Below are 72,089 nucleotides of genomic sequence, written 5' to 3'. Positions count from 1 at the left end.
TACGATAAGATTATTTTTTAAACTCTTAAAACGTTCTGATTATAAATGTAATAAACGATTTTTTTATATTTTCTTAGAATATCCCAAAATGAGAAAACATGTCTCAAAATGATATATAATATGTTGAGATGACTTTTAGTTATTAATATAATTCTAACCTAACATAAAATAATAAAATATAGTATATGATAGTCAAATAAAGTTTGTAATATATTCGATTAGATTAAGATGACTTTATGTTACAAATTCGAATTTATTTTAGATTAACTTGAATAAAATATATAAAATAAATAAAAGTTGACATAAAATCTCACGAAATATCATGAAATATATTAAGAATACTCATAGTAATTTTAAATACGATGAGATTATTTTTTAAACTCTTAAAAAGTCTGATAAAAAATATAACAACCGATTTTTTTAGATTTTCTTAGAATATACCAAAATGTGAAAACATGTCTCAAAATGATATATAATGTGTTGAGATTACTATTAACTATTAATATAACTCTAACCTAACATAAAATAATAAAATATAGTGTATGATAGTTAAATAAAGTTTTTAATAATTTCGATTAGATTAAGATGACTTTTATGTTACAAATTCGAATTTATTTTAGATTAACTTGAATAAAATATATAAAATAAATAAAAGTTCACATAAAATCTCACGAAATATCATGAAATATATTAAGAATACTCATAGTAATTTTAAATACGATGAGATTATTTTTTAAACACTTAAAACGTTATGATGAAAAATATATTAACCGATTTTTTTAGATGTTTTTAGAATATCGCAAAATGAGAAAACATGTCTCAAAATGATATATAATGTGTTTAGATGACTATTAAGTATTAATATAACTCTAACCTAACATAAAATAATAAAATATAGTGTATGATAGTCAAATAAAGTTTGTAATATATTCGATTAGATTAAGATGACTTTTATGTTATAAATTCGAATTTATTTTAGATTAACTTGAATAAAATATATAAAATAAATAAAAGTTGACATAAAATCTCACGAAATATCATGAAATATATTAAGAATACTCATAGTAATTTTAAATACGATAAGATTATTTTTTAAACTTTTAAAATGTTCTGATTATAAAAGTAATAACCGAGTTTTTTAGATTTTCTTAGAATATTCCAAAATGTGAAAACATGTCTCAAAATGATATATAATGTGTTGAGATGACTATTAATTATTAATATAACTCTAACCTAACATAAAATAATAAAATATAGTATATGATAGTTGAATAAAGTTTGTAATATATTCAATTAGATTAAGATGACTTTTATGTTACAAATTCGAATTTATTTTAGATTAACTTGAATAAAATATATAAAATAAATAAAAGTTGACATAAAATCTCTCGAAATATCATGAAATATATTAAGAATACTCATAGTAATTTTAAATACGATGAGATTATTTTTTAAACTCTTAAAAAGTTCTAATGAAAAATATAATAACCGATTTTTTTAGATTTTCTTAGAATATCCCAAAATGTGAAAAATGTCTCAAAATGATATATAATGTGTTTAGATGACTATTAATTATTAATATAACTTTAACCAAACATAAAATAATAAAGTATAGTGTATGATATAGTCAAATAAAGTTTGTAATAATTTCGATTTGATTGTGATGACTTTTATATTACAAAACCAAATTTATTTTAGATTATCTTAAATGAAATATATAAAATAAATGAAAGTTGACATAAAATCTCACGAAATATAATGAAATATATTAAGAATACTCATAGTAATTTTAAATACGATAAGATTATTTTTTAAACTCTTAAAACATTTTGATTATAAATGTAATAAACGATTTTTTTATATTTTCTTGGAATATCCCAAAATGAAAAAACATGTCTCGAAATGATATATAATGTGTTGAGATGAGTTTTAGTTATTAATATAACTCTAACCTAACATAAAATAATAAAATATAGTATATGATAGTCAAATAAAGTTTGTAATATATTCGATTTGATTAAGATGACTTTTATGTTATAAATTCGAATTTATTTTAGATTAACTTGAATAAAATATATAAAATAAATAAAAGTTGACATAAAATGTCACGAAATATAATTAAATATATTAAGAATACTCATAGTAATTTTAAATACGATGAGATTATTTTTTAAACTCTTAAAAAGTTCAAATTAAAAATATAATAAACGATTTTTTTAGATTTTCTTAGTATATCCCAAAATGTGAAAACATGTCTCAAAGTGATATATAATGTGTTGAGATGACTATTAATTATTAATATAACTCTAACATAACATAAAATAATAAAATATAGTATATGATAGTCGAATAAAGTTTGTAATATATTCGATTAGATTAAGATGACTTTTATGTTACAAATTCAAATTTATTTTAGATTAACTTGAATAAAATATATAAAATAAATGAAAGTTGACATAAAATCTCACGAAATATCATGAAATATATTAAGAATACTCATAGTAATTTTAAATACGATGAGATAATTTTTTAAACTCTTAAAAAGTTCTGATTAAAAATATAATAACCGATTTTTTTAGATTTTCTTAGAATATTCCAAAATGTGAAAACATGTCTCAAAATGATATATAATGTGTTGAGATGACTATTAATTATTAATATAACTCTAACCTAACATAAAATAATAAAATATAGTGTATGATAGTCAAATAAAGTTTGTAATAATTTCGATTAAATTGTGATGGCTTTTATGTTACAAATTCGAATTTATTTTAGATTAACTTGAATAAAATATATAAAATAAATAAAAGTTGACATAAAATATCACGAAATATCATGAAATATATTATGAATATTCATAATAATTTTAAATACGATGAGATTATTTTTTAAACTCTTAAAAAGTTCTGATGAAAAATATAATAATCGATTTTTTTAGATTTTCTTAGAATATCCCAAAATGTGAAAACATGTCTAAAAATGATATATAATGATATATACATGTCTAAAACTCATGAATTTGGTGCATCACTTATTTCTTGAACAAGCTTGACCAGATTTAGATTTGTGACATACGTTTCTTGTATTTGTTTTTGTACAGCTGTATGGTATACCGAAATTCCTGCGCATTGGACCCTTGTATCCCGCCTGGATAACGTATCTGCCACCAGGTTCTCTTTTCCCTTTTTATACTGAACTTTGAAATCATAACCTACCAATTTGTAAAGCCATCTTTCTTGTGCAGGAGTCTGCACTCTTTGTTCTAGCAGGTACTTAAGCGCTTTACGGTCTGTTTTCACCAAAAATGTTTTATATCTGAGGTAGGTTCTCCACTTCTGCACAGCAAACGTTAAGGACATCAATTCCTTTTCATAAGTCGATGATGGCAGCTTCCCGGATTCGATAGCTTTGCTGATAAATGCTATTGGGCGACCTTCCTACATCAACACTACACCAATGCCTGCTCCGCTTGCGTCTGTCTCTACAACAAATGGAGTATTGGTCTTAGTAGTCTGGGCCTATGGGCTTAAGGGGAAATAATGAAATTTGGGATATTGGTCTAAACGGGTTCGGTGGGTGGCAGTTGGATATTTGACTTGATATGTATTATTACATTATGAATTTAGTTGTCACTTTTGAATGGTCATTAATTATTATTGCATTTGGCTTGATATATTTTTTTTTTATCATATTTGGCCATTTTGTTCAAAGATCTTCATTAACTAATTAATATTTTAAAATGAAAACTATATTTATCAAAAGAAAGATATTCATCATTTGAAAATGAAATGAAATTAAACATGTATTGTCTTCCAAATTCAAATTATATGATGAATGTTAATAAATTTTCATAACTAGTAATGATGAATTTTCATCATTTGAAAGTGAAATGAAATTAAACATGTATTGTCTTCCAAATTCAAATTATATGATGAATGTTAATAAATTTTCATAACTAGTAATGATGAATTGATTACACGAACTCAATTTTCCATGACAATTTTTTATTTTTTTAACTCTTAACTAACAATAAGCTATTCTGAATTGTCTTGGAAATATCTAGGGTTTCACAGGTCACAAAGAAAGTGGAATATATACGGTCTAATATTCCAAGGACAGCTCGTATATGGAACAATGGTATATATCCGTCAAACAATTGTATCTGGCACATCTTCCTTCTTATCTAGAGCAGTTTGCATTGTTATAAGGTGTTCGTAAACAATTTGGTGATAGTGGGGGCAGAGACACATGTAATTAAGAAAAAATCGATGATCTTTCATGTTATATATGAATTCTTATATATATATATATTTTAACTTATTCTTTAAAAAATAAAATTACACTAAAAGTTACAAATCATTTAATATATATATATATATATATATATATATATATATATATTATGATTAATAAATAACAGTTTGATCACCTCTTAACAAGAATGTTATTCTAAAAAATTTAAATGTCTTCTCCACAGATAGAATTCGTGGGCATTAGCCAAACAGAGCTGCTTCTATAACATCAGTTTCTGAAACATGGGTGTTCTGTGAGCATCCATAGGCGATGTTGTGTCGTATGGTTTGATTGAACAAGAGAGGCTCCTGGCTCACCAATCCCATCTGCTGCCTTAGCCACTTTAGATTCAGCTGTTGAATATCGTGTAGGGTATTGCATGACATCTATGGTGACTTAATTAGCATGTACAAAAATACCTTATACTTTCAAGTTTGTTATACTGGGTAGACCTACTATAGTTCATTTAATATCAATTTCTTAATTTGACTTGCTAGAACTTTTATATTTGCTTGCTTTACTACCAATATGGTGTAGCTCAGCGTTTTTGGTCCATTCCCTGATTGGTACTTTTTAAAAGAAATGTATGCTTTCTGGCTAAGGCATATTAAAAATCGACTCAAGTAATTATTAAGATATGAAAACATGTCTCAGAATGATATATATTGTGTTGAGATGACTATTAATTATTAATATAACTCTAACCTAACATAAAATAATAAAATATAGTGTATGATAGTCAAATAAAGTTTGTAATAATTTCGATTAGATTGTGATGGCTTTTATGTTACAAATTCGAATTTATTTTAGATTAACTTGAATAAAATATATAAAATAAATGAAAGTTGACATAAAATCTCACGAAATATCATGAAATATATTAAGAATAATCATAGTAATTTTAAATACGATGAGATTATTTTTTAAACTCTTAAAAAGTTCTGATTAAAAATATAACAATCGATTTTTTTAGATTTTCTTAGAATATCCCAAAATGTGAAAACATGTCTTAGAATAATATATAATGTGTTGAGATGACTATAAATTATTAATAAAACTCTAACCTAACATAAAATAATAAAATATAGTGTATGATAGTCAAATAAAGTTTGTAATAATTTCGATTAGATTGTGATGACTTTTATGTTACAAATTCGAATTTATTTTAGATTAACTTGAATAAAATATATAAAATAAATGAAAGTTGACATAAAATCTCACGAAATATCATGAAATATATTAAGAATACTCATAGTAATTTTAAATACGATAAGATTATTTTTTAAACTCTTAAAAAGTTCTGATTAAAAATATAACAACCGATTTTTTTAGATTTTCTTAGAATATCCCAAAATGTGAAAACATGTCTCAGAATGATATATAATGTGTTGAGCTGACTATTAATTATTAATATGACTCTAACCTAACATAAAATAATAAAATATAGTATATGATAGTCAAATAAAGTTTGTAATTTTTTCGATTAGATTAAGATGACTTTTATGTTACAAATTCGAATTTATTTTAGATTAACTTGAATAAAATATATAAAATAAATGAAAGTTGACATAAAATCTCACGAAATATCATGAAATATATTAAGAATACTCATAGTAATTTTAAATACGATAAGATTATATTTTAAACTCTTAAAAAGTTCTGATGAAAAATATAATAACCGATTTTTTTAGATTATCTTAAAATATCCAAAAATGTGAAAACATGTCTCAGAATGATATACAATGTGTTGAGATTACTATTAATTATTAATATAACTCTAACCTAACATAAAATAATAAAATACAGTGTATGATAGTTAAATAAAGTTTGTAATAATTTCGATTAGATTGTGATGGCTTTTCTGTTATAAATTCGAATTTATTTTAGATTAACTTGAATAAAATATATAAAATAAATAGAAGTTGACATAAAATCTCTCGAAATATCATGAAATATATTAAGAATACTCATAATAATTTTATATACGATGAGATTATTTTTTAAACTCTTAAAAAGTTCTGATGAAAAATATAATAAACGATTTTTTTAAATTTTCTTAGAATATCCCAAAATGTGAAAACATGTCTCAAAATGATATATATAATGTGTTGAGATGACTATTAATTATTAATATAACTCTAACCTAACATAAAATAAAATAATAAAATATAGTGTATGATAGTCAAATAAAGTTTGTAATAATTTCGATTAGATTGTGATGGCTTTTATGTTTTAAATTCGAATTAATTTTAAATTAACTTGAATAAAATATATAAAAGAAATGAAAGTTGACATAAAATCTCAAGAAATATCATGAAATATATTAAGAATACTCATGGTAATTTTAAATACGATGAGATTTTTTTTAAACTCTTAAAAAGTTCTGATTAAAAATATAACAACCGATTTTTTTAGATTTTCTAAGAATATCCCAAAATGTGAAAACATGTCTCAAAATGATATATAATGTGTTTAGATGACTATAAATTATTAATATAACTCTAACCTAACATAAAATAATAAAATATAGTTTATGATAGTCAAATAAAGTTTGTAATATATTCGATTAGATTAATATGACTTTTATGTTACAAATTCGAATTTATTTTAGATTAACTTGAATAAAAAATATAAAATAAATGAAAGTTGACATAAAATCTCACGAAATATCATGAAATATATTAAGAATAATCATAGTAATTTTAAATACGATAAGATTATTTTTTAAACTCTTAAAAAGTTCTGATTAAAAATATAATAACCGATTTTTTAAGATTTTCTTAGAATATCCCAAAATGTGAAAACATGTCTAAAAATGATATATAACTTGTTGAGATGACTATTAATTATTAATATAACTCTAACCTAACATAAAATAATAAAATATAGTGTATGATAGTTAAATAAAGTTGTTAATAATTTCGATTAGATTGTGATGACTTTTATGTTACAAATTCGAATTTATTTTAAATCAACTTGAATAAAATATATAAAATAAATATAAGTTGACATAAAATCTCACGAAATATCATGAAATATATTAAGAATACTCATAGTAATTTTATATACGATGAGATTATTTTTTAAACACTTAAAAGGTTATGATTAAAAATATATTAACCGATTTTTTTAGATTTTTTTAGAATATCCCAAAATAAGAAAACATGTCTCAAAATGATATATAATGTGTTGAGATGACTATTAATTATTAATATAACTCTAACCTAAAATAAAATAATAAAATATAGTGTATGATAGTCAAATAAAGTTTGTAATATATTCGATTAGATTAAGATGACTTTTATGTTACAAATCCGAATTTATTTTAGATTAACTTGAATAAAATATATAAAATAAATGAAAGTTGACATAAAATCTCACTAAATATCATGAAATATATTAAGAATACTCATAATAATTTTAAATACGATGAGATTATTTTTTAAACTTTTAAAATGTTCTGATTATAAATGTAATAACTGATTTTTTTAGATTTTCTTAGAATATCCCAAAATGTGAAAACATGTCTCAAAATGATATATAATGTGTTGAGATGACTATTAATTATAAATATAACTCTAACCTAACATAAAATAATAAAAGATAGTATATGATAGTCGAATAAAGTTTGTAATATATTCGATTAGATTAAGATGCCTTTTATGTTACAAATTCGAATTTATTTTAGATTAACTTAAATAAAATATATAAAATAAATAAAAGTTGACATAAAATCTCTAGAAATATCATGAAATATATTAAGAATACTCATAGTAATTTTAAATACTATGAGATTATTTTTTAAACTCTTAAAAAATTTTGATGAAAAATATAATAACCGATTTTTTTAGATTTTCTTAGAATATCCCAAAATGTGAAAACATGTCTCAAAATGATATATAATGTGTTGAGATGACTATTAATTATTAATATAACTCTAACCACCTAACATAAAATAATAAAATATAGTGTATGATAGTCAAATAAAGTTTGTAATATATTCTATTAGATTAAGATGACTTTTATGTTATAAATTCGAATTTATTTTAGATTAAATTGAATAAAATATATAAAATAAATGAAAGTTGACATAAAATCTCAATAAATATCATGAAATATATTAAGAATACTCATAGTAATTTGAAATACGATGAGATTATTTTTTAAACTCTTAAAAAGTTCTGATTAAATATATAACAACCGATTTTTTTAGATTTTCTTAGAATATCCCAAAATTTGAAAACATGTCTCAAAATGATATATAATGTGTTGAGATGACTATTAATTATTAATATAACTCTAACCACCTAACATAAAATAATAAAATATAGTGTATGATAGTCAAATAAAGTTTGTAATATATTCTATTAGATTAAGATGACTTTTATGTTATAAATTCGAATTTATTTTAGATTAAATTGAATAAAATATATAAAATAAATGAAAGTTGACATAAAATCTCAATAAATATCATGAAATATATTAAGAATACTCATAGTAATTTTAAATACGATGAGATTATTTTTTAAACTCTTAAAAAGTTCTGATTAAAAATATAATAACCGATTTTTTTAGATTTTCTTAGAATATCCCAAAATTTGAAAACATGTCTCAAAATGATATATAATGTGTTGAGATGACTATTAATTATAAATATAACTCAAACCTAACATAAATTAATAAAATATAGTGTATGATAGTCAAATAAAGTTTGTAATAATTTCGATTAGATTGTTATGACTTTTATGTTACAAATTCGAAGTTATTTTAGATTAACTTGAATAAAATATATAAAATAAATGAAAGTTGACATAAAATCTCACAAAATATCATGAAATATATTAAGAATACTCATGGTAATTTTAAATACGATGAGATTGTTTTTAAACTCTTAAAAAGTTCTGATTAAAAATATAACAACCGATTTTTTTAGATTTTATAAGAATATCCCAAAATGTGAAAACATGTCTCAAAATGATATATAATGTGTTGAGATGACTATAAATTATTAATATAACTCTAACCTAACATAAAATAATAAAAAATAGTTTATGATAGTCAAATAAAGTTTGTAATATATTCGATTAGATTAAGATGACTTTTATGTTACAAATTCGAATTTATTTTAGTTTAACTTGAATAAAATATATAAAATAAATGAAAGTTGACATAAAATCTCATGAAATATCATGAAATATATTAAGAATACTAATAGTAATTTGAAATACGATAAGATTATTTTTTAAACTCTTAAAAAGTTCTGATTAAAAATATAACAATCGATTTTTTTAGATTTTTTTAGAATATCCTAAAATGTGAAAACATGTCTCAAAAGGATATATAATGTGTTGAGATGACAATTAATTATTAATATAACTCTAATATAACATAAAATAATAAAATATAGTGTATGATAGTCAAATAAAGTTTGTAATATATTCGATTAGATTAAGATAACTTTTATGTTACAAATTCGAATTTATTTTAGATTAACTTGAATAAAATATATAAAATAAATGAAAGTTGACATAAAATCTCACGAAATATCATGAAATATATTAAGAATAATCATAGTAATTTTAAATACGATAAGATTATTTTTTAAACTCTTAAAAAGTTCTGATTAAAAATATAATAACCGATTTTTTAAGATTTTCTTAGAATATCCCAAAATGTGAAAACATGTCTAAAAATGATATATAACTTGTTGAGATGACTATAAATTATTAATATAACTCTAAACTAACATAAAATAATAAAATATAGTGTATGATAGTTAAATAAAGTTGTTAATAATTTCGATTAGATTGTGATGACTTTTATGTTACAAATTCGAATTTATTTTAAATCAACTTGAATAAAATATATAAAATAAATATAAGTTGACATAAAATCTCACGAAATATCATGAAATATATTAAGAATACTCATAGTAATTTTAAATACGATGAGATTATTTTTTAAACACTTAAAAAGTTATGATTAAAAATATATTAACCGTTTTTTTAGAATATCCCAAAATGAGAAAACATGTCTCAAAATGATATATAATGTGTTGAGATGACTATTAATTATTAATATAACACTAACCTAATTTAATATAATTAAATATAGTGTATGATAGTCAAATAAAGTTTGTAATATATTCGATTAGATTAAGATGACTTTTATGTTACAAATCCGAATTTATTTTAGATTAACTTGAATAAAATATATAAAATAAATGAAAGTTGACATAAAATCTCACTAAATATCATGAAATATATTAAGAATACTCATAATAATTTTAAATACGATGAGATTATTTTTTAAACTTTTAAAATGTTCTGATTATAAATGTAATAACCGATTTTTTTTAGATTTTCTTAGAATATCCCAAAATGTGAAAACATGTCTCAAAATGATATATAATGTGTTGAGATGACTATTAATTATAAGTATAACTCTAACCTAACATAAAATAATAAAAGATAGTATATGATAGTCGAATAAAGTTTGTAATATATTCGATTAGATTAAGATGACTTTTATGTTACAAATTCGAATTTATTTTAGATTAACTTAAATAAAATATATAAAATAAATAAAAGTTGACATAAAATCTCTCGAAATATCATGAAATATATTAAGAATACTAATAGTAATTTTAAATACTATGAGATTATTTTTTAAACTCTTAAAAAATTCTGATTAAAAATATAATAACCGATTTTTTTAGATTTTCTTAGAATATCCCAAAATGTGAAAACATGTCTCAAAATGATATATAATGTGATGAGATGACTATTAATTATTAATATAACTTTAACCAAACATAAAATAATAAAGTATAGTGTATGATAGTCAAATAAAGTTTGTAATAATTTCGATTAGATTGTGATGTCTTTTATATTACAAAACCAAATTTATTTTAGATTAACTTGAATGAAATATATAAAATAAATGAAAGTTGACATAAAATCTCACGAAATATCATGAAATATATTAAGAATACTCATAGTAATTTTAAATACGATGAGATTATTTTTTAAACTCTTAAAAGTTCTGATTAAAAATATAACAACCGATTTTTTTAGATTTTCTTAGAATATCCCAAAATGTGAAAACATGTCTCAGAATGATATATAATGTGTTGAGATGACTATTAATTATTAATATAACTCAAACCTAACATAAAATAATAAAATATAGTGTATGATAGTCAAATAAAGTTTGTAATATATTCTATTAGATTAAGATGACTTTTATGTTATAAATTCGAATTTATTTTAGATTAAATTGAATAAAATATATAAAATAAATGAAAGTTGACATAAAATCTCAATAAATATCATGAAATATATTAAGAATACTCATAGTAATTTTAAATACGATGAGATTATTTTTTAAACTCTTAAAAAGTTCTAATTAAAAATATAATAACCGATTTTTTTAGATTTTCTTAGAATATCCCAAAATTTGAAAACATGTCTCAAAATCATATATAATGTGTTGAGATGACTATTAATTATTAATATAACTCTAACCACCTAACATAAAATAATAAAATATAGTGTATGATAGTCAAATAAAGTTTGTAATATATTCTATTAGATTAAGATGACTTTTATGTTATAAATTCGAATTTATTTTAGATTAAATTGAATAAAATATATAAAATAAATGAAAGTTGACATAAAATCTCAATAAATATCATGAAATATATTAAGAATACTCATAGTAATTTTAAATACGATGAGATTATTTTTTAAACTCTTAAAAAGTTCTGATTAAAAATATAATAACCGATTTTTTTAGATTTTCTTAGAATATCCCAAAATTTGAAAACATGTCTCAAAATGATATATAATGTGTTGAGATGACTATTAATTATTAATATAACTCAAACCTAACATAAATTAATAAAATATAGTGTATGATAGTCAAATAAAGTTTGTAATAATTTCGATTAGATTGTTATGACTTTTATGTTACAAATTCGAATTTATTTTAGATTAACTTGAATAAAATATATAAAATAAATGAAAGTTGACATAAAATCTCACAAAATATCATGAAATATATTAAGAATACTCATGGTAATTTTAAATACGATGAGATTATTTTTTAACTCTTAAAAAGTTCTGATTAAAAATATAACAACCGATTTTTTTAGATTTTATTAGAATATCCCAAAATGTGAAAACATGTCTCAAAATGATATATAATGTGTTGAGATGACTATAAATTATTAATATAACTCTAACCTAACATAAAATAATAAATATAGTTTATGATAGTCAAATAAAGTTTGTAATATATTCGATTAGATTAAGATGACTTTTATGTTACAAATTCGAATTTATTTTAGATTAACTTGAATAAAATATATAAAATAAATGAAAGTTGACATAAAATCTCATGAAATATCATGAAATATATTAAGAATACTCATAATAATTTTAAATACGATAAGATTATTTTTTAAACTCTTAAAAAGTTCTGATTAAAAATATAACAATGATTTTTACTAGATTTTTTAGAATATCCTAAAATGTGAAAACATGTCTCAAAATGATATATAATGTGTTGAGATGACAATTAATTATTAATATAACTCTAAACTAACATAAAATAATAAAATATAGTGTATGATAGTCAAATAAAGTTTGTAATATATTCGATTAGATTAAGATAACTTTTATGTTACAAATTCGAATTTATTTTAGATTAACTTGAATAAAAATATAAAATAAATGAAAGTTGACATAAAATCTCACGAAATATCATGAAATATATTAAGAATAGTCATAGTAATTTTAAATACGATAAGATTATTTTTTAAACTCTTAAAAAGTTCTGATTAAAAATATAATAACCGATTTTCTTAGAATATCCCAAAATGAGAAAACATGTCTAAAAAAAATATATAAATTGTTGAGATGACTTTTAGTTATTAATATAACTTTAACCTAACATAAAACAATAAAATATAGTGTATGATAGTTAAATAAAGTTGTTAATAATTTCGATTAGATTGTGATGACTTTTATGTTACAAATTCGAATTTATTTTAAATCAACTTGAATAAAATATATAAAATAAATATAAGTTGACATAAAATCTCACGAAATATCATGAAATATATTAAGAATACTCATAGTAATTTTAAATACGATGAGATTATTTTTTAAACACTTAAAAAGTTATGATTAAAAATATATTAACCGTATTTTTTAGATTTTTTTAGAATATCCCAAAATGAGAAAACATGTCTCAAAATGATATATAATGTGTTGAGATGACTATTAATTATTAATATAACACTAACCTAAAATAAAATAATAAAATAATAAAATATAGTGTATGATAGTCAAATAAAGTTTGTAATATATTCGATTAGATTAAGATGACTTTTATGTTACAAATTCGAATTTATTTTAGATTAACTTGAATAAAATATATAAAATAAATGAAAGTTGACATAAAATCTCACTAAATATCATGAAATATATTAAGAATACTCATAATAATTTTAAATACGATGAGATTATTTTTTAAACTTTTAAAATGTTCTGATTATAAATGTAATAACCGATTTTTTTAGATTTTCTTAGAATATCCCAAAATGTGAAAACATGTCTCAAAATGATATATAATGTGTTGAGATGACTATTAATTATAAATATAACTCTAACCTAACATAAAATAATAAAATATAGTATATGATAGTCGAATAAAGTTTGTAATATATTCGATTAGATTAAGATGCCTTTTATGTTACAAATTCGAATTTATTTTAGATTAACTTAAATAAAATATATAAAATAAATAAAAGTTGACATAAAATCTCTCGAAATATCATGAAATATATTAAGAATACTCATATTAATTTTAAATACTATGAGATTATTTTTTAAACTCTTAAAAAATTCTGATGAAAAATATAATAACCGATTTTTTTAGATTTTCTTAGAATATCCCAAAATGTGAAAACATGTCTCAAAATGATATATAATGTGATGAGATGACTATTAATTATTAATATAACTTTAACCAAACATAAAATAATAAAGTATAGTGTATGATAGTCAAATAAAGTTTGTAATAATTTCGATTAGATTGTGATGGCTTTTATATTACAAAACCAAATTTATTTTAGATTAACTTGAATGAAATATATAAAATAAATGAAAGTTGACATAAAATCTCACGAAATATCATGAAATATATTAAGAATACTCATAGTAATTTTAAATACGATGAGATTATTTTTTAAACTCTTAAAAAGTTCTGATTAAAAATATAACAACCGATTTTTTTAGATTTTCTTAGAATATCCCAAAATGTGAAAACATGTCTCAGAATGATATATAATGTGTTGAGATGACTATTAATTATTAATATAACTCTAACCACCTAACATAAAATAATAAAATATAGTGTATGATAGTCAAATAAAGTTTGTAATATATTCTATTAGATTAAGATGACTTTTATGTTACAAATTCGAATTTATTTTAGATTAAATTGAATAAAATATATAAAATAAATGAAAGTTGACATAAAATCTCAATAAATATCATGAAATATATTAAGAATACTCATAGTAATTTTAAATACGATGAGATTATTTTTTAAACTCTTAAAAAGTTCTAATTAAAAATATAATAACCGATTTTTTAGATTTTCTTAGAATATCCCAAAATTTGAAAACATGTCTCAAAATGATATATAATGTGTTGAGATGACTATTAATTATTAATATAACTCTAACCACCTAACATAAAATAATAAAATATAGTGTATGATAGTCAAATAAAGTTTGTAATATATTCTATTAGATTAAGATGACTTTTATGTTATAAATTCGAATTTATTTTAGATTAAATTGAATAAAATATATAAAATAAATGAAAGTTGACATAAAATCTCAATAAATATCATGAAATATATTAAGAATACTCATAGTAATTTTAAATACGATGAGATTATTTTTTAAACTCTTAAAAAGTTCTGATTAAAAATATAATAACCGATTTTTTTAGATTTTCTTAGAATATCCCAAAATTTGAAAACATGTCTCAAAATGATATATAATGTGTTGAGATGACTATTAATTATAAATATAACTCTAACCTAACATAAATTAATAAAATATAGTGTATGATAGTCAAATAAAGTTTGTAATAATTTCGATTAGATTGTTATGACTTTTATGTTACAAATTCGAATTTATTTTAGATTAACTTGAATAAAATATATAAAATAAATGAAAGTTGACATAAAATCTCACAAAATATCATGAAATATATTAAGAATACTCATGGTAATTTTAAATACGATGAGATTGTTTTTAAACTCTTAAAAAGTTCTGATTAAAAATATAACAACCGATTTTTTTAGATTTTATAAGAATATCCCAAAATGTGAAAACATGTCTCAAATGATATATAATGTGTTGAGATGACTATAAATTATTAATATAACTCTAACCTAACATAAAATAATAAAAAATAGTTTATGATAGTCAAATAAAGTTTGTAATATATTCGATTAGATTAAGATGACTTTTATGTTACAAATTCGAATTTATTTTAGTTTAACTTGAATAAAATATATAAAATAAATGAAAGTTGACATAAAATCTCATGAAATATCATGAAATATATTAAGAATACTAATAGTAATTTGAAATACGATAAGATTATTTTTTAAACTCTTAAAAAGTTCTGATTAAAAATATAACAATCGATTTTTTTAGATTTTTTTAGAATATCCTAAAATGTGAAAACATGTCTCAAAAGGATATATAATGTGTTGAGATGACAATTAATTATTAATATAACTCTAATATAACATAAAATAATAAAATATAGTGTATGATAGTCAAATAAAGTTTGTAATATATTCGATTAGATTAAGATAACTTTTATGTTACAAATTCGAATTTATTTTAGATTAACTTGAATAAAAAATATAAAATAAATGAAAGTTGACATAAAATCTCACGAAATATCATGAAATATATTAAGAATAATCATAGTAATTTTAAATACGATAAGATTATTTTTTAAACTCTTAAAAAGTTCTGATTAAAAATATAATAACCGATTTTTTAAGATTTTCTTAGAATATCCCAAAATGTGAAAACATGTCTAAAAATGATATATAACTTGTTGAGATGACTATAAATTATTAATATAACTCTAAACTAACATAAAATAATAAAATATAGTGTATGATAGTTAAATAAAGTTGTTAATAATTTCGATTAGATTGTGATGACTTTTATGTTACAAATTCGAATTTATTTTAAATCAACTTGAATAAAATATATAAAATAAATATAAGTTGACATAAAATCTCACGAAATATCATGAAATATATTAAGAATACTCATAGTAATTTTAAATACGATGAGATTATTTTTTAAACACTTAAAAAGTTATGATTAAAAATATATTAACCGTATTTTTTAGATTTTTTTAGAATATCCCAAAATGAGAAAACATGTCTCAAAATGATATATAATGTGTTGAGATGACTATTAATTATTAATATAACACTAACCTAAAATAAAATAATAAAATAATAAAATATAGTGTATGATAGTCAAATAAAGTTTGTAATATATTCGATTAGATTAAGATGACTTTTATGTTACAAATTCGAATTTATTTTAGATTAACTTGAATAAAATATATAAAATAAATGAAAGTTGACATAAAATCTCACTAAATATCATGAAATATATTAAGAATACTCATAATAATTTTAAATACGATGAGATTATTTTTTAAACTTTTAAAATGTTCTGATTATAAATGTAATAACCGATTTTTTTAGATTTTCTTAGAATATCCCAAAATGTGAAAACATGTCTCAAAATGATATATAATGTGTTGAGATGACTATTAATTATAAATATAACTCTAACCTAACATAAAATAATAAAATATAGTATATGATAGTCGAATAAAGTTTGTAATATATTCGATTAGATTAAGATGCCTTTTATGTTACAAATTCGAATTTATTTTAGATTAACTTAAATAAAATATATAAAATAAATAAAAGTTGACATAAAATCTCTCGAAATATCATGAAATATATTAAGAATACTCATATTAATTTTAAATACTATGAGATTATTTTTTAAACTCTTAAAAAATTCTGATGAAAAATATAATAACCGATTTTTTTAGATTTTCTTAGAATATCCCAAAATGTGAAAACATGTCTCAAAATGATATATAATGTGATGAGATGACAATTAATTATTAATATAACTTTAACCAAACATAAAATAATAAAGTATAGTGTATGATAGTCAAATAAAGTTTGTAATAATTTCGATTAGATTGTGATGTCTTTTATATTACAAAACCAAATTTATTTTAGATTAACTTGAATGAAATATATAAAATAAATGAAAGTTGACATAAAATCTCACGAAATATCATGAAATATATTAAGAATACTCATAGTAATTTTAAATACGATGAGATTATTTTTTAAACTCTTAAAAAGTTCTGATTAAAAATATAACAACCGATTTTTTTAGATTTTCTTAGAATATCCCAAAATGTGAAAACATGTCTCAGAATGATATATAATGTGTTGAGATGACTATTAATTATTAATATAACTCAAACCTAACATAAAATAATAAAATATAGTGTATGATAGTCAAATAAAGTTTGTAATATATTCTATTAGATTAAGATGACTTTTATGTTATAAATTCGAATTTATTTTAGATTAAATTGAATAAAATATATAAAATAAATGAAAGTTGACATAAAATCTCAATAAATATCATGAAATATATTAAGAATACTCATAGTAATTTTAAATACGATGAGATTATTTTTTAAACTCTTAAAAAGTTCTAATTAAAAATATAATAACCGATTTTTTTAGATTTTCTTAGAATATCCCAAAATTTGAAAACATGTCTCAAAATCATATATAATGTGTTGAGATGACTATTAATTATTAATATAACTCAAACCTAACATAAATTAATAAAATATAGTGTATGATAGTCAAATAAAGTTTGTAATAATTTCGATTAGATTGTTATGACTTTTATGTTACAAATTCGAAGTTATTTTAGATTAACTTGAATAAAATATATAAAATAAATGAAAGTTGACATAAAATCTCACAAAATATCATGAAATATATTAAGAATACTCATAGTAATTTTAAATACGATGAGATTATTTTTTAAACTCTTAAAAAGTTCTGATTAAAAATATAACAACCGATTTTTTTAGATTTTCTTAGAATATCCCAAAATGTGAAAACATATCTCAGAATGATATATAATGTGTTGAGATGACTATTAATTATTAATATAACTCTAACCTAACATAAAATAATAAAATATAGTGTATGATAGTTAAATAAAGTTTGTAATATATTCTATTAGATTAAGATGACTTTTATGTTACAAATTCGAATTTATTTTAGATTAACTTGAATAAAATATATAAAATAAATGAAAGTTGACATAAAATCTCAATAAATATCATGAAATATATTAAGAATACTCATAGTAATTTTAAATACGATAAGATTATTTTTTAAACTCTTAAAAAGTTCTGATTAAAAATATAATAACCGATTTTTTTAGATTTTTTTAGAATATCCCAAAATGTGAAAACATGTCTCAAAAGGATATATAATATGTTTAGATGACTATTAATTATTAATATATCTCTAACCTAACATAAAATAATAAAATATAGTGTATGATAGTCAAATAAAGTTTGTAATAATTTTGATTAGATTGTTATGGCTTTTATGTTACAAATTCGAATTTATTTTAGATTAACTTGAATAAAATATATGAAATAAATGAAAGTTTACATAAAATCTCACAAAATATCATGAAATATATTAAAAATACTCATAGTAAATTTAAATACGATGAGATTAATTTTTTAAACTCTTAAAAAGTTCTGATTAAAAATATAATAACCGATTTTTTTAGATTTTCTTAGAATATCCCAAAATGTGAAAACAAGTCTCAAAATGATATATAATGTGTTGAGATGACTATTAATTATTAATATAACTCTAACCTAACATAAAATAATAAATACAGTGTATGATAGTCAAATAAAGTTTGTAATAATTTCGATTAGATTTTGATGGCTTTTATGTTACAAATTCGAATTTATTTTAGATTAACTTAAATAAAATATATAAAATAAATAAAAGTTGACATAAAATATCGCGAAATATCATGAAATATATTAAGAATACTCATAATAATTTTAAATACGATAGGATTATTTTTTAAACTCTTAAAAAGTTCTGATTAAAAATATAATAACCGATTTTTTTTATTTTCTTTGAATATCCCAAAATGTGAAAACATGTCTCAAAATGATATAATAATGTGTTGATATGACAATTACTAATTAATATAACTCTAACCTAACAAATAAAATAATAAAAATATGTATGATTAGTCGAATAAGTTTGGTAATATATTCGATTAGATTAAGATGACTTTTATGTTACAAATTCAAATTTGATTTAGATTAACTTGAATAAAATATATAAAATAAATGAAAGTTGACATAAAATCTCACAAAATATCATGAAATATATTAAGAATACTCATAGTAATTTTAAATACGATAAGATTATTTTTTAAACTCTTAAAAAGTTCTGATTAAAATATAACAACCGATTTTTTAGATATTTCTTAGAATATCCAAAATGTGAAAACATGTCTCAAAATGATATATAATGTGTTGAGATGACTATTAATTATTAATATAACTCTAACATACACATAATAATAAATATAGTGTATGATAGTCAATAAAGTTTGTAATATATTCGATTAGATTAATATGACTTTTATGTTACAAATTCGAATTTATTTTAGATTAACTTGAATAAAATATATAAAATAAATGAAAGTTGACATAAAATCTCAATAAATATCAAGAAATATATTAAGAATACTCATAGTAATTTTAAATACGATGAGATTATTTTTTAAACTCTTAAAAAGTTCTGATTAAAAATATAATAACGATTTTTTTAGATTTTTTTAGAATATCCCAAAATTTGAAAAATGTCTCCAAATGATATATAATGTGTTGAGATTACTATTAATTATTAATATAACTCTAACCTAACATAAAATAATAAAATATAGTGTATGATAGTCAAATAAAGTTTGTAATAATTTCGATTAGATTATTTTGACTTTTATGTTACAAATTCGAATTTATTTTAGATTAACTTGAATAAAATATATAAAATAAATGAAATTTGACATAAAATCTCACGAAATATCACGAAATATGTTAAGAATACTCATAGTAATTTTATATACGATAAGATTATTTTTTAAACTTTTAAAAAGTTCTGATTAAAAATATAATAACCGATTTTTTTAGATTTTTTTAGAATATCCCAAAATGTGAAAACATGTCTCAAAAGGATATATAATGTGTTGAGATGACTATTAATTATTAATATAACTCTAACCTAACATAAAATAATAAAATATAGTGTATGATAGTCAAATAAAGTTTGTAATAATTTCGATTAGATTATTTTGACTTTTATGTTACAAATTCGAATTTATTTTAGATTAACTTGAATAAAATATATAAAATAAATGAAATTTGACATAAAATCTCACGAAATATCACGAAATATGTTAAGAATACTCATAGTAATTTTAAATACGATAAGATTATTTTTTAAACTTTTAAAAAGTTCTGATTAAAAATATAATAACCGATTTTTTTAGATTTTTTTAGAATATCCCAAAATGTGAAAACATGTCTCAAAAGGATATATAATGTGTTGAGATGACTATTAATTATTAATATAACTCTAACCTAACATAAAATAATAAAATATAGTGTATGATAGTCAAATAAAGTTTGTAATATATTCTATTAGATTAAGATGACTTTTATGTTACAAATTCGAATTTATTTTAGATTAACTTGAATAAAATATATAAAATAAATGAAAGTTGACATAAAATCTAAATAAATATCATGAAATATATTAAGAATACTCATAGTAATTTTAAATACGATGAGATTATTTTTTAAACTCTTAAAAAGTTCTGATTAAAAATATAATAACCGATTTTTTTAGATTTTTTTAGAATATCCCAAATTTTGAAAAATGTCTCCAAATGATATATAATGTGTTGAGATTACTATTAATTATTAATATAACTCTAACCTAACATAAAATAATAAATATAGTGTATGATAGTCAAATAAAGTTTGTAATAATTTCGATTAGATTATTTTGACTTTTATGTTACAAATTCGAATTTATTTTAGATTAACTTGAATAAAATATATAAAATAAATGAAATTTGACATAAAATCTCACGAAATATCATGAAATATGTTAAGAATACTCATAGTAATTTTAAATACGATAAGATTATTTTTTAAACTTTTAAAAAGTTCTGATTAAAAATATAATAACCGATTTTTTTAGATTTTTTTAGAATATCCCAAAATGTGAAAACATGTCTCAAAAGGATATATAATGTGTTGAGATGACTATTAATTATTAATATAACTCTAACCTAACATAAAATAATAAAATATAGTGTATGATAGTCAAATAAAGTTTGTAATAATTTCGATTAGATTGTGATGAGTTTTATGTTACAAATTCGAATTTATTTTAGATTAACTTGAATAAAATATATAAAATAAATGAAATTTGACATAAAATCTCACGAAATATCATGAAATATAATAAGAATACTCATAGTAATTTTAAATACGATGAGATTATTTTTTAAACTCTTAAAAAGTTCTGATTAAAAATATAATAACCGATTTTTTTAGATTTTTTTAGAATATCCCAAATTTTGAAAAATGTCTCCAAATGATATATAATGTGTTGAGATTACTATTAATTATTAATATAACTCTAACCTAACATAAAATAATAAAATATAGTGTATGATAGTCAAATAAAGTTGGTAATATATTCGATTAGATTAAGATAACTTTTATGTTACAAATTCGAATTTATTTTAGATTAACTTGAATAAAATTTATAAAATAAATTAAAGTTGACATAAAATCTCGCGAAATATCATGAAATATGTTAAGAATACTCATAGTAATTTTAAATACGATAAGATTATTTTTTAAACTTTTACAAAGTTCTGATTAAAAATATAACAACCGATTTTTTTAGATATTTTTAGAATATCCCAAAATCTAAAAACATGCCTCAGAAATATATATAATTTGTTGAGATGACTATTAATTATTAATATAACTCTAACATAACATAAAATAATAAAATATAGTGTATGATAGTCAAATAAAGTTTGTAATATATTCTATTAGATTAAGATGACTTTTATGTTACAAATTCGAATTTATTTTAGATTAACTTGAATAAAATATATAAAATAAATGAAAGTTGACATAAAATCTCAATAAATATCATGAAATATATTAAGAATACTCATAGTAATTTTAAATACGATGAGATTATTTTTTAAACTCTTAAAAAGTTCTGATTAAAAATATAATAACCGATTTTTTTAGATTTTTTTAGAATATCCCAAAATTTGAGAAATGTCTCCAAATGATATATAATGTGTTGAGATTACTATTAATTATTAATATAACTCTAACCTAACATAAAATAATAAAATATAGTGTATGATAGTCAAATAAAGTTTGTAATAATTTCGATTAGATTATTTTGACTTTTATGTTACAAATTCGAATTTATTTTAGATTAACTTGAATAAAATATATAAAATAAATGAAATTTGACATAAAATCTCACGAAATATCACGAAATATGTTAAGAATACTTATAGTAATTTTAAATACGATAAGATTATTTTTTAAACTTTTAAAAGGTTCTGATTAAAAATATAATAACCGATTTTTTTAGATTTTTTTAGAATATCCCAAAATGTGAAAACATGTCTCAAAAGGATATATAATGTGTTGAGATGACTATTAATTATTAATATAACTCTAACCTAACATAAAATAATAAAATATAGTGTATGATAGTCAAATAAAGTTTGTAATATATTCTATTAGATTAAGATGACTTTTATGTTACAAATTCGAATTTATTTTAGATTAACTTGAATAAAATATATAAAATAAATGAAAGTTGACATAAAATCTCAATAAATATCATGAAATATATTAAGAATACTCATAGTAATTTTAAATACGATGAGATTATTTTTTAAACTCTTAAAAAGTTCTGATTAAAAATATAATAACCGATTTTTTTAGATTTTTTAGAATATCCCAAAATTTGAAAAATGTCTCCAAATGATATATAATGTGTTGAGATTACTATTAATTATTAATATAACTCTAACCTAGCGTAAAATAATAAAATATAGTGTATGATAGTCAAATAAAGTTTGTAATAATTTCGATTAGATTATTTTGACTTTTATGTTACAAATTCGAATTTATTTTAGATTAACTTGAATAAAATATATGAAATAAATGAAATTTGACATAAAATCTCACGAAATATGACGAAATATGTTAAGAATACTCATAGTAATTTTAAATACGATAAGATTATTTTTTAAACTTTTAAAAAGTTCTGATTAAAAATATAATAACCGATTTTTTTAGATTTTTTTAGAATATCCCAAAATGTGAAAACATGTCTCAAAAGGATATATAATGTGTTGAGATGACTATTTATTATTAATATAACTCTAACCTAACATAAAATAATAAAATATAGTGTATGATAGTCAAATAAAGTTTGTAATAATTTCGATTAGATTATGATGGCTTTTATATTACAAAACCAAATTTATTTTAGATTAACTTGAATGAAATATATAAAATAAATGAAAGTTGACATAAAATCTCACGAAATATCATGAAATATATTAAGAATACTCATAGTAATTTTAAATACGATGAGATTATTTTTTAAACTCTTAAAAAGTTCTAATTAAAAATATAACAACCGATTTTTTTAGATTTTCTTAGAATATCCCAAAATGTGAAAACATATCTCAGAATGATATATAATGTGTTGAGATGACTATTAATTATTAATATAACTCTAACCACCTAACATAAAATAATAAAATATAGTGTATGATAGTCAAATAAAGTTTGTAATATATTCTATTAGATTAAGATGACTTTTATGTTATAAATTCGAATTTATTTTAGATTAAATTGAATAAAATATATAAAATAAATGAAAGTTGACATAAAATCTCAATAAATATCATGAAATATATTAAGAATACTCATAGTAATTTTAAATACCATTAGATTATTTTTTAAACTCTTAAAAAGTTCTGATTAAAAATATAATAACCGATTTTTTTAGATTTTCTTAGAGTTCCAAAATTTGAAAACATGTCTCAAAATGATATATAATGTGTTGAGATGACTATTAATTATTAATATAACTCAAACCTAACATAAATTAATAAAATATAGTGTATGATAGTCAAATAAAGTTTGTAATAATTTCGATTAGATTGTTATGACTTTTATGTTACAAATTCGAAGTTATTTTAGATTAACTTGAATAAAATATATAAAATAAATGAAAGTTGACATAAAATCTCACAAAATATCATGAAATATATTAAGAATACTCATAGTAATTTTAAATACGATGAGATTATTTTTTAAGCTCTTAAAAAGTTCTGATTAAAAATATAACAACCGATTTTTTTAGATTTTCTTAGAATATCCCAAAATGTGAAAACATATCTCAGAATGATATATAATGTGTTGAGATGACTATTAATTATTAATATAACTCTAACCTAACATAAAATAATAAAATATAGTGTATGATAGTTAAATAAAGTTTGTAATATATTCTATTAGATTAAGATGACTTTTATGTTACAAATTCGAATTTATTTTAGATTAACTTGAATAAAATATATAAAATAAATGAAAGTTGACATAAAATCTCAATAATTATCATGAAATATATTAATAATACTCATAGTAATTTTAAATACGATGAGATTATTTTTCAAACTCTTAAAAAGTTCTGATTAAAAATATAATAACCGAATTTTTTAGATTTTTTTAGAATATCCCAACATAACTCTAACCTAACATAAAATAATAAAATATTGTGTATGATAGTCAAATAAAGTTTGTAATAATTTCGATTAGATTGTGATGGCTTTTATGTTATAAATTCAAATTTATTTTAGATTTACTTGAATGAAATATATAAAAAAAATGAAGGTTGACATTAAATCTCACGAAATATCATGAAATATATTAAGAATACTCATAGTTATTTTTAATACGATAAGATTATTTTTTAAACTCTTAAAACGTTCTGATTATAAATGTAATAAACTATTTTTTTAGATTTTCTTAGAATATCCCAAAATGAGAAAACATGTCTCAAAATGATATATAATATGTTGAGATAATTTTAGTTATTAATATAATTCTAACCTAACATAAAATAATAAAATATAGTATATGATAGTCAAATAAAGTTTGTAATATATTCGATTATATTAAGATTACTTTATGTTACAAATTCGAATTTATTTTAGATTAACTTGAATAAAATATATAAAATAAATAAAAGATGACATAAAATCTCACGAAATATCATGAAATATATTAAGAATACTCATAGTAATTTTAAATACGATGAGATTATTTTTTAAACTCTTAAAAAGTCTGATAAAAAATATAACAACCGATTTTTTTAGATTTTCTTAGAATATCCCAAAATGTGAAAACATGTCTCAAAATGATATATAATGTGTTGAGATTACTATTAATTATTAATATAACTCTAAACTAACATAAAATAATAAAATATAGTGTATGGTAGTTAAATAAAGTTTTTAATAATTTCGATTAGATTAAGATGACTTTTATGTTACAAATTCGAATTTATTTTAGATTAACTTGAATAAAATATATAAAATAAATAAAAGTTCACATAAAATCTCACGAAATATCATGAAATATATTAAGAATACTCATAGTAATTTTAAATACGATGAGATTATTTTTTAAACACTTAAAATGTTATGATGAAAAATATATTAACCGATTTTTTTAGATGTTTTTAGAATATCCCAAAATGAGAAAACATGTCTCAAAATGATATATAATGTGTTGAGATGACTATAAGTATTAATATAACTCTAACCTAACATAAAATAATAAAATATAGTGTATGATAGTCAAATAAAGTTTGTAATATATTCGATTAGATTAAGATGACTTTTATGTTACAAATTCGAATTTATTTTAGATTAACTTGAATAAAATATATAAAATAAATAAAAGTTGACATAAAATCTCACGAAATATCATGAAATATATTAAAAATACTCATAGTAATTTTAAATACGATGAGATTATTTTTTAAACTTTTAAAATGTTCTGATTATAAAAGTAATAACTGAGTTTTTTAGATTTTCTTAAAATATTCCAAAATGTGAAAACATGTCTCAAAATGATATATAATGTGTTGAGATGACTATTAATTATTAATATAACTCTAACCAAACATAAAATAATAAAAGATAGTATATGATAGTCGAATAAAGTTTGTAATATATTCGATTAGATTAAGATGACTTTTATGTTACAAATTCGAATTTATTTTAGATTAACTTGAATAAAATATATAAAATAAATAAAAGTTCACATAAAATCTCACGAAATATCATGAAATATATTAAGAATACTCATAGTAATTTTAAATATGATGAGATTATTTTTTAAACACTTAAAATGTTATGATGAAAAATATATTAACCGATTTTTTTAGATGTTTTTAGAATATCCCAAAATGAGAAAACATGTCTCAAAATGATATATAATGTGTTGAGATGACTATTAAGTATTAATATAACTCTAACCTAACATAAAATAATAAAATATAGTGTATGATAGTCAAATAAAGTTTGTAATATATTCGATTAGATTAATATGACTTTTATGTTACAAATTCGAATTTATTTTAGATTAACTTGAATAAAATATATAAAATAAATAAAAGTTGACATAAAATCTCATGAAAAATCATGAAATATATTAAAAATACTCATAGTAATTTTAAATACGATGAGATTATTTTTTAAACTTTTAAAATGTTCTGATTATAAAAATAATAACCGAGTTTTTTAGATTTTCTTAGAATATTCCAAAATGTGAAAACATGTCTCAAAATGATATATAATGTGTTGAGATGACTATTAATTATTAATATAACTCTAACCTAACATAAAATAATAAAAGATAGTATATGATAGTCGAATAAAGTTTGTAATATATTCGATTAGATTAAGATGACTTTTATGTTACAAATTCGAATTTATTTTAGATTAACTTGAATAAAATATATAAAATAAATAAAAGTTGACATAAAACCTCTCCAAATATCATGAATTAATTAAGAATACTCATAGTAATTTTAAATACGATGAGATTATTTTTTAAACTCTTAAAAAGTTCTGATGAAAAATATAATAACCGATTTTTTTAGATTTTCTTAGAATATCCCAAAATGTGAAAACATGTCTCAAAATGATATATAATGTGTTGAGATGACTATTAATTATTAATATAACTTTAACCAAACATAAAATAATAAAGTATAGTGTATGATAGTCAAATAAAGTTTGTAATAATTTCGATTAGATTATGATGACTTTTATATTACAAAACCAAATTTATTTTAGATTAACTTGAATGAAATATATAAAATAAATGAAAGTTGACATAAAATCTCACGAAATATAATGAAATATATTAAGAATACTCATAGTAATTTTAAATACGATAAGATTATTTTTTAAACACTTAAAACATTTTGATTATAAATGTAATAAACGGTTTTTTTATATTTTCTTGGAATATCCCAAAATGAAAAAACATGTCTCGAAATGATATATAATGTGTTGAGATGAGTTTTAGTTATTAATATAACTCTAACCTAACATAAAATAATAAAATATAGTATATGATTGTCAAATAAAGTTTGTAATATATTCGATTTGATTAAGATGACTTTTATGTTATAAATTCAAATTTATTTTAGATTAACTTGAATAAAATATATAAAATAAATAAAAGTTGACATAAAATGTCACGAGATATAATTAAATATATTAAGAATACTCATAGTAATTTTAAATACGATGAGATTATTTTTTAAACTCTTAAAAAGTTCAAATTAAAAATATAATAAACGATTTTTTTAGATTTTCTTAGTATATCCCAAAATGTGAAAACATGTCTCAAAGTGATATATAATGTGTTGATATGACTATTAATTATTAATATAACTCTAACCTAACATAAAATAATAAAATATAGTATATGATAGTCGAATAAAGTTTGTAATATATTCGATTAGATTAAGACGACTTTTATGTTACAAATTCAAATTTATTTTAGATTAACTTGAATAAAATATATAAAATAAATGAAAGTTGACATAAAATCTCACAAAATATCATGAAATATATTAAGAATACTAATAGTAATTTTAAATACGATGAGATTATTTTTTAAACTCTTAAAAAGTTCTGATTAAAAATATAATAACCGAGTTTTTAGATTTTCTTAGAATATTCCAAAATGTGAAAACAAGTCTCAAAATGATATATAATGTGTTGAGATGACTATTAATTATTAATATAACTCTAACCTAACATAAAATAATAAAATATAGTGTATGATAGTCAAATAAAGTTTGTAATAATTTCGATTAGATTGTGATGGCTTTTATGTTACAAATTCGAATTTATTTTAGATTAACTTGAATAAAATATATGAAATAAATAAAAGTTGACATATAATATCACGAAATATCATGAAATATATTAAGAATACTCATAATAATTTTAAATACGATGAGATTATTTTTTAAACTCTTAAAAAGTTCTGATGAAAAATATAATAATCGATTTTTTTAGATATTCTTAGAATATCCCAAAATGTGAAAACATGTCTAAAAATGATATATAATGTGTTGAGATTGCAATTAATTATTAATATAACTCTAACCTAACATAAAATAAAATAATAAAATATAGTATATGATAGTCGAATAAAGTTGGTAATATATTCGATTAGATTAAGATAAATTTTTATGTTACAAATTCGAATTTATTTTAGATTAACTTGTATAAAATATATAAAATAAATGAAAGTTGACATAAAATCTCACGAAATATCATGAAATATGTTAAGAATACTCATAGTAATTTTAAATACGATGAGATTATTTTTTAAACTCTTACAAAGTTCTGATTAAAAATATAACAACCGATTTTTTTAGATATTTTTAGAATATCCCAAAATCTGAAAACATGCCTCAGAAATATATAAAAACGACGAGATTTATTATCGCCTTTTGCATGTCCTCGAAAGTTTAAAGTAGGTGAAAATTCTCCCAATTTATGTCCTATTTTTTTTGGGTTTACATCCTTATCCCGATCCTGAAATAATAAATTGAGTTCGTATAGATATTTTGGACGCCGCTATTGAAATAGCCTTTCTAGCTATATTTTCTGATACTCCGCCCATTTCATAAAGTATTCGACCCGGTTTAACAACAGCAACCCAATATTCGGGGGATCCTTTCCCCGAACCCATACGTGTTTCTGCAGGTCTTATTGTAACTGGTTTGTCTGGAAATATACGTACCCATATTTTTCCACCACGACGTGCATTTCGGGTCATTCCTCGTCGACCTGCTTCTATTTGTCTAGATGTGATCCAAGCGGGTTCAAGTGCCTGAAGACCATATTTACCAAAACAAATATGATTACCTCGAAAAGAAATTCCCTTCATTCGTCCTCTATGTTGTTTACGGAATCTAGTTCTTTTAGGGTTATAGTTGATGGTTGTTTCTAAATTTCATCTCTACTACAGAACTGGACATGAGAGTTTCTTCTCATCCAGCTCCTCGCGAATAATAGGATTCAAAAAAGTTAATTTGACTCTGTTAGATGGGAAGCCATTCGAGACTTTCTAGTTGTTTATGCTTTTCCTATGATTTTTATCGATTGGATTGTGCAATGTGTTTCATCATCCTGCTTTGTTGTTAGCGTCAATGGAGTCCACAGATGCTATTTCAAGGGTGAAAACGGGGTAAGGCAAGGGGACCCTCTCTCTTTTTACCTTTTCGTAGCTATCATGGCGATCTTTGAGAGCATCTTCGCGATGTTCCGAAAGAATCGTCCATACATCTTTCACCCATTCTGTGAGGTAGAGGAGGTAACACATTTATGCTTTGCTGACGATTTGTTCATTCTAGCGCACGCAGACGTTGATTCCATTAAAACTATTAGGCTGCACTAACGTTCTTTTCTGAGGTAACAGGTTTAACTATTAATGAAAGCAAAAGTGTAGCATTTTATGGAGGCGTGAAGGACGAAACAAAGCAGGAAATCTTCAACATCATGGGCATCAAGGAAGGCAGCTTTCACATAAGGTACTTAGGAATTCCGTTAACTGTGAAGCAGATCGAGATCTCACACTGCAAGTCGCTGATTGAAAAGGTAAAAAACACGATATCTGGCTGGGCAGCAAAAAAAACTTTCTTATGCAGGGAGGATCGAACTTATCAAAACCGTGGTTATGGGCATAGTTGGCTATTTGGCGCAGCAAATGGTCATTCCGAAGAAGGTAATGAAGGAACTCGACACGCTGATGAGAAACTTTATTTGGGGTAGTAGTGGAATAGGAGGAAAGAAAGTCAAATGGACCGCTCTTTGCAAACCGAAGGACGAGGGAGGCATCGACTTGAAGAACTGTATCGAGTGGAACAAGGCTCTAACCTTCAAGCATTTGTGGGCTTTGGAGCGCAATTAGGAGTCACTATAGATCAAATGGGTGCATACGAGGTTTATGAAACACGAAACCAGCATCTGGACCTGCAAAATTCACGAAGGTATGAGCTGGTCTCTAAAAAAGATTCTTAAACTAAGAAGCGATATTGCAGATCTTTATGACATCCGACTAGGGGACGGGAAAGGCACTCTATTCTGGCATGACCCTTGGTTTGAAAATCAGCCTATCATCAAAAAGGAAGAGTTTCAAAATACTCGTATCAGAAGGGACTGCGCAAAAGCGAAAATCAGAGACATCAAAGACGGGAATTGGAACTTGCTCTTGAGAAGAATTCCAGAAGGAAAGAGGATACTTGATCATATAAGTAACATACAACTACACGACAGACCGGATATTCATGAATGGAAAGCTGAGGACAATGGGAAGCTGGTATTGAAGAAAATATGGGAGGTAATCTGGGAAAAAGCGCAGAAAGTAGAATGGGCTCCTCTTGTATGGTCAACGAAGATTATCCCTCGACACCAGTTCATTCTATGGCTCGCCTTCTGGGAAAGACTCGGCACTCGTTATCGTATCAGTAAGTGTATGAGCATCCCGGACGCGAGTTGTCTTCTATGCATAGGAAATGAAGAGACCATAGATCACCTATTCGGGAGCTGCTGTATTGCTTCGGAGCTTTAGGACAGATTCTATAAAAGCCTGGAGCTGACCAGTTTCTCGAGCGAATGGAATGAAATCAAAGAAGCAGCACTACTCAAAGCCAAGGAAAATAGATTTGCAACAAGCGTGTTCAAGTGTGGCTTTGGAGCAGTGGTGTATAACATTTAGCAAGAACAGAATGCAAGGGTATATGACAGAACCCGCAGGAGCATTGGCGAGTTATGGAAAGATATTGTATCGGATTGCAGCGCCCTCACGGGAACGTGGAGAAGAATTCCAATCACGGAGCAGAACTGGAATATCTGCAGGAACTAGAATTTATCGTTTTTTAAACTCACTAGAATTGAAAGAATTGTAAACAAATAATTCATTTACGTTTTTAGCTTTTTAGCTTTTATTCAGAATGTTACGACTTCAAAATCATTCTAGGCCTGTCTAGAATGATCTCTTAAACTCGTGGTTTTTTTTCTCATTTTTGGGAATTTTTAATGAAATGACGCTAAGTCGTTTTTCCCAAAAAACTTGAATAAAATATATAAAATAAATAAAAGTTGCATAAAATATCACGAAATATCATGAAATATATTAAAAATACTCATAATAATTTTAAATACGATGAGATTATTTTTTAAACTCTTAAAAAGTTCTGATGAAAAATATAATAAACGATTTTTTTAGATTTTCTTAGAATATCCCAAAATGTGAAAACATGTCTCAAAATGATATATAATGTGTTGAGATTACTATTAATTATTAATATAACTCTAACCTAACATAAAATAATAAAATATAGTATATGATAGTCGAATAAAGTTTGTAATATATTCGATTAGATTAAGATGACTTTTATGTTACAAATTCGAATTTATTTTAGATTAACATGAATAAAATATATAAAATAAATGAAAGTTAACATAAAATCTCACGAAATATCATGAAATATGTTAAGAATACTCATAGTAATTTTAAATACGATTAGATTATTTTTTAAACTCTTAAAAAGTTCTAATTAAAAATATAATAATCGATTTTTTTAGATTTTCTTAGAATATCCCAACATAACTCTAACCTAACATAAAATAATAAAATATAGTGTATGATAGTCAAATAAAGTTTGTAATAATTTCGATTAGATTGTGATGACTTTTATGTTATAAATTCAAATTTATTTTAGATTAACTTGAATGAAATATATAAAAAAAAATGAAAGTTGACATTAAATCTCACGAAATATCATGAAATATATTAAGAATACTCATAGTAATTTTTAATACGATAAGATTATTTTTTAAACTCTTAAAACGTTCTGATTATTAATGTAATAAACTATTTTTTTAGATTTTCTTAGAATATCCCAAAATGAGAAAACATGTCTCAAAATGATATATAATATGTTGAGATGACTTTTAGTTATTAATATAATTCTAACCTAACATAAAATAATAAAATATAGTATATGATAGTCAAATAAAGTTTGTAATATATTCGATTAGATTAAGATGACTTTATGTTAAAAATTCGAATTTATTTTAGATTAACTTGAATAAAATATATTAAATAAATAAAAGTTGACATAAAATCTCACGAAATATCATGAAATATATTAAGAATACTCATAGTAATTTTAAATACGATGAGATTATTTTTTAAACTCTTAAAAATTCTGATAAAAAATATAACAACCGATTTTTTTAGATTTTCTTAGAATATCCCAAAATGTGAAAACATGTCTCAAAATGATATATAATGTGTTGAGATTACTATTAATTATTAATATAACTCTAACCTAACATAAAATAATAAAATATAGTGTATGATAGTTAAATAAAGTTTTTAATAATTTCGATTAGATCAAGATGACTTTTATGTTACAAATTCGAATTTATTTTAGATTAACATGAATAAAATATATAAAATAAATAAAAGTTCACAAAAAATCTCACGAAATATCATGAAATATATTAAGAATACTCATAGTAATTTTAAATACGATGAGATTATTTTTTAAACACTTAAAATGTTATGATGAAAAATATATTAACCGAGTTTTTTAGATGTTTTTAGAATATCCCAAAATGAGAAAACATGTCTCAAAATGATATCTAATGTGTTGAGATGACTATTAAGTATTAATATAACTCTAACCTAACATAAAATAATAAAATATAGTGTATGATAGTCAAATAAAGTTTGTAATATATTCGATTAGATTATGATGACTTTTATGTTACAAATTCGAATTTATTTTAGATTAACTTGAATAAAATATATAAAATAAATAAAAGTTGACATAAAATCTCACGAAATATCATGAAATATATTAATAATACTCATAGTAATTTTAAATACGATGAGGTTATTTTTTAAACTTTTAAAATGTTCTGATTATAAAAGTAATAACCGAGTTTTTTAGATTTTCTTAGAATATTCCAAAATGTGAAAACATGTCTCAAAATGATATATAATGTGTTGAGATGACTATTAATTATTAATATAACTCTAACCTAACATAAAATAATAAAAGATAGTATATGATAGTCGAATAAAGTTTGTAATATATTCGATTAGATTTAGATGACTTTTATGTTACAAATTCGAATTTATTTTAGATTAACTTGAATAAAATATATAAAATAAATAAAAGTTGACATAAAATCTCTCGAAATATCATGAAATATATTAAGAATACTCATAGTAATTTTAAATACGATGAGATTATTTTTTAAACTCTTAAAAAGTTCTAATGAAAAATATAATAACCGATTTTTTTAGATTTTCTTAGAATATCCCAAAATGTGAAAACATGTCTCAAAATGATATATAATGTGTTGAGATGACTATTAATTATTAATATAACTTTAACCAAATATAAAATAATAAATTATAGTGTATGATAGTCAAATAAAGTTTGTAATAATTTCGATTAGATTGTGATGGCTTTTATATTACAAAACCAAATTTATTTTAGATTAACTTGAATGAAATATATAAAATAACGCATCTGCCACCAGGTTCTCTTTTCCCTTTTTATACTGAACTTTGAAATCATAACCTACCAATTTGTAAAGCCATTTTTCTTGTGCAGGAGTCTGCACTCTTTGTTCTAGCAGGTACTTAAGCGCTTTATGGTCTGTTTTCACCACAAATATTTTATATCTGAGGTAGGTTCTCCACTTCTGCACAGCAAACGTTAAGGACATCAATTCCTTTTCATAAGTCGATGATGGCAGCTTCCCAGATTCGATAGCTTTGCTGATAAATGCTATTGGGCGACCTTCCTACATCAACACTGCACCAATGCCTGCTCCGCTTGCGTCTGTCTCTACAAAAAATGGAGTTTGAAAATTGGGCAGCACCAGAACTAGAGGGGATATCATCATTTGTTTCAGCAACTGAAATGCGTCATCTGCTTCTTTGTTCCAACCAAACTGTCCCTTTTTCAGCAGAGAAGTAAGGGGTCGAGCAATGCAACCGTATTGCTTAATGAATCTACGGTAATACCCGGTTAAGCCTAGGAATCCCTTTAGTTGTTTTGGTGATTATGGAACGGGCCATGCGCTCATTGCTTCCAGTTTCTCCAGATCTGCAGCTATTCCATTTTCATCCAAAATGTGTCCCAGGTATGCAATTTGATTACAGCCAAAACTGCACTTCCCTTTATTTAACACTAATTGATGTTGTTGTAATATAAGTAATACTTGTCTTAGATGAAATATATGCTCCTTCTAGTTTGGATTGTAAACCAGTATATCATCAAAGAAAACCAACACAAATTTCCTTAAAAATGGCTTCAACACATCATTCATCAAACTTTGGAAGGTGGAAGGTGCATTTGTCAAGCCAAATGGCATCACGAGGAACTCATACAGGCCCTCATGAGTTCGGAACGTAGTCTTATGGCAGTCTTCCGGGTACATTCGTATTTGGTGAAAACCAGATTTCAAATCTAGTTTGGAAAAAACCTTGGATCCATGCAGCTCCTCCATTAGTTCTTCTATCACCAGAATCGGAAACTTGTCTTTAATGGTGGCTGAGTTCAACCTCCTATAATCGATACACATCCTCCAAGATAAGTCTTTTTTTTCTGATCAACACCACGGGAGCAGCAAACGAACTGTGACTCTTTCTAATTATTCCCCTTTCCAGCATATCATTGATTAAGTTCTCAATTTCTGCAGGGCAGGGTAGCGATAGGGGTGTAAGCACACAGCTTTGGTGCCTTCCATTAGTGGGATTCGATGATCGTGCTCTCTTGTTGGTGGTAAGTCATCCGGTTGCTGGAACAGAATACTAAAATCATCAAGCAACCCCTGAAGATCTTCAGAAACCTCTTCCTGGGCTCTTGTGATAAGTGCAAAGAATTGGGCTTCATTCTCTGTTTTTGCTTGTACCATGGCAGCCAGGCTGCCCTTCCTTAAAAATTTCTCCAACTGGTGACCCTCTATAAGATTAATTTGTGTTTGGGGTATCCCTTGTAAGGTAATAGTTGCACCCTCCATTTCAAAAGAAAATGTAAGATTTTCAAAATTCCAGGCTGAAGTGCCTAAAGTAATTAACCACTTTATGCCCAACACCATATCATAACCTGTCATGGTAAGAACTTTCATATCCGCTTGGTAATCTTTACCTTCCATGAACCATTTCAGGTTTTTGCAAACGCTAGTACAAAACAGGGTTGAACAGTCTGCCACTTTTACCGACAATACTTGAGTTTTCATAGCCTCGTGACCTATATTTCTTAGTATCCTAATGTTAATGAAGTTGTGAGTGTTTCCTGTGTCGATAAGGATCACTACTGGCAGACTCCTAATCTTGCCCCAGATCTGGAGAGTTTGAAAATTCTTGGAACCGGTTAAGGCATGTAGAGAAAATGGTAGGCTCCTCCACTGAATTGGGCTGCAACAATGAAGGATCGTCAACAACCGTTTATTGAACCAATTGGACATCTGGTAAGGCTTCTTGGTCATTAGCCGAGATCATGAACAACTTTGTTTTACACTTGTGGTTTGGTTCCCATTTCTGATCACATTTATAACAAAGGCCTTTTCTCCTTTTCTCATCAAATACAGTAGGTTCTAATTGTTTCATCGAGCCCTGATTCCCTCCAGAAGAAGATGCATGAGGAATGCCCGAAAAAGAAGTCCGATTGGTACTTGGCCCGACTGGTTTGGGCAGTAAAAAGGGGCTGATTTACTATACAAGTGTCCTCTGCTCCACAAGGATCTGTATATTGATTCTTGGGCTTTGGCCATCGACATAGCCTCGTTCAAAGTTTCTGGATTTCTAAGTTTGACAGCGTCTGCAATTTCCTCGTTCAGACTCGCCAGGTAACATTCTATCACGTACTCCCCGGGAAGGTTAAGCAATTTCTGGGAAATATTTATATATTGTTGATTGTAATACATGACTGATTCCTCATTCTGTCGCATGTGCATAATCTGTCTCATGGGGGTGTCATACATAGAGGGACCAAAATGTGCTAGTAGATCCCTTCTGAACACTTCCCACGTCAAGATTTCCCGATGATTGCGTTGCTGCAAATAGGAACTGTACCACATTCTGGCGTTGCCCGAAAAATGGATGGGAGCAATGTCTGTTTTGGTTTCATCTTCCGTCTTATCAACTCGGAAAAATTGTTCTGCAGATATGAGCCAACCTTCCACTTCGGTTCCATCAAATCGAGGAAAGTCGACTTTGGTGAGCCGGGTTGGAGGAATATGTTGAACGTTTCTATCACGTGGAGGGTTTGACGGCCATTACCCTCGTGTCCCCTATGGCGATTTTCTTGTCCAAGAATATGAATTTGTTCTTCAGTGGCCTTCATACGAGTTTCAATAGTGTCAAATCTACGATCCATTCTAGTGTTCACATCAAGAAAGGAGGCAGTTAACGTTTCGATGGAAGCACGAAGGGCATCAATCTCTGACTGTTGTCGGGTTTTCACCATGGTAGGATTGTATGGCTCTGATACCAAGATGTTACAGGTTAGGGTTGACAAATTATTGAATTATGTGGTTTTATGATTTAGGGCAACGAAAACAGTGTTTTTGAAGAAGAAGAAGAAGAGATCTGAAGAAGAAAGAAGGATCTGTCAATTCATTAACAGCCAAGAAGAAGAAGAAAAGGTACATAACAACCTTTAAGATTTTCCATAACATTGATAAAGAGATTTGGGATTGTTATACCCAAACATTACAGTATTACAGTTACATAACTACCTTTCATAACTACCCATTTCATAACTACCCACTACACAAAAAATTACTAACTTCTAACTTGTATAACTGTCTAAACTTATCATAAACACAACACACACAACAAACATTACTGTCATACAATTATACTGAAATTACTAGCTACATGTAACACGACACCGAAGTTTCCCTTCTCACTCGTCGTTCTCGCCTTTGTCGATGCTCAAGGTATGATGAAGGGCTTAAAACTTCACAATTGTCTAAAACAACTTGAGATATTAGGTTTCCCTTACATTATGGAATGATTACTCATTTTCTAGTGCTTCTTAGGAGAACGAAAGCGTGAGCCATCACCGATCGATCTGCACGCTGTTCATCTGCATCGTCTTTTCAGGTTTATTTATCTTCTCCACTACATTTCGATTACAGTACTGATTTAGGCTTCGTCTTGTATCCAATGTTTGAAACGCCAAGGGCAGCTTGAACTCCCATCTGAGTTATACCCTAACCTTAAGCTAAGGTTAGGTAGGGTTTATTGAATTTGATTCGTCGTTTTCCGTTGTAGTAAATTCATGTCAATGTCACCTTGCTTTGTGTTATGTACGCTTCTTTCTCAACATGAATGGTGATATTCCGCTCTATAGATCATGCTTAGCAAGATCATCACCGTATCAATATTACTTTTTTAGATCTATAGTTTTATGGCTAACGATCGGAATAGAATCAATGCGGTTACAGATGGGATAACCGAAGGCGTGTAGCTGGTGAAATTGAGAACATCTCATATGGGCTATCTTCTGGATTTAGTAGAGATAGTAGCATGGAGATTGAATGGGTGTTATCCCTTGAAAGGGGGAGTTATTCAAATGGAAGAAGTCTGCTAAGAAATTTTAGAATTACAATGTCTCCAAAGTCTCCAATTCACGAAGAACCTTCAGGTAAATGTTTCACTATGCATGCATCTGTATTATTCTTGCAATGTTGTGTGTTGGGTGGTAATGACAAACAGATGTATGATTTCAAGTATCTCATTTTTGTTGCTTCAACTGATCAGACAGTGTTATTTATATCTCTCGCGACAGTTAGATAAACAAAAGGAAAATGAAAGAGACATCCAACTCTTCGCCATACTGGCGGCACCTGGACGACTTTGAGGCTGGGAACACCGCTTATGTTCACGAGGAGGATCACAAGGAAACGACGTGTAGTCCTTTCGATATCTACTGGACAAATGATGCTTCTGTTGACAGGCTCAAGAAATGGCGGCTACGTAATCTCTGTTTTATTAAAAAGTACTGCATCTTCTCTTATAATCTGATATGCAGATTTACATAATTGGGATAACGCAGACTTACGAGAGTATGATAAACAGGACTTTATTCTTTACAAGTTATTATGTCAAACATAAGTCTAATTACTATTCATTTTGAAAAGTTCTATTTTGTATTAATAAATTAAGCACCTAATTGGTTAAGTGTGTAATTAATTAATAATATAAGAATACTCTTGTATGTCTAATTATTATATAGATAATAAAACACAATAAAAGACATCCAGATGCATTTGTCCATTATTATATAATTAACGAATTACGATAATTGTATGTCTAATTCTATTAATTAGATCTGATTTAGCTAATTATATATGTCAAACATTATATTATACTCATAATTAAATGTATATTTCTATTTTTAAATTCATTTCTAATTAATAACCAAACATATATAGGCTTCATATATATTAATTATTATGTTTATTAGTGGAATTTTACTTTATACTATTTCCTCCCATCCCCATCTTTTCTTCAATATATAAACTTCTTGGCCCACTCACATTCAATTTGATCAAATACTTTTTTACTCAGTTCATTTGGTAATTGCTTGTTTGATCATTCATTATCCATTGATGGTAACTGTATTGATGGTAACTGTGGAAGTAGTTTTTAATTATAGTAATCAAAATATGAAATTCAATATAGATACATCTGTAAGTACGTAGTAATGGAGGAGGCCTGCAGGCATGGAGATCGAATGTTGAAGAAACATGTGTAGAGAAAGTCATAGAAAGCTAGGAAACTATGAAATTCAATATAGATATAGATACATCTTTTCTACAATTGCTTTCTTTGATTCTATGAAAGTCATAGAAAGATTAATTGTAGTAATCAAAATATGAAATTCAATATAGATACATCTTTTCTACAATTGCTTTCTTTGATTCTGATTTTTCAATTGAATAAATATTTCTAAGATCTAAAAGTCATAGAAAGCTAGGAAACTATAATTGGTGCGCCCATTACATGAGTATATATGCTGGATATGAGAAATATGCTAAGTAGTCTACATTGTGAGTCTTCAAGGCAAGATTTTGTTCCATTATTGTATCTATTTCCCTCTATTGTGATTGTTGAACTTTTGAATTTATGCTTTTACGATTATTTTTTAATTTATTCTGTAGATTGGTTTAGCATTTCATGCCTTGTTTATTTCTCATCCCACTTTGTATTGCAGTTAAAGCCCCGACTTAAGAAATTACGAGAAAGACCCAAAAGCTGCTGCCAACTCTTTTAAGCCATTATTAGAGGATACAGTAAGTGTTATACCAAGAGAATTGCATAGAACCACATCAGTCCGAGTTTGGGTAGGTAATATGCATAAGTGTGGCAGTTTTCTGAAATACTCTTTTGGAAGGATATTTCAAGAGTACTACTAGAGTAAATCTTTTATATCAAATGTAGATAGCAGAGAGATAGCGGTGGTTGATGCTATCACTTTCATTTTGTATATTCTGTTTTCCCAAATCCCTAATTCGCTCTCTCAAGTTCATAGTCTTCTCCACAGATAGAATTCGTGGGCATTAGCCAAACAGAGCTGCTTCTATAACATCAGTTTCTTTCTGAAACATGGGTGTTCTGTGAGCATCCATAGGCGATGTTGTATCGTATGGTTTGATTGAACAAGAGAGGCTCCTGGCTCACCAATCCCATCTGCTGCCTTAGCCACTTTAGATTCAGCTGTTGAATATCCACAATGTCTACCAATATCTTAGGCTCATAAAACCTCTGCAAGCAATAGATGTATTATTGTCTATTTCCCACTCCCACTTTCTCCAACCAAAGCCACTGTCTAATTAATAATCAACAACATCCATCATTATTATTTATGTCTCAGTATGGACTCATCTCATCACTAGTTAGTTACTTTGGATTCTTTTTTTGTGTTAACTTGCCTGGTTCAATGGTCAAACAAACATCTCTTAGAAATTGAGTGTCAGGCCTTGTGGATACCTAAAGCAGACATTCCGAAGCTCAATCTTTCCATTCACCTCACCCAGTGTTGTTCCTGATGATTCATAGCTGGAATCTATCTTTGATTTTTGGTCTAGGATGGCAAACACAGATGCTGCTGCAATCTTGGCTCTACTTGTATCAGGACTGAAAGCCAAGCCAATGATTGGGATACCCCAATTGTAGCCATAATACTTCAGCCCAAAGAATACGTGATGGCCAACAGACAAGGGAGAGAAATATATATATATATATATATATATATATATATATATATCAAAAAGTAGTAGTAAATATAGAAGGAAATGATATGTTGGCAAAACGAATTTGAATCCTGCATAAAAGCTGATAGCATAAACCAGAAATAGGATAGGAGGAACAATGAGAAACCATAACCTGCACCGCTGATTATCCCTTGCTTAATTCCTGCCTTAATTGGAGCTTCTTCACATTTCTTACTGTAAATCTCATTCACTTTCTCTTTCGCACAGAATGAAGCAACTGTTCTTACATTTGCAATAGCATCACTCACAACTTGAGTGGCTTCTTCATATAGTTTCTGCATCATCATTGATTCATGTATGCACCTTTTCATTTCATCATTTTATTTTGTTAATTTATTTATTATCTAACAACTATCTAGTTCACCTTTGCATCAGCAACACTAAAACCGCTTATGAACTTGACCTGAAGGTAACCATTGGCAGCCATAGAAGAAGAAGAGGCAAAACCATGACTAAATATTAGGTGCGGGTCAAGAAGAAGAAGAAGAATGAATGCATAAAAAGAATATTTATTTTTGGGTCAACTTGTAACCACCTCCTCCTCTGTCACAAGTCGGAATTTCCATCGACGCCGACGACGAAGGTAAGATGGTAAACGACGATCATGGTGTATGATTCCGGAGGTGTAACTTTGAAGGCCTTCCAATGGATAAAGAAGGATGGAGGAATCAACCGCACTTCCATAGAAACTATATATGGAAGTATAGCGGATCGTGACGGGTTTTAAAGGAGACGTCAAGAGCTGTGGGAATTGTTTGAAGAGCAGCTAAAATATAATTTAGAACAAGAAGAAGGAATTCTCACATTGCTAGTCTAATAGGAAAATGATATGAATATAATGGACTATTATTCATTTAATATTTGATGGACCTCTAACCTGGGCCTGTGCGGGCCTGGGTCGGTGCTAATTTGGGTTTCATTGATCTCAAGGTCAAGTAAAACAAATCTATTGCCTTATCAAGCAGCAGAGAACACTACACTTTCGGACCATTGTTTTGTGGAACATAAAGATTCTCCAGATCTGCACAGCAACTGCTATGAAACTTCAACGTCTAACTAGTTTTATTTTTTTGGATTTCAGTTCAAGAAAAAAACAGAAACCTGCAGTAACTATAACCAAAAATTTTATACCAATTCAAATCAAACTTGCAATGGTTTGGTTCAGTAACAGAACAGAAACAAAAGTCATAAACCAGTAACCTCCAATGTATTAGAATTAGAAAAGGAGTAAGAATTTCAGAAGACACTATTAGAAACATAATAGTCAAGTGATCTACGAGGTTAACTGCAGGTCGAACTAATCTATCTTATACATGCAGTTCTTATACATTGACATGTTACTATGGATCAAATCTATCTTCATTAGGTTTGAATGAAGAACTCAACAATTAACTTCGTTTTTCGTTTGATTGTTGAATCTCAGGATGTGACCAAAAACAACATGAAGAAGAGTTGGATCATGAAACAATCTCAAAAAACTTCATTCTTATAGTATATTTCTTTCTATTTCTCGAGAGATTGTTTGGCTCATGAGGCAAAAGGGTTTAGGGTTTATGTATCATTATGAAACAAAATCAGATGAAATGAAGGCTTAGGGATTTTAGATCCAAGTGATTCGATGATGAAACATACCTACTCGAAGGTAGAACCAATAGCGATCGTCGATTCAGTTGAGGTGCTGTTCGGGCTTGGTGAAGTCAACAAACTTTGGTGCTTCAATATTCTCGTAGATCTCTTCATCATCTTCTCGGTCTTCCGAAATGAACAATCAGATTTGATATTCCCTGCAAAACAAAACAAAAGAATTAAAATTTGTTACGAAAGAAGATGGAGAAAAGTAATTGAAAGGAAGAATTCCCACATTGCTAGATTATAAAGGAAATGTTACGAATACAATGGATTAGAATTTAGCTTATAATTTGTAGGTTGAATAACATGGGCATGTTACCTAAGCCAAAATAATGTTGTGGTTGTTAAGAAATTATTTTAGTTAATGATTTTATTATTTTATGAGATTAGGAGTTATTTGTTCAATTAAATCTGAATAATTATATCAACAAGCTCATTAATAATTTAAATCAACTTATTTTATAAGACCAACTATTTTGAGAAAATTAATTTATGTGAACATATGACATATCTCAACCAAGGTGGTAAAGATCAAATTCTCAATCATTATTATTCTATAGACAATTTTATTTTAAAAAATCTCACATTTCTTCCCAAAAATTGACCAGATCCATTTCTTTATTTCAGATCAATTTTATTCTAAAACAATTAAAGTATATATTTATATATATAAAAAACAAACAAAAAAGTATAAATGGTGGCCGAAAAAACATCATTCATGTATCAAAAGTTATTATTATATGATAGAGCCTAAAATCTCAATTTTGGATCGGTCTTATCGTCGTCTAACGTATTCATTTGATATAAACAAATCATTCTAATAATAATGTGTAGATGCTCATAGTAATCATCGTATAACGTATTCATTTGATATAAACAAATCATTCTAATAATAATGTGTAGATGCTCATATAGAAATATTATAAACAATAATCATGATTCTATCGTTGTTCATTGAAATTTTGAATTATTATCTCAATCATTCTCATTCAGTGATGCTCTTAAGTGTGAATATGTGATATAAATATTTGTTTGTTTCCATGTGATGCCTTCCATAACCTAAGTTTCCTCAACGAATGAATGAGAAACAATTAGGGCAAAGTTAATTGTGACTATATATGGGTTGAACTTATTTTAATTTATCCCAACTTCAAAATAATTTTATACTTTTTGCTTAAAAACATTTTAAAATTTTATTTTGATTCATTGTATAAATTTATTATTTTATAAAAATAAATTTTATAATCTATTTTAAATGATATTTTATAGTTTAAAAAATTATATGAATCATCTTAAATTATAATAAAATTGTAAAAATTGTAAAAATAAAATAAACTAATTACTTATACTAATACTAATGTGATTATAATTTTAAAAAATAAAAATAAAAATATATTTTTAAAATTTTTATACTTTTAATTTATTTTAATATTTTATTTAGATATACTTTTCATATGTAATAAAAAAACGTATTAATCGAGTCGAATAAACGTATGAATGGATTCAAAACATATTAAATATGTCAAAATATATTAAACGAGTTAATAACATATTAAACATGTTAAAACGTGTTAAATCAGTCTAAAACTTTTTAAACGGATCAAATATATATTAATCGGGTCAAACCATGTTAAATAGATTAACCCATATTAAATGAGTCCAAAATATATTAAACGGGTCAAGTATATCTTAATTGAGTCAAACTTATAAAAAATGTTAATTAAGTAAAACAAATTAAAACATGTAAAACAATTTAAAAATATATTAAGAATGAGAAAACAAAAAATAAGTTATATTAAGGATGTGAACACAAAAAAATAATTTGAATAAATTTGAAAAATAAGGTTTTCATTTATTTAGCCCTAGATGTGATATCAATTGGTATAGTAATTTAATACGTAGGCAACCTGTCATTGGTGCGGTTCTAAATAAATCTTCAATCCAAAAATTCAACACAAAATTAAATACTGAAAACCTCATAAGTTGAGAACTACGTTAGACCTGATTTCTATTTTTATGAGAATACGTAGGCATTCTGCCATGGATGCGGTCTTGAATAAATCTTTAATCCAAAAATTCAACACAAAATACAAAAAACTGCACAAGTTGAGAACTACGTTCGGACCCGATTTCTCCTTTTATGAGAATACGTAAGCAACTTGTTATGAGTGCGGTCCTAAATAAATCTTTAATCCAAAATTTGAACACAAAATTAAATACTGAAAACTCTACAAGTTGAGAACTACGTTCGGACCTAATTACTCTTTTTATGAGGATACGTAGACAACTTGTCATAGATACAGTTTTCTTTAATACAAAATTGAATATTGAAAACTCCACAAGTTGAGAACTACGATTAAGACCTGATGTATATGTTAATTAATATTAAAGACAACTTTTCTTTTTAGTAAAATTAACACATAATTAAAAAGTCAACGTTGTTTCTTAAACATGAATATAAGAATCTTCATCTATAATCAAATTTGTTTATTTTTTATTATACGTGTGTATATATAACAATAATATATACTTAATTAATTATAATATGTATACTTAGGGTAGTAAATACTGAGAGTTATCTTAAAAAAACATTAAAGTAATTAAAATCTCAATTATTACTTTTCCAAAATACGCCTTAAATTGAGGCGTAACCTTCGTTCCTATTACATTCGCAATCCATGCTTCGCCTCCAATTTCAACTAGAGAGAGAGGGAATAGACCGAGAGCGCCGCTTTGTTATCTCATCCTCTACTTGAAACCCTAATTCTCCTCCTATATGTAAAATTTACAACTTCATTAATCAAAATGCAACAATCAAACACCTAATTTTGTCTTTATTTAAGTACAATGTGTTAATACATAATCGTGTTTATTTATTGTGTCAAAACTGGACATCTTTATAATATTTGTTAGAAATAAAATTTGGCTATTTTCCTATAAATTGAAATTATTAAATATCCAAAAATTAATAAATCAATATATTTTATCAGCCATGTCATCAATAATGGTTTTCTTATTAAACATTAATAATGAATATAAATGAAAATACGTGTATTAATAACCCAATTGTTAGATTGAACTTGAGATTGATTATGAGCTCCAATTTGAATTTATAGAACAAAGTCAAAGAGTCCTCAATGACAACACTTAAAATACAGAGTTGCATCAAGTGTGTACAGAACATTAAGTCTACATTTATATAGCATGAAATAATTCCCCCACTCCCTTGCAAACCCAAAATTCAACGGGTGAAAATGGAAAACAAAATAGGTGATGAAGACTAGATGAACTGAAATGAAATGGAGGATTGTTATTGATTTTGTGATACAGAGTTTGATCTAATTAAATATTTGGTTTAGCATTTCATGCCTTGTTTATTTTTCATCCCGCTTTGTATTGCAGTTAAAGCCCCGGCTTAAGAAATTACGAGAAAGACCCAAAAGCTTCTGTGGACTCTCTTAAGCCATTATTAGAGGATGCAGTAAGTGTTATACCAAGAGAATTGCATAGAACCACACCAGTCCGAGTTTGGGTAGGTAATATGCATAAGTGTGGCAGTTTTATGAAATACTCTTTAGGAATGATATTTCAAGAGTACTACTAGAGTAAAGTTGTTTTGTCACAGTATGTAATGTTATTCAACCACATATGTCATGTGTACTAATCAGCTAATTTATTATTTGCACTTTTTACTTCTCTTCCTTTTACACATCTTTAAGTTTTTGATTGATTATGTCTCTTCATTTGCCTCTTTTGCAGTCTAATTCACTTGTACCGCATAGCATGGGATCAGCTTGTTGTGTTGCTAGAAAGAATGATCATATGACCAGTAGAATCACAAGAGAAATCTTGCATAAGAATGCTATTTATTCACCAAGATGGAACTTCAGATGGAAAAGTTGGATCACATAGGTCTGTTTAGATGTCATTAGCAAGAGAGTTCTCTAAGAAGTAGAGTGAAGCTTTACATTCTTTTCTATTTTTATCTTTAGCTTCCAAGGAACTGGATGCATTTACATTTCTTGCCTGCAATTGGGACGACAATGTCCATGAGAATATGTATTGCTGCAGATGCAGCAGCAGTTCTGCACTTTCACAGCATGCTTTGTTTTTTCCTCCACTGGGGCAAGTTGAAGGATTTGAAGTTCATGAACATTTGGATAGCTATGCATGATGCATCATCCTACAGAAAGCAGGTAGTTTAAAAATGCTTCCCTTACATTACATTTTCTTTTGATTTGAATGCTATTCTTTGCTTTGAACATCTTCTGTTCAATTTTTCATCTTATTTGTTGAATTATCTTGCAACTTCAAAATTGACACAGAATCAAAAGCAACTGCCCAACGTATTTCTTTCAGTTCTGCCTGAACTTTCACTTAGTTTTGTTGAGCCTTATATTTTTTTTATTGTAAAACTATGTTTTTCCCACATCGTCATATTATGAAGATTTTATTATTTTTATATATCATTAGTTATTTGTTTTTGTTTGATGGGTTAAGTAATCTGGGCCTGTGACCCAAATGGGCTGTAAATGGGTTTATTTATTTTTTAAATATAAATATCTATCTATCATCGATATCTATCTATCTATCATCTCTGGAATTCCTTAGAGACAGAAACCTAGTTTTGCTTTCCACTTCGGAAGATTCGGTCCTCCGGATATCAAAGACACATTCCCTCTTCTCGTTCTCAACATCACCTTCCGTTCTTTTCTTTTTATTTTTACTGCTAATTTGGGGATTCCTCCTCATCATTTGTTTTTCAATAGGAACATCTGCGGACGATTTGTTTCCTCTATTCGACAAGTATGGCAACGTTGTAGACGTTTTTATTCCTAGAGATCGAAGGTTCGTTTACCCTCTGCTCCGTTTCTTCACCTTTTAATAAATACATTTTTGTGAATTATTCCCAGAGATCGAAGCGATTCTTTTTTTGTCTGTAGAAGAAATGTCATCTCCCTCCATTACTACTGCTATTTTATTCTAATTAGGTTTTCAAGTTTTTGTGTATGCATACCCTAGTGTCAGTGTTCTAAATGGCGGTAGGCGGTGGCGGAGCGGTAAGTGACTGCCTACTGCCTCAGGTGCCTAGGCGGTGCTTAGGAGGTGCCTAAGTGGTTGAATATAAATAAATTTAAATATAAATATAATTATCATTATCATTTTATCAAAAAACCAAATTAATATTCTCTAACGTAGTAACATCTAACAAAAATAAGTATGTAGACGAGCTGAAAAAGAGATAGATGTTTAACTGTATGTAGATGATAAGGGAGGTGAGGTGAATGAGATAAGATACGGAAAAGAAGAAGATAAATGAATTGGAATGTAAAGAATCATTTCAAAATTTATATAAATAGTGGGAGATAAAGAGTGTTTTTATTGAATTTATATATATATATATATATTAATATTAGTAATTAATTAATTAAAAATAATAAATAATTAAATAATCTCACCGCCTCATGTATAGGCGGAGCGGTGTTAGACCGCCTGCCGTCTAGGCGGCCGCCTCGACCGCCATTTAGAACACTGCATAGTGTGTATATATGTCTATCACTTGAGCACATGCTAAGACATACATATTATCATACTTGAAAACATTTTTCAGAAAATTACATTTCTTATTTTAAATGGGGTTTTGCTTATATTGTCTTTCGACAGGATTGGAGATTCGCATGGCTTTGCATTTGTTAGATACAAATATGCTGACGAGGCCATACTTAAAATGCTAAAATACACTATTCATATCCTAAAATACTAAAATAATCATTATTTAAAATTATTAATTTATATTTTATTTATATATAATAATATAATTTACCTATTTTTACTTAAAATGTTATTTATTGTATGTATTTTGAGGTTTTCTTTAAATTTAATTTATATAACCTTTCCAAACAAATGGATAAGTATCAACTAAAATTAACAATTGTAAAACAATTATAAACATTCTCAATATATTTATTTTAAATAAATTTATAAATTTATTTGTTAAATGTATATATATTGTCAATATCCACCCATACAATACAGAACTAAGGTTTGGAATCTATTGATGTTAAAAGATTTTCAAACAATTTATTTAGGTTAAATAAATTATAGTAATATAAAAAAAACAAAATTTATTAGTTTATTGTTGCTATAATAAAGATCTACCCATTTTGCAAACAAGCTATTTTTAAATATTGGCGAATGAGTTACTCGTGAACTCATGTTTAAAGATCTCCTTAATTTTCAAATATTAATTTTATGTTTGTTCGAGGTCTACATATTTTTTTGCTTATGTTTCCTTTTAATTCTTAATTATTAATCTAGTTATGTTAAGTGAGAAGATAAATATTCGTGTGTATTAATTGTTTTTGTTTATACTTATAAATGTTTATCATTAAAATCTCATTTATATGTACTTAAGTATAATTATTTATATTTATAATATTAATTATTAAATAATATTATAAATATAAAAAATAAATAAACTGAACGTATAAACTAAATTAAACATTCACAAATTTAACGATTAAATAAATTAAAATTACTGACTGATATGCATATTTTCTTATTTTGGATTATGAACTTGGATGGTTTTTCTATTTTGTTTTTTATTTTTTGTTAGTTTCGAATAGTTTCTGATGAGGTTTTTTCTCTTTTGTGTGTTAAGAATGCCTTTTCAGTTCTTTTGATTTGGTGCACTTTTTAGTTTAGTAGTAATCATAGAACAATAATAAATAGTACTCCAACTTCCTTCACCAATTCATCCACTATTGTTCATCATCATAAACAAGAAATACCAGTACCCAAATAAAACAAGACATTTGACTAGTCTTGTTTTATTTTTTCCAACTTTTTTTTATTCTTTCATTTTCTTATTTTCAAGTAAACAAACATAGAAAGATGAGATGTCAAATGGGCTTATTATGCTGATTGTTTTAGTGTTCGTAAGAACCGTGGACTCTAGTAATCCATATATTCAAAATTTCATGAAGTTTTCAAGATTGTTTGGAAGGCATTGATTCATTTTCCCATTTTGGATCTTTGGCCCATTCGATTGGCTATTCAACAATCCTTCTTCACCATTGATCGGGCATTAGAAGAAAACATGCAACTTAAAAGATGATACAAAAGTGAAACTATTGCAAGTTTATTTTAGACTTTTCTCTAGGGCAACACATTATTTATTAATTTATTAGATATGTTCATTATTTATTTTAATTCAATTAAAAATTATAATTTTTGAGCCTCTTAATTATACAGTTGGATATAATTATATTCAAAAAAATCATAATTTATAATTGTCTATATGAATGTTAGCATTTAAATATTTGTTTATATTTTAGAATTTAAAATTTAAACTAAGTTAAATAATCAAAACGAAATTGTCTTCAGAGCCAAGGTTATTCCCTTTCATTTTGGGCAAATCATATGGTTATTTAATTGAAAGTCAACATGAAATAAAATAAATTGGCCATAACACAACCCAAATAAAAATTGATCCAACCCAGCCTAAATTGTCTCTGATGGATGGGCTCAGATTGGTTAAACAAAATAAAATTAATTGAACAAAGTTAATAATATTTGTTATTTAAACTCAGTTACACTATGCTATAAATATAGTTATGGTTTTGTCAAAGCATTTAGATAATATAGTAAAATTTATTTATTTAAATAAGTAAACTAAAATTAAAAATGTTAAGTATAAAATATCTATAACTATCACATTTATTTCATTTCTTATATACTCACCTACTATTTTTACTAATAGCTTGTTTTAAGTTATTTGGTTATTTAAAAATAATTCATTATCACTTAACATATCTTTTAAATAATTTACTTTTCTTATTATTATTAAACAAAAATTTGAATTAATAATATTTTTTTTAATCATGTAATCCTACATCAAACAAGCTAAGGCAAATGATTCCCCAAAAAATATTCCCAAACAAGAAACAAATCAATCGATTTATCATAGCAAATTGAGTAGTTAGAATAAATGAACCACATGGGATGAATTATTTCCTCTCAAGAAGATTCACAATGCAACCGACCCGATTTGAATATGTTTAATCTTTATTGTATTCATTCGGCTCTTGATATCGAACAATTTGTGCTTTCTAGTCTAACTATTGACCAAATAATTTGCAAGAATAAAGGGTCATTTTAGGGGTAGGTAATTGATTGGAGGGATTTTAATGACAATTTGATCAACTTGACGGAAAAACATTTAACACCATTAATTTTTGACACGTGTAATTGATGACTAGGATTTTATATTATTTTTTAATCCAAGTCATCGTACGTGTGTAAATTAAAGAAAAAAATATGCATTTTCCGGCAATAGATCTTGGGACAAACTTATTGTCAAGCTTCAAATCCATTAGACCAAATCAATTTATGTTAATATAAAATACAAAAGGTCAAATCTTATACTTTTTATAAAGTTTTAGATCAAGTTATATAATAAATTTTGATTTTTACGAAAAGGAAAAAACAACATTATAAATACACTCAAATAATTAGCTAATAAGCAAGTTGAAACAAACTAGCCATAATTGTTTTTATTGTCTTATATATATATAGTGATGATAAGAATTTATTTCACATAAATTCATTAAGACCTAATAAACATGATATAGGCCAAATTGGGTAAGAATGATATAAAAAAACTCAATTTCACATAAATGATTGTGAATTCGGTATTCTAAAAAGTGGTATTCTAAAAAGTGACGAAGTTTGTGTTATTATGTACGTTAATTCATTTACACAGTTTAAGGAAATTTTTTCAGGGAAGGTTTTAGTGTATAGAAACTCTTGAAGATGTACATATACTAAAAGAAGTTTATGTACCAAACATGGAATTCATCATTGGAAATGCTAAATATGGAATGTTTTTCTCAATAAATGACCCGATAAAAATATACGAGATGCATTTAAAACGATGGCAAGCGAGAAAAATATAGGACATGGGATTGAAAGATTTGATGGGACAAATTATGTTTTTTATAGGATGCAGATTGAAGATTATCTCTATGGAAAAGAAGCTTCATGTTCCTTTTAGTGAGAAACCGAAGAAAATTGATGAAGCTGAATGGAAACTCTTTGATAAACAAAGTTTAGGAGTTGTTCGATTGACGATAGTCAAGACGTTTGCTCGCAATGTAGCAAAGGAGAAGACTATCATGGGTCTGATGAAAGCTCATTCTGATATGTATGAGAAATCATATTCTAATAAAACGCTAATGGTTAATTTCAACATTTGGGTCACTTGTCCTTCAATGAATGACAAGATTCTAACAGGGTATCTATGTGGGACAAAATGTATGCATTAAGTGACAAGAATGGTGTTGAATATTTTTCACATATTAAATATTTATATTTGAATGGTGGGACGTGGTACCTCCCACCCCATGCAGCATAAGCGTTTTGATCCGAAATTTTGATTTACTTTAATTCAAATGTTAATCATATATATCAAAATCATTCATGTATAACAAATTCAACCATGATGGTTTACAAAAGGTGTCAATGAAGGAAGAGGAAGATGAAGATCGTTTTTACAATTCTAGTACATCTTTCATAAGGACTCTTGAGTAAGTTTGTTATATAAGACGACAAAGTTGTTTCTTTTCCTCTAAATTTAAGAGGTTATCCAATTTAACTTGTATATATTCTATGGTAGTGTTTGGTACGATATACTAGTTATATAGGTATAAGTTGTAAGTGGTATAAATTATAAGAAGGTAATATGAGTTATAAATTATATAGGTTATTAGTGTTTGGTTGGAAGTTAAAAATATGTATAAATTATATATATTTTATTAATTTTTTGTTTGGTTTATAGTATAAAAAATAGTAAGAAATATAAAAGACTATTTTAACCTTATATATTTTTAAATTAATATTTTAATATTTATTAGAAATAGTTTGTATTATTAATTAAATATAAATATATTTTTAAAATAAATAATATTATTATATAATTTACATTATTTTATATATAATTCTTTATAATTTAACTTATATAATTATATAAATAAATTTTATTTTTATATTAATTAATATTTAATTTTGAAATTTATGTATTATTATAAATATTTGTTTATTGAAATAATATTAATTATTTGTTTAAAATAAAATATTATTATTAATAATAATTTTAATAAAATAAAATCTGAAATTATAATGTTATAATTATAAATTAGTTTTAGAAATAAATTATATAGATATAAATTGTATTGATTAATAATAATAATATTAGTAATTTATATAATTAATTATAAATATTATTTATTAATAATGAAATACAATTTTATCTTATAAATTAATTTTATATATGACTATTATTTTAATTAATATTATTATTATTTTTAAATAATAATTATATTTAAATATGTATAAAAATTATCACATTAAAATTTTTATATTTAAAATAATATAAACTTTTAATAGAGATAAAAAAATATATAAATTAAAAAATCAAATAAAAATATTAAATTTAAATTAATATTTAGATATAATTTATTATTATTATTATTATATTTTAAAATATAATAAAGAAATTAAAATTTTAATAATTTATAAAATTAAGGATAAATTAAGAATATTAATTTTTATAATTGCTTTTACATTCTTGTAACTAGTATAAGTAGGTATAATATTATACATCATATAAGGTATAAATTATACATAATTGTTATTATGTATATAAATATATATCAACCAAACATTTTTTCTAATTTATTGTGCATATAATTATACTATGTCTACAGGATAGTACACCTTACCAAACGTGAACAGTTTTCCCAAACTAACCTTGTTTTGCGTTCACTTTCCCAAACTAACCTAGTTTGTTTATTTATTCCCAAACTAACCTAGTTTACTATTCAAACTCAGTTTTTTTTTTTTTTTTTTTTTTTTTTTTTTTTTTTTTACATTTCAAATTTAAATTATTATTTATATAAACTAAATTATTTATATTTTGATATATATTTTAAATTATTATTTTTATAAATTTGATTATTTTAAATTATTTTTTTATAAATTTAATTATTTATATTTTAATATAAATATATATATATTTATATTTCAAATTTATTATTATATATATATATTTACATATATATATATGTGGAAGTATGATTTTCATCCCATAAATCATTTTTTTACTATTCAAATTATTATTTATATTTATTGGGCTGTCTTTTATTAAAATAATTTTGACAACTTTTCATTTAAATTATTATTTATATTTATTGGGTTGTCTTTTATTAAAATAATTTTGACAACTTTTGATTGTGATATAATTTTACAATAAAAAATTTTATCAATTTTTAATGTGTTGTCTTCCTAACTTAAATGTTGTAAAAAAATATGTGTTAAATTAATGAATCATTAAATATGTTAGTTGGTTAGTAGGAAGGTTAATGAATCATTAAATATATTAGTTGGTTAGTAGGAACATTAAATGTGGTGGTTATGTGCTATGTAATTAATGTAGTGCAATGGAAATATTAAACCGTTACATAAGAATATTAACAAAAAAGCAAACAAGAAAAAACAAGAAAACAAGAAAGCAAACAAACAAAGAGGTTCTTGTCTCTAACTTTTAGTTGTTTATGTGTTTTTAAATTTATTTAATACTTATTACTAATAATGATTATTATTGTATTTTTGTAGATGGAAAATTCAAATAAAGGAGGCAATTACTCTAATTATGGTGATTATAATCTTTTCCAAACACAATATACTGATGTTGGTCCTAGTCAAACTAATGAAACAAGAATTGATTTCTCGTCAAGTTTTCACGAGTCACAACAAATTCAGATGGAAGAAATTATTAATGATGGAGTGACAAGATCTAATGCACTTTACAATTTAAGTGAAACTGATGGATTTAATTTAAACCCGAAGATGGAAAGCGATGAAAGTGATAGTGATTACAATGTAGAGGGCTCAGATTCAACAAGTAATAGTGACGGTGAAGAAGAGAATATTCAGACAAATGACCCAACAAATATGGATGGACATATTCCTAATGTGCCATGGTTTACAACAGAGGAGATCCTCAACAACGTTGCCATGAATAATTCAGGTCATTTTCCTAATTTTAATTCGCTTAACAATGATCTTTTTGAAGGTCAATGTTTGGTAGATAAACAAACTGCAATAGATGCAATAAAATCAAGCCACATAAGAGAATCAAGAAATTATCATGTTTTAAAGAGCACTACGGTGCTTTATAAGGCAAAATGTACTATAGTTACATGTCCGTGGAAAATTCGAGTTATAAAAAGTAAGCGATCTGGATACTTTCAAATCACTAAACTTCCTGCTCAACATAACTGCCTTTTGAGAACAATCCAAAGAGACTACAAGAAACTTAGTTCAAAAATGATTGGAAGTGTTATAAAGCAACAAGTAAGAATATTTTTGATATTTAATATTGTTGATCTTTTACATATTTTTGAGTTGCTATTTATTATTTTAAATTTACATATTTAGATAATGGAGGGGCCATACTTGAAAGTGAATAACATAAGGAATCAAATACTGGCAATGTATAAATATCATGTTAGCTACAAGAAGGCTTGGTTGGCAAAACAAAAGGCAATATCGGAGGTGTATGGTGATTGGACGATCTCTTATTCTAAACTTCCTAAATTTTTAAGTGCTTTGATGCATTTTAATCCAGGCACGAGTGCTTCGATTGAAGCTGTGGTCGATGTTACAAAACTCCACACGTCGGTGTTTAAGCGTGTATGGTGGGCATTCAAACCGATAGCTGATGGGTGGCAACATGCTCGGCCAGTTATCAGTATTGATGGTACGTTCTTGAAAGGAAGATATAACAAGAAATTATTAATTGCAATGGGATCTGATTCTAATAACCATCAATACCCACTTGCTTATGCTATAGTCAATGAAGAAACAACTGCCAACTGGTCATGGTTTCTACGTCGCCTTCGTAGATTTATATGTCGATGTAGAACGAGAGTGTGCATAATTTCAGACAGTCATGCTGGAATCATTGAAGCAATGAAGAAAGAACAAAATGGCTTCACTGGAGACATGGGTATACATCGTTTTTGTCTCTACCATGTCCGTAGTAATTTTAGTTTAGCTTATCTTGGATCACATTTGAAGATGTTATGTTGGGTGGCCGAAAATAATAGTCAAGTGAGAAAATTCGAAGATGCGATGAGACAAATCAAAGAGCTTAATCCCGATGCTGAAAAATGGTTACGAAATATTCCATTAGAGATGTGGACTATGTCTCACGATGGAGGATATCGTTACGGTTAAGCAACAACAAATATGGTCGAAAGTTTCAATGGTATCTTAAGGTCTGCTCGTTTTCTTCCGATCAAGTCAATGGTGGAATATATATATTATCGCTCTGTAAAATTTGTTGCAGAAAGGCGTACTCAAACTTTGAATGATCTTCAAAATGAGCATACTTATTGCAATATGTCAAGAAAATTATTTGAAAATATCGAAAGCAAGGCATCATCACACATAGTTATTCCATACAATGAGCAAACTGGAATCTTTGAGGTGACTACTGCACGTTACAGAACTAATAATGGTTTTTGGAAAGGTGGCAACAAACATATCATTGACCTATGTAAATGTTTTTGTTCTTGTGGAAAATGGTGCCGATATCACTCTCCATGTTCACATATAGTTGCTGGTTGTATAGTGTGCAATCTCGATTGGGTTAAATACATCGATACATATCACAATCTAACAACACTTTCTGAGATGTGGCAGTATGATTTTCACCCCATACCTAATGAATCATATTGGACGTTTCCAATAGCACATGATTGGGAGAAATATGGTAATCTTGTTCCCAATGAAAATTTGAGAAAGAAGAAAAACCAACGAGGTCAAAGCCAACGTATTCGAACCGAAATGGATAACCCACGAAGAACCATCATTTGTGGGAGGTGTGGCCAAGAAGGTCATACGAGACGTAGCCAACGTTGTCCTGAGCAAAATCGTCAATAATTTAGATAAATGATGATTGTAATAGTTTTTAAGAATATTTAATTATTATATTATTATGGTTAAAATATTTTAAATTTATTAGTATTTATCAATTATTTATTAGAATACTAAAGGAAATATTTATTACACTATATAAATGAGAATTGAAATGTAAATATATATATATATAAATATATATATATTTATATTAAAATATAAATAATTAAATTTATAAAAAATAATTTAAATTATATATCAAAATATAAATAATCAAATTTATAAAAATAATAATTTAAAATATATATCAAAATATAAATAATTTAGTTTATATAAATAATAATTTAAATTTTAAATGTAAAAAAAAAAAAAAAAAATTGAGTTTGAATAGTAAACTAGGTTAGTTTGAGAATAAATGAACAAACTAAGTTAGTTTGGGAAAGTGAACGCCAAACAAGGTTAGTTTGGGAAACTGTTCACCAAACGTAGCCTATGTATAATAATAGATTAAGCATATGCCAAGGTGTGTATGATGTTGCCCTAGTAGTTTGAGTTATGTTCGCTTAATTTGAATTTATTGGTGTTATGTTTGAAGGCAGGGGAATAACTGACTAAGAGCTACCACTTGAGAAGGCTACACATGAAGTCTTTTCTTTGCTTTTGTTTAATCTCAAGGTCAGATGGCCTTTTCCTTTAGTTTTATGGTTAATCATGTAAATGATTAAAATTAAAAAATTAGCACCTGATTTTTTGTTTAAAAAGAAAATATAAAAGTAAAAAAATCAAATAAAAATATATCATTTTATTATTATTATTTAAATTCGAAAATTCAATATAATTAATTATAAATAAGTATTTAATTATAAATTATTATTAATATAGTTTAAAATATAATAAAGAAATTAAAATGTTAATATTTTATAAATTTAAAGAAAAAGAAACTCTAACACTACATAACATATTAGAAGTTGCAGATATAGAATGAGTCATGTATGTAACAAGGAAAAATATAACTTAAATGAACGAAGGAAAGCGGCGTACCTGACTCGGGAGAGAAGGAAAAATATAACTTAAATGAACGAAGGAAAGCGGCGTACCTGACTCGGGAGAGAAGCAAGGCGGTGGATCTATGAGACTTTCTTCAATCCTCTCGCAAATGCAATCCCATTTTCCGATTTTTGCTCAGCGGTGGATCTTCAATGTATCTGAAAATAAATCCAAATACATGAGCAATAAGTAATTTCAAATGGGGTTACTACCTCCACAAATCATACCTTCTTCCAGTTCAGGTTGGAGCTCCCATCTTCCCTTTTGTCCGAGCTTTTATATCCTTCTCCAACTCCTAGTACAACATTAGGATTACCAAATTACTAATAAGGAAGCAAAATGAAGCTTGTTTGTAATAATATCATATCATTATCCGAATACAGAGAAAGAATAACAAACCAGAGAGCCCTCTCCTTCCCCTTTCACTTCCCCAACTTCAGAATCAGCTAAAAGAGAAAGGATATTCGCCATGTGCTTCTGCATGTGATTCTGCAGGTAAGATAACTGATGAGCCTCTTCATCAGCTTGTGATGGCATAAAGCGACGACTGTTGCTACGCACAAGCTGCAATTAGCGGAACAGAAAGCTAGTTATTGTGCGAAAGAAAAGATTTGACGAAACCATCTGCGGATCTACACCAGATCTACAGATCTACACACCAGATCTACAGATCTACATTTTGGTTACCTCCAGGCAGAAAACACCCGTTTTGTCCTGCAATATCGTAAGGAACCCAGAATCCGTGTGGATTTGTACGCCACAAGATCCAACAGCTTCGGGTGGGAGGTCGATGAGGGATTTTATGACCGACTTCAACTTCAGCCAAGAGAATGAGAGAATGCTTCAACTTCAGCTGTGAGAGAATGAGAGAATGATTGTGGGTGGTGACGGTTTGGTGGCCGATGGATAGGGACTGGGTTTATTTAATAAATGTTAGGCCTTGTTTGGTTTTGGTTTTATTGTTTAACATATATATATATATATATATATATATATATATTATCAAAAACATATTAAGTTATTAAAATTCAATTACATTGATAAATAATATTTATAATTAATTCTATAAATTAATGATATTATTATTATTAATTAATACAACTTATATCTATATAATTCATTTTTTAAACTAAATTATAATTATATCATTCTAATTTCAAATATTATTTTCTTAATAATATTTTATTTTATACTAACAATATTTTATGTTAACATAATGAATGAATTTTTAGTTTTGAAATATGGTATAACCGTATTTAACAAAATAAAAATAAAGGCATTTTTAGAAATTCATATATTAATGAAAATCAATTTATTAAGTTATGATAAAAAACTTTTTAAATAATTTAATTAATTTATATAGTAAATTAAAGTATATTTTTATTAATAATATACAACTTTTTTTAAATATAAATTTTATTTTAATTAATATTATAACAGTTAATTGGTTTAATATTAACTTTTTATTATTATATTAAAAACAATTTGTGTGAATATGAAAAGAAAAATTACATAGTTTATTTAGTCATAGCTTTTTTTTACCTAGTCCTAAACAATTTTTTTACCTAGTCCTAAGCAACTAGAATTTATTAAGCTTGCTTAAAATATATATAATCAAATAATTATTTATATATTATTATAATTTTTAATCATCATCACCTACTACTAGCACTAAGATGACTCGGTAAGAAATGTCTTGTAGGTGGGTTGCACCCCTCTAAGCTATCGTTTCACTTCTATCAAAATATTATCACTTTTCAATCTTTGAAGTTCACTTTCTTTTTATTTTCTACCCATAATAAAAAGTGAACAAGTTTCAAAAATATGATAAAAATCTCATAAAATTAATAATAATAATAATAATAAAAAGAAAATTCCAATTTGTAAATATATCAAAGTCATAATATAAAAATCTTCATCATTAAATTTTGAAAAAAGGAAAGATAAAAAAGTAAATAAATAAAGTGATGATGTGAACTTTGCCTATTGCTTTAAGTGTCTATAATTTATTTTCACCCTACTTCGATAACTAGACTATAGTCATTCGACATTTTCATTCATTATTTATATATTAAAAACAAGCTCTTTTATATAAAGACAGTAAAGGAGACTAGAGATAGCTATCCCTGTCGCTTTCCCCAGTCAGACCGCCTACACGCCCTGCACCATAGCCCTCCTTCAACCTACCTCACTTATGCAAAAGCTAAGTTCTTGTTTGATTTCCGTTATTTAATAAAAACTACTAGACTCTTTCGGATTTTGTTGAATAATTTAAATAACTCAACAAAAATTTAAACATCATTTTTAGTCTCTCTAACTCATCAAAACACACTATTCATATCCTAAAATACTAAAATAATAATTATTTAAAATTATTAATTTTGATTTTATTTATATATAATAATACAATTTACCTATTTTTACTTAAAATGTTATTTATTGCATGTATTTTGAGGTTTTCTTTAAATGTAATGTATGTAACCTTTCCAAACAAATGGATAAGCATCAACTAAAATTAACAATTGCATTGATCAATTAACAATTATAATCATTCTCAATCTATATATTTTAAATATATATATAAACTTATTTGTTAGATGTATACCAAAAAAATATAGTATACTTATTAGCACACAGTTTTATTTATAGATGGAGTGGACATGGTTTGATATATAAACATACATTTAATATATAAATAAAATAAAATTAATAATTTTAAATAATGATTTGATGAATTAGAGACTGAAAATAATGTTTAAGTTTTTTTTCAGTTAATTAAATTACTAAAAACCGAAAGAAGGCTAGTTTTTATTAAATAATAGAAACCAAACAACACCCTTAGCTTTTGCATAAATGAAGTAGGTTGAAGGATTGAGCTATGGTGCAGGGCTAGCTATAGGCGTCTAGTCTGCTTCACTCTCTTTAAAAAATAGCTTATTTTTAATGCATAGAGTTGGAGTTTAGTTGAATTATTTAAAAACAAAATAAAATTTGAATAATAAAATTACATAAAATATTAATAGGAGGGAATGGAGAAAAAGAATGATTTATCAATAATATCACTAGTTAAATAAAAAAAGTTGAAGAGAAAGAAGAAAGAGAAATTTTATTATTTTTCGTCCAATAAATTGATCGTCATTTCCTTTATAAATCTTTCTCCCAATCATTTCTCAATATTAATATTTACTATAACTCATATAATAATTTAGCTTTTTTTCAAATAAATCAAACTTCTTTGAAGTTTTAAAACATAATAATACTGACAAAAGCAACATTTAATATATAAAAATGAATGAAAATAACGAATAATTGTGTTACAACATAGATTTAATTTAACACAATACAAGGGCCATTTTTATTATCTCAAGCTCAAATGCTTTCCAAGTTAATATATAATGACGTACTTATCTTCTATTGCATGGACTGGGAAGTAATCCACCTTCCACCATTCAAATTTAAGAATTCAACATCTGAAAAACTTTCCAAGCTCAAATGCTTTCCAAGTTAAAAAAATTTGATTATTACTTCCCAGTCCATTTTTAAAATAATACAAGAAATTTCATTCTTACAACATAGATATGAGAAAAGGCGAGTCAAATAGTGAGAGTAGCCTGAGCAGTTTCTGGCGCAGAGCTTTACCACCCTCCATATATGCTCAAATGTAGTATATAAACTTCTGCATGATCATAATTTTAACGTGTGCCCCCAAAAGGGTAAAATATTAAAGGGCCATTTTTATTAAATGTCTATAAACTTCTCATTTTTCGTACTAAATGCATTAATATTTTTTTAACATCACTCCAAAAAATCCATGGTCTTAATCCTCGAAATCGAATGAAACTAACTTATTCTGTACGTTTATTGCTTACATAGCTTAAGGAAGAATAGACAAACTCTAGTTTATTTCTTATCGGTTTTTTTATTTTGTTATTAGGGAGAATGGGAAAATTTCGGGGAAGGTTATTTTCATAAAATTTTTATTGACATATTTGACACGTTTTTCACACATTAATACGTTTTTCACATTTTGGTACGTTTAATACGTTTTTGACATGTTTAACATGTTTTTCACATTTTTCACATTCTTAACACGTTTAACATGTTTGTAACATGTTTAATACGTTTGTAAGATGTTTAACACGTTTTTCACGTTTTTGGCACGTTTAACACGTTTTTGACATTTTAACACGTTTTACACATTTAACATATTTTTGACATGTTTAACATATTTTTTTGCACGTTAACACGTTTTGATAAGTTTTAACACGTTTTTGGCCTTTTTGACACGTTTAATATATTTCTAACACGTTTGACATTAAACATGTGAAAATGTATTAAACATGTCAAAAATGTGGAAAACATGTTAAACGTGTCAAAAACGTGTTAAACGTATCAAAAACGTGAAAAACGTGTTAAATGTGCCAAAAACGTGCAATATGTGTCAAAATGGGTTAAACGTGCCAAAAACGTGAAAAACGTGTGAAAATATATTAAATATGTTACAAACGTATTAAACGTGTTAATAATGTGAAAAACGTGAAAAATATGTTAAACATGTCAAAACGTGTTAAACGTGCCAAAAACGTGAAAAATGTGTCCAAATGTGTTAAATGTGTCGTAATCGTGAAAAATGTGTCAAACGTGTTAAAAACGTGTTAAACATGTCAAAACATGAAAATAGTGTCCAACGTGTCAATTGTGTTAAACGTGTCGAAGGTGTGAAAAACGTATTAAACGTGTCGAAAATGAATTAAACGTGTCGAAAACGTGAAAAACGTATCAAAAACGTGTTAAACGTTTAAAAATGTGGAAAACGTGTTAAACGTGTTAAATGTGTCAAAAATGTGAAAAATGTGTGAAACATGTCATTAATGTGAAAAACGTATTAAACGTGTCGAAAACGTGAAAATCGTATCAAAAACGTGGAAAACGTGTTAAACGTGTCAAAACGTGTTAAATGTGCCAAAAATGTGAAAAACGTGTATAACGTGTCAATAATATGAAAAACGTATTAAACGTGTCAAAACGTGGAAAACGTGGTAAACGTGGAAAACGTGTTAAACGTGTCAAAACGTGTCAAAAACGTGTGAAACGTGTCAAAAATGTGAAAAACATGTTAAACGTGTCAAAACGTGTTAAATGTGTTAAAACGTGTTAAACGTGCCAAAAATATGTCAAAATGTGTCAAAATGTGTTAAACGTGTCAAAAACGTGAAAAAACGTGTCAAAACGTGTCAAAACGTGTCAAACGTGTCAAAAACGTGTTAAACATGCCAAAAACATGAAAAACGTGTTAAACGTATCAAAAACGTGTGAATTCAACTGGTTAAGACCGAGCGGGAAAAGCCTAAAACATGTTTTGAATTAACGTACATAATAACCTTAGTTCTGTATTGTATGGGTGGATATTGACAATATATATACATTTAACAAATAAATTTATAAATTTATTTAAAATAAATATATTGAGAATGATTATAATTGTTAATTGGTCAATACAATTGTTAATTTTAGTTGATGCTTATCTATTTGTTTGGAAAGGTTATATAAATTACATTTAAAGAAAACCTCAAAATACATTCAATAAATAACATTTTAAGTAAAAATAGGTAAATTATATTATTATATATAAATAAAATATAAATTAATAATTTTAAATAATGATTATTTTAGTATTTTAGGATATGAATAGTGTGTTTTATGAGTTAAAGGGACTGAAAATGATGTTTAAATTTTGGTTGAGTTATTTAAATTATTCAACAAAATCTGAAAGAGTCTAGTTTTTATAAAATATCATTAATATATTATGTCTTAGTGAATTTCCAAACATTCCCTTATTTTTATTTGGTTGAATGAGGCTATACTATCATTTGGTCTCATTTAATGAGCTGACAAAACTAAAAATCTATCCATTATATCAAATCTCTTTATATCACTCCTTCCATCACCCAATTTAAAATACCATTCACTCTCTTTTGTTTGTGTAGGGTTTCTATTAGGAACTTCTCATATTTGAAATTGAATTTTTATCTAATTTTTTTATTTTTCATACAAACTTTTATTTTAAAATTTGAATTATTTTATTTAATATTTCTTAATTTAAGATTTAATATTAAGTAACAACTATATGTTTAAAATCAAAATATAATTTTTTTAAGTTTAAAAAATATAAACTATTATTTGTGTAATAGATTGTGATTTAAAAAATTAAACATTTTTAGCAAATGTAATATTTTTGTATTAATTTGAATGTATTTTGATATTGATAATATTTTTTCTTATACACAATTCAATTATATATAAAAAAAAAATTATAAACCCTAAACTAAAAATGAGAAAATCTTCAATCAATTTAAATTAAAGGTGACTAATTAAATAATTTGTAAAAATATGTGTGATTAAAGGGTTAAATTGTTGGATTATATATGAGAGACAAAGGGTAATTAATTATGTAAATATTAATAATTATTAAAAATATATATATAAAAAATGATTACATTTCATACGGGTCCTTATGCAAAGCTGCACTTTGCAAATTGCATTTACGTGGATTTGGATTGACGTCTGATTTTATGTGGATTTGATTTGTTTTATTTTTTTAATTAAACCTATCTTCACTCTATGTATAGGCATTAATTTTGATCTGTCACTTATGCAAAATCTCAAAAAAAAATATTAATTATATATGTATATATAAACTTATTTGTTAAATTTATAAAATATTTAATAATATACTTAATTAGAAAATATACTATTAAATTCCTTTTGTTTTTCAAGAAATTAATAATAGACTTCATGGTGTTTCATTTATTACTAATAATAAATGAAAAAAATTAAAAAATAACTATTAAATTCCTCTTGTTTTTCAAGAAATTAATTTTTTTGATAAAAAATTTCAAACTTATCTTATTCTCTCTAATTGAACTATAATATCTATACCAAAGAGATTACATATGTCGTTAATTGATGTCATTTAAGAATAACGATAAATGAATTTACATAAGCTCCCAAAAACACAAAATATAAAACTCACTTCTCATATTTTTTTTTGTATTCTTCTTTCTTGACATTTATAAGAATAACGATAAATGAATTGGTGAAAGAGTACTATTTATTATTGTTCTATGATTACTACTAAACCAAAAAGTGCATCAAATCAAAAGAACTGAAAAAGCATTCTTAACACACAAAAGAGACAAAAACTCCATCAGAAACTATTCGAAACTAACAAAAAAATAGAAAAACCATCCAAGTTCATAATCCAAAATAAAAAATATGCATATAAGTCATTAATTTTAATTTATTTCATCGTTAAATTTGTGAATGTTTAATTTAGTTTATACGTTCAGTTTATTTATTTATTATATTTATAATATTATTTAATAATTATTATTATAAATATAAATAATTATACTTAAGTACGTATAAATGAGATTTTAATGATAAACATTTATAAGTGTTAGGATCTAGGTCGCGGATAGAGGACCGGGGTTGGGCCGGTTTAGCGCGTCTCACTCAAAGGGTGGTGATTAATCCGGTTAGAGATTAACACAGGGGTTTCAATACTACACAAACTGTCACAAACCATTGAACTAGGTTCAAGCGCGGAAGAGGTTTGTTTCAGGTTGAAGCAGCACACTAGTGATAGGCAGAACCAGTTTCGGATAATGAAGGATTGAAAAATTGATGGGTCGGTTTCGGTAACTTGGTGAGTCGGTTTGAATAGAGTTAAGAAGGTTGGAGCGGTGTCGGTAATTTAGTACAAATCGGTTAAGAAAAGGAACCGGCAGAAAGTAAATAGAAAGACATATTTTATGGATGTTCGGAGATAAAACTCCTACGTCACCCCTTCCTCTCGAAACCGCGAGAAGGATATTCACTAAGGAATACAAGTACAATCCGATCGAGATTTATTTCCTGCTCGATAACACTCTTACAATTTACACCGAAATTGTAAAATAAACACTTCAACTTTTGCACTTAGGCTTTCTCTAGAACACACTATTTTCACTTGTAAATTAAATGCTCTTAGAATTTCTTGTTGTCCCGCATTTACTCTTCTTCAACTGCCCCTTTTATAGGTGAAATATGCCAACGGTCATATTTCAGTTCCTTGAATCTGATTGGCTGAGCAGAGGTTCAGTGATTCAGTGATTCAGACTCTGCGGTCATCTTTTCAGACCTGGCGGTCTCAGACCTGTCAGTCAATCTCACAGACTTGGCAGTCTGTTCTTCCGGTGTGTAAGACAAACCTGCTAGGTTTGTCTTTTACTCAATGTGGACACTGTCTGTTAAACAGTTGTCTGTACTTGGAAGATTTCCTTTCTGACTTATCCCGAAGTGGAAAGATCCTGTAGGACTGTCTTCTGCAGCCTGCAGACTTTCCTCAAACTTGTATGGATATGGAAGTGTTCAGTCTGTTCCTTTGGTATCATTCTCAACAGATACCTGGATTGTCTTCTTGTACTGGCCGGTCATTCGACATAACCGGATGACTTCCGGTGTGAGTGGTTTAACCGGACAGCTTTCGGTTATTCCTCTGCCTTGTGGCTGATCGGCTGTTTGATGTTTCCGGTTTTAAGTTTTTGCCGATTCTTTCCTTGAGCGGTCATTTTCCAACTGTTCTTGTCGGTATAGTAGCTTGACCGGCTAGTCTTCTTAGCCGGTTTAATTGTTTGACCGGTCCGGTTCCTTGTTCCTGCATGGAAGGTTTATTTATGTTAAGTTCTGTGAACCGGTCTAATTTTATCTAACAATTTCTCCCTTTTTGATTATTTAATTTAAAATTATCAAAACAATGTAAGTTTGCAAACGTAGACCGGTTCTTTATTTTGACCGGATTTTTGAAACTGACTTGGGAGAGTTTTTCGAAAAAATTTGGAAAAATTTTGAGAAAAATTTTCGGAGAAGTCTTATCTTTTATCTTATCAATTTCTCCCTTTTTGATTATTTTATTTAAAATTATCAAAACCATGTAAAAATGCAAGTATAGGCCGGTTTCAAAAATAACTTTATATATATATATATATATATATATAACCGAAAATATAAAATGATGTATAGAAATACTAAGATAAGTATAGTTAAGAGAAAGCGAGCCCCTATTCCGAGTCCGAGAAGTCGTAGCTGGCCATCAAATTCTTGTTCCGTTTTCTTTTAATCGGTTGCGGTTGACTGGCCGGTTCGGAGACTCGTTGTCTTATAGTCCGCCGCTGTAGGTGCTCTTCAACTTCTTCTTCGACATGAGCAGCCTGATCCGGTAGACTCTCAATAACTGTGTCAGTGACCTCATTCAGTAGCTCGGTCACTTGAGCTTTCTTTGAGGATTCCCTTTTCCGCTTTGCCGGAACTGAAGAAGAAGGGACCTCCTTTTTCTTTTTGTTAGCGGCTGCAAAACTTTCGAGCCTTTGTCTTTCCCTATCTAACCGCTCTGCATCTTTCGCAGCTTGAGCGGCTATCGACTTTGCAAGACTCGGAAACTTAGCCGCTGTCCTCCGTTCTCGCTCGGCTCTTTCTTCTTCGGTGAGTTGCGGAGGCTCCTTCTCTTTTCTCGCTTCGTTGTCCAGCGCGTCCTGGACTTCCTGAGCCGCCCGGGCATTTGCCTCCACAACCGCGGCATCCGCACTCAACTTTGCCTTGAGTAATTCGTCAACTTCTGCGGTTAGCGCTTTGAGATCGGCCTCGAGTTTGTCGTTGCGGTCTTCAAGACCCGCATTCTTTCTTTCCAGTTCCAAGGCCTTGCCGACCAGATCCTCAGTGACCTCTCTTTGCCTTTGTTCGGTCTCTCTTTTAAACCGATCGAAGTCATTCTTTATTCCTGAGTTTTCTTCTTCCAAGGCCGCAGTTCGCTTAAGATGGTTGTCGTGCAGAACCGCTTCTTCCCGGTAGTCAGCGTCGATTTGTGAGAACCGGTTATCTGTCATTACGAGCTTATTCCTCGTATTGTTGGCGAACCGGAGTGCCGAGCTCACGGTTTTCTCCATCCTCTCCTCTAGCGGGTGAACCGTGGAGTCTGCAAATTCCTGGAGAAGGCTCTTGACCAATTCCTTTGTAATGCCCGGTTCGGAGACTCCCGGTTGTTTATGTGGAGGTTGCTCGGTGATGGGAGGCTCCGCCCTTTCATCGGTTTCATTTGTTGCCGGATTCGCCCTTGGAGGTGTTGGACCGAGAGTTGGACTCTTATCGATCTGAGGAATTGAATAGTGCGGTATTTCTCTTTGTCTGTACATCACCTCCAGCCGCTCTACTTCTTCAACGAGTTCTCCTCTCGCTTTCTCAAACCTTTGTAACACCAAAGGCGTTAAGGTATCCTTCGATGTTTCCTCGTACCGTTCCTTAATCTTCCGGATCCGTACGGTTAGCTTTTGTAGCTAAGCTCGTGGTCTTAGGAGGTTAGTTCGGCCCAACGCATCGTGAATAGTTTCCGAGTTTGTGAGGTTCATGACTATGTCCTCTATTTCCTTCAGCCTTTGGAAACACTCTTCGTCGGTTAAGCCTGGTAAGATATGTCTATAACGTTTGCTGAACCGGTGCTCGTGCCATTCCCGGTATATCTCGCCAACCTTGTCAGCTCGCCGTGCAATAACTTCCAGGATTTGGCTCGCTATAGAGTCGGCCTTTGCCTGTTCGTCCTCCTCCTCCTCTTCACTGTCTTCTTCACCGCCCTCTACGGTTTCAGGATTTGCGCCTGTACCGGTGTTATCAGGACTTGGGCCCGAATGCTCTTCATCATTCGGTCTTTCGTCATCGGTCTTCTCTGATTCGGTTCGTTCAGATGTGGAAGCCGACTCTTCCTCTTTTGTTTGTGATGGCGGTTCCGAGAAGACTATCTTCTCCTTGCCTTTGCTTTCGGCCTTTTCTTTCGCCGAAGCCGATTTCGTTGTGGGTGTCTTCTTTCGGCCACCTGTGGAACCGGGGACTGGCTTACTCCTTTCCAGGAATTGTTTGGATCTGATTAACCTTCCGGAAGAGATAAGGACACCGGGACCGGTGTTGATGTTGTGGTGAAGAAAGATTTTACCAAGAGGGATGTCGTATCCCCATGACCGGGTTGAGTCCGGTTTCACCATTTCCTTCAAGTTGTGGAACACTTCCTTCGCCCAGTTCACTTTTGTGTCTTCTATCAGGCCGACTAGCATCCTGATTTTGTCCTTGGTGAGGGAGTTGTAGTTTCCTCCTCTTGCCTGAACCGCCTTTGTGAAGATATCACAAATCGGTATGTACTCCGGTCGCAATGTCGCTTTGTTACCGGATACTTTTATCGGCTCCTTAGTCGCTGAGAGTATCTGGCAAGCCGCCTCGAACGTTTTTAGCTCTATATCCGCCGTTGCATCTTGGACGGCTGTTGGAAGGCGCAGGCTCTCCGCAACCGATTCCTCGGTTAGCTCGAATTCAGTACCGCCTACAATCGAGGTGATCTTGTCGTCAGAGAGAGTTGCGGTGTTGAAAAATTCTTCAACCGCATCTCTATATAGAATGTGGGGACCGCCGAGAAAGTACTCTAGTCCGGCCTCAGCTACCCGATTAATAACTTCTACTGCCGCAGGAGTTCCCTTCTGTCGGATTTCCTCGAAATCCACTTGAGTCATATGTTTGAACAGAACCGAGTTGCGCCCCATATTAGAGTTGAGAAAGTCTGAAGAATACAAGAGCAGATAATCACTTGAGAGAGTTTGAGAGCTTAGAGAGAGAAAGCAGTTTCGCGTGAGAGTGAAAGGAAATGGCCGAGAGCCCCTTTTATAGGTGCGGTTTGGAAACCCAACCGTCCCATCAACAATGGGCAGGAGATTTCCCTCCAAGACGAAAGGGCGCCAAACCGTGGGCGGGAAACCATGGGCGGTAATCGAAGAGGCGCCAAACTGTGGGCGGTAAACCAGGAGCGGGAGATTTGGGCGGGAGTTTTGGGCGGGAGATTTCCCTCCAAAATTTCCGCTTTCGTCTTGGATGACGCAATCTCTTTTTGAAACCGATTGATGTTGCGGTCTTCTTAATTTAACCGGAGAGTTGTCGAGATTTAACCGGTTATTTTGAATAAGCAGAATTCTGCAATCTTTTGAGTTTAAGCGGTTCTCTTTTGAGACCGGATAGGAACGCAATTATTTTGACAGTGTTAACCGGTTACTTAGATAGATATTCAAAAATATTCAGATAACCCGGTCATTTAAACTGAAATGGGATTGTATTGAAAAGACATTACAGAATGAAAACCGAAGGTCATCATGTTGTAAGTGTTCCTTGAGTACCGCTGATTTGGAGATTGACAGAGGATAGACCGGGTCACAATCTCAAGAAGGAGTTGAGTGTGACGAGCGAGGCTGGTTTTTAACCCATAGTTTTCTACCGGAACAATGGTTCCAGAGAACAGTAGTGCGTGATAATATGCCGCACTTCCCTCCAGAGATGGAAAGTCAGAAAACCCTTCTGTGAGCAAGTTAAACATAGAGGCAAATTCGGCTTCATCAAGCCAGAAAGTTTGGTCTCTCACCGTAGAGACGATGTAGTTGCCCTGATGCAAGCGCTTCTGAAGAAGGCCTTGACATCCTCAATCAGTATGGGACCGGATTTTTCGAGAAAGGTTCGAAGGCCGGTGACGATGAGAGATTCAAACATGATCCTCTTTCCATGATTTCCGTCCCACTCTTCCATACATGATTCGAAATCGATGCTCAGAAAATTTCCTAGAGTTCTGCTATGCATGATATTGATAGTAGATAGAGAGAGAGTTTAAGATTTGAGGTGTGTTATTTTGATTAGGAAAGCTCTTTTTATATAGAACCGGTTTTTGGAGGGAAAATGTTTGCATTGAATGGCAGTTTTGTCTTCTTTAGAGAAGAGAATCTTTATGTTTCCAAGGTCATTGGGAAGAGTGTGCTTTTTGACCATTTGTGGATCTCGAGGTAGGTATTTGTTGAAAAGCAACCAAGTTAGTTGGGCATTGATTATTTAGTTAGTTAGGAGTTACTTATGTTAGTAAAAGGTTCCTGTTTCATCAAAGGATTGCACCAATACATTATAAACTAACCGAATAGAACTAAGAGAAGCACTAGATAAAATTGAAAAGTAACAGGAATAAAACCGAAGGGAACTTAAATGAAACAGAAGAAAACATGAGTCAAGTCGAATCGATAGTGGGTAAGTTGAATAAGGATACACCCGGTGCATGCTGTAGAATGACCGGGTGCAGGAAGGAGTATCTCAGTGTGCGTGGGAGTTGACCTCACCGGCAGGGTTATTGCAGCGGTTCCTCCTCCTCCAAGCCCTCTCAAACCGCTCATAGAATGAGTCGATTATCTCTTTTGTGAGCACTTGGGCCTGGTTCAGACCTTCGCCTGGACAGGTCGGAAAACCAAGATCAACTAGAAGGCAGCTTAGTTGGGGGATGAGGCCGACTGATCGGATGCCAACCATCCAGATGAGGACGTCAAACAACACCCTTGACCAGTTCACCGGTGTACCGGTGACGATAGCCGCCATCATATTGAAGGTCACGGTACAGTAGGTGTTGGTGACATCTCTTCCAAAGATGCTCCTACCGATCACATCGTTGAGGAGCTGATATTCAGCCCTCGGGTGTGATTTAGTACCGTGATCGTCAACCGGTTCGGCAGACCGGGCAAGTGTGAGAGAGACCTCGACCTTTATGTTGGCCGGAACGTCGAGGTCTGTCAACCCTTGCTTTGGCAGGCTAAAGCACCACGCAAAGTCCTTCTTGGTGAAGTCGAAGATGATACCCCCCACCTTAGATTGGATGTGAGTATCGAAATGGGGGGTACCCCTGAACACCCTGGCATTGTAGAAGAACTCCAAGATTGACTCAGGATATACGGTGTGCTTATCGTCCAGGAAGTACTAGAGATCAGTATCTTCCAAAGAT

At 26.9% G+C, this 72,089-nt stretch overlaps 1 protein-coding gene across 1 annotated transcript; it reads left to right on the top strand.

The window, feature by feature from the left end:
• Positions 1 to 47,229: 47,229 nt before the first annotated feature.
• On the top strand, positions 47,230 to 57,193 carry LOC124917152. Its single transcript, XM_047457654.1, has 4 exons — positions 47,230 to 47,382; positions 54,860 to 55,600; positions 55,685 to 56,480; positions 56,598 to 57,193. The coding sequence occupies exons 1-4, from the start codon at positions 47,230 to 47,232 to the stop codon at positions 57,191 to 57,193; spliced, it is 2,286 nt and encodes a 761-aa protein (XP_047313610.1).
• Positions 57,194 to 72,089: the final 14,896 nt, after the last annotated feature.

This window comes from Impatiens glandulifera, unplaced genomic scaffold, assembly GCF_907164915.1.
Source record: "Impatiens glandulifera unplaced genomic scaffold, dImpGla2.1, whole genome shotgun sequence".
Lineage (NCBI taxonomy): Eukaryota > Viridiplantae > Streptophyta > Magnoliopsida > Ericales > Balsaminaceae > Impatiens > Impatiens glandulifera.
Note: the sequence above shows the minus strand (reverse complement) of the source record. Positions and strands in the feature narration are given on the sequence as shown.

Excerpts from the sequence above, each read along its gene's own strand:
- LOC124917152 (XM_047457654.1), top strand. The coding sequence starts at position 47,230 with ATGTCCATGAGAATATGTATTGCTGCAGATGCAGCAGCAGTTCTGCAC. Across the intron at positions 55,601-55,684 it reads GAAGTGTTATAAAGCAACAA|ATAATGGAGGGGCCATACTT; the intron begins GTAAGAATATTT and ends TTACATATTTAG. Across the intron at positions 56,481-56,597 it reads CGATGGAGGATATCGTTACG|AAAGGCGTACTCAAACTTTG; the intron begins GTTAAGCAACAA and ends AATTTGTTGCAG.